This window comes from Macrotis lagotis, chromosome 1 (assembly GCF_037893015.1).
Source record: "Macrotis lagotis isolate mMagLag1 chromosome 1, bilby.v1.9.chrom.fasta, whole genome shotgun sequence".
Classification (NCBI taxonomy): Eukaryota; Metazoa; Chordata; class Mammalia; order Peramelemorphia; family Peramelidae; genus Macrotis; species Macrotis lagotis.
In genome coordinates, this window is record NC_133658.1 from 470,519,014 (window position 1) to 470,591,102 (window position 72,089).

Sequence of the window (72,089 nt, forward strand, 5' to 3'; positions counted from 1 at the left end):
TGTACTATAAAATATATAAACCAGCCTCACATTCTCTTCCAAAGCTATCTGGGTTCAGTGGCTAAATGTGAATCAGGAACACTAGAGATGTCCCTGGATGTGGGGCAATCAGGGTTAAGTGACTTGCCCAAGGTCACATAGCTAGTTTGTGGCAAATGTCTGAGGCCAGATGCATACTTTCATCCTCCTAAATCTATTCACTGCACTACCCAGCTGCCCCTAATATACAGATATATGATTTAGAAGAGCCCAGATAAATGTTTAAAAAAATAGATTTATTATAAATAAAATTTACATTGCTACCTACATAAGAGTTAATATTTGAAACACTCAGAAATGTCAAAGATGTCTTTATTTTTAATAATACTGCTACTCTTGTGAAGTTTTGTTCCAAGTAAATTTTAATTGACTTTAATAATCAGTAAATTGGCTATCATTTCATCAGAAATCTGTGATAATTCTATTTCCTCTCTGCATATTTCCACTCCCATAATACTGCTATAATTACCATCACCAGAAGAATATAAAATATGACTAGAAGTAATGTACTTCTGTGCTTTATTCTTGATTTTTTGTAAATGTCTCATATTCATTTCTATTATAAAATATTAGCTATTAATTTTAGATGCAAACAATTAAACTTATTAAACTAATCAATGCTTTTTAGTATTTTTAACAGAAATGAATGGTTATTACATTTTATTGATCAATGTTCTTATGTCATGTTTATTTTTGCTAATAACATTGTGTTTTGAATTCTGACCAAGATTTCAGAGAGAAGACAGGCACAATTCTAAAATCTCCTGATATTTCCCCATCTATGATTTGAAACAAAACTCCCCATCCACAAAACCCAGAAAGAAAAGGCAGGAGAAAGAGCATCTACCTTAGGATTTGTCTTCCACAGGCTTGGGCACAGAGGACAGAGCAGCCAAGGATGAGCCTGATTACAGTTGGAGTCAGAGCCCCAGGAGCCTGAGGGCCTAAGAGGCAGACCTGCTTGATGAGCAGGGCTAGAGCCTCATCAACCACCTGGACTTGGGTCCACTAGAGAGCAGAGGCATTGGTGTTGGCACTGACCTTCTGGAGCTTCCCAACAGGGCTGGGAGGAGAGTTCCAGTGCAGGAGAACTTCGGACACCATCACTGAGCTCCTCTTGTCTGAGGAATTCTGAGTGCATGACTCAGGCTTCTTCCCAAAACAAACACAATAACAAACTACTTCTACCCCAGGCCCATATGTGTGGGAGCAGAAGAACCAGTCCAGCTGACAATAGGGAGAAGGTTGACTTCACCCCAGGGCAAGGAATACCATTGAATGAAGATAAAAGTATTTAATAGCTATTCCCCCCTCCATGCTAAGGAATTAGGCCTCAATCAAGGACACAGACACTCCAGAGAAAGCAACAAGAGACTCCTACTGGCCAGCCAGAGAAATTGCACTAAGTGAGAAAAGCCTCTAGGGATCCCAACACCAAACCTATGTGAACCAGCCCCTCCCCAACTCAAACTCTTAGCAAAATGAAGAAAGGCCAGCAAAAAGGTATATCCATAGAACAATTCTTAGAAGGAAAAGACCCTAACAGAGAGAGACCTAGAACATCAGAGGAGAATATAATCTCATCTGCAGCACAGAAAGACTTCCTTGAAGCAATCAGGAAGGAGTTTAAAAATCAATTGGAGGTGTGGCTAGGTGGCACGCTGGATAGAGGCCATGGAGTCAGGAGTACCTGAGTTCAAATCTGGCCTCAAACACATAATAATTGACTAGCTGTGTGGCCTTGGGCAAGCCACTTCACCCAATTTGCCTTGCAAAAAAAAAATCAACTCAAATGGAATGATTTTAAAAACACTACCTCCTTAAAAAGGGGGACAGGAAGGAGATAGGAGGAGGCAGGGGATTAAATGGGCTAAATCTCATTACACTAAGGGGTGCAAAATACCTATGGTAATAGAAGGGGAAGAAGGGAGGTAATGAGAAACACCTGAATTTATTCTCATATGATGTGGCTTAAAGTCAACTTACACATATTTAGTTAACTTAAAAAACACCTAACATTTCAAGTATTAAAAGGGGAAAAGAGGAGGGGGATGGAGAAAATGATGGGGAGGGGAAAACGGGGAAGTACCAAAAGGAAGGGAGAGGAAAAAAGAAAAAGCGAAAGGGGAAAGAAAGGGGAGTGGGTGATATAGGAGGGCAAACACACTGGGTGGTATTTAGAAAGAAAATACTATGGAATACAGATAAAGGGGGGGAGGGAGAAGAGTACAAACAGTGGGAAGATAGCATGGAAGGCAATAAAAATATTAATCAAAACTTTTAATGCGAATGGGATGAACTCTCCCTTAAAATGTAAATGAATAGCAGAGTAGATTAAAAACCAGAATCCTACAATATGCTGCTTACAAGAAACTCATTTGAAGCAGAGAGATGCATATAGTGTAAAGGTAAAAAGTTGGCACAAAATATATTCTGCTTCAGCTGAAGGAAAAAAAAAAGCAGTGGTAGCAGTCCCTATCTCAGACAAAGCAGTCACAAAAATAGACAGCATTAAAAGAGATAAGGAAGGAAACTTTATCCTCCTAAAAGGTACCATAGTCAATAAAATTATTTCAAATCTGAATATATATATGTATATATGTAAAATGTACCCATTGGAATAGCATCCAAATTCTTATAGGACTACCTGAAAGAACTACAGGAAGACATAGATAGCAAAACTCTACTAATGGGAGACCTCAACCTCCTGCTCTCAGATCTAGATAAATCAAATCATAAAATAAACAAGAAAGAAGTTCAGGAGGTAAATCGATTGTTAGAAAAACTAGATATCGTAGACTTATCAAGGAATTCAAATGGGGATAGAAAGGAATATACCTTTTTCTCTGCAGTACATGGCACTTATACAACAATAGACCATATACTAGGACATAAAAACCTAATGATCAACTGCACAAAGGCAGAAATACATCTATCTCAGATCACAATGCAATAAAAGTCATATGCAATATTGGGCCAAGGATATATAGACCCAGAACCAATTGGAAACTGAATAACTTCATTTTAAAGAATGAGTGGACCAAATAACAAATTATAGATAGAATTAATCATTTTATCCTATGTAATGACACCACTGAAACAACATATTTTTTGAAAACAATTAGAAAACACTTCTCACACAAATTAAATCTGATTTAAATAACTGGGCAAATATCAACTGCTCATGGATAGGTAGAGTTGATATAATAAAAATGTTAATTCTACCAAAACTAAACTCTCTGTTTAGTGCCATACCAATCAAAATTAAAAAAAAAAAACTCCTTTAACGATTTAGAAAAAGTTGTAAGTAAATTCATATGGAGAATTATAAAGTAAAGAATTTCCAAGGATTTGATGAAAAAAGTGAAAAATAAGGGGGCTCTGCCTTAGCCAATCTAAAATTATAAAGCATCAGTCAACAAAACTGTCTGGTATTGGCTAAGAAATAAAGTGGTGGACCAGTGGAATAGATTAGGTGTGATAGCAGGAAACAATTTCAGTATCTGCTACTTGATATACTCTAAGAATCCAGTTATTGGGATAAAAACTCACTCTTTGATAAAAACTGCTGGAAAAATTGGATATTAGTATGGAGAAACTTAGATTAGACGAACACCTCACACCCTATTCCAAGATAAGATCCAAGTGGATATGGGATTTAAACATAAAAAAACAATACTATAAGCAAATTAGAAGACCAAGGACTAGTTTACCTGTCAGATCTATGGAAAGGGAAATAGTTTATGACTAAAGAAGAGATGGTAGAATAACACTAACAACAAACTAGATGATTTTGATTACATTAATTAAAAAGCTTTTGCACAGAAAAGTCACTGTAACCAAGATCAAAAGAAATATAGTAAACTGGCAAATAAATCTTTACAACTGTTTCTGACAAAGGACTCATTTCTAAAATATACAGAGAACTGAGTCATATTTAGAGGACTGAGGGGGAAAAGATGATGCCGCCAACCTCCCCAAAACACTCCAGGACAAGCTCTTTACCTTGGCAAAAAGAGTGATGGACTTTAAACCTAGAAAACATTTATCTCTTTACCAACTCCTTGTTACTGTTATTCCTGTTGAACACTCCCAAAGCATCGGTCACCCCTCAGTGTGCACTTATCCCCTCCCCACTTCTTTTATGATGCGTCTCTTTTCCCTGCTCTCTGCCAGTAATGGAACTGTGGGTCTCCCCACACACTCTCCGGAAGAAGAAGCAGCCACACCATATCCCAAGACTCTTAAAGTTTCCAATTCTGTTGGTCCTTTGCATATCTGTCCTGGGTCCTGCTAACCCGCTCATTCCAAGGGGAGCTTTTTGCCTTTGACTCCTCTGCTATAAGAATCAAATTCCACACACTCCTCCCTGCCCTTTTGTCCCTGACACTGGACACTCCATCCCTGGACCCCGTGTAAAAAAGCCCCTGTATGTTTCATGTTTTTTATTATGCTTATTACTATTTCTGGACATTTATTATGAAAATCCAGGTCCCCTGGCACGAAATGAAAAACAAGGGAGATATGTGGGTACACAGGCTATTCTAACTGCCATGACACAAATCATCTCTAAGTAAACCACCACCTGGACAGTCTTAGGAGCTGGCATGCCTCCCTGCAAGTTAAGGTGTGCTGGAGTCATTGGGAGCTGGAGTCCTTGAGAGCCGGACATTCTGCCCCACCAACCAAGGGCACTAGACACAGCTGTGCTTTATCATCTCCTCCCTAACTTACCCTCTTATCATGTAATGCAAGACACTGCATGTACACTCCACTTGCAGCCCCATTCCCTCATCATTCATCATTCTTTGTTCTACACCTGAAGACCTTACAGTATATATATAATATATATATATATATATATATATATATATATTATATATATATATATATATTATATATAATAGCTAAGGGGTAATAAAATTGACCTGGAGGCATAAGGCAGTAGTGGCTTGACTCCTTATTCTCAGCTCCCCTCTTGGAGAGAGGTCACCGCTGTGGGCCCCAAGGAAGCAAGCCACAACAGAAAAGAGATCCTAAAAGAGATCCTAAAGAGATTCAGAAAGAGATCCTAAAATGAAAACACCAAGAAATGTTGTGACCAAATTCCAGAACTATCAGATAAAAGAGAAAATCTGGCAAGCAGCCAAAAAGAAACAACTGAAATAACAAGGAGTCACAGTAAGGATTACACAGGACCTGGTTGCATCAATATTAAGGGATTGAAGAGCCTGGAAGGAGATATTCCAAAGAGCAAAGGAGCTTGGAATGCAGCCAAGAATCCACTATCCATCAAAGCAGAGCCTTCACTTCCAATGGAAAAGATAGACATTTAATGAACTGGGAGACTTTGAACATTTCCTGACAAATAGACCAGAAATAAATAGAAAATTTGGGAATCAAACAGAAGGCTCAACAGACACATGAAAAGGTTAAAAAAGTGGAGGGTAAAGAAAAAAACTGCTATCCAATGAGATGAAACTGACTATATCCTCACTTGGGGAAAAAAAGTGCTCATAACTCTGGCGAATTGTAAAATTCTATTACAGTGAATATACTTAGCCAGAAGTGATGGACACTTATGACTTGTCCATGAGACTGCTATCTAAGAAGATGAAATTGGCTATATCCCTACCTGGGAGAAAGATTCTAATGACTCTTGAGAATTGTGAATCTATAGGAGAGAATATGCTTATTCAGAAGTAATGGACACTCAAAACTTTTCATTGACACAGACAGAATGATTTAAAAACAATACCACCTTAAAAGGGGGAACAGTAATGTGAAGGGAGGATGGAGCAGAGTGAATGGGGTAAATCATATTACATTAAGAGGTACAAAAGACATGCTGCAATAGAGGGGAAGAAAGGAGGAGGTTAGAACAACCTGAGTCTTCTTAGCATCAGACTTGGCTTAAAGTTAACTTACACACACTCAGTTAAGTAACTTATCGTACCTTTCAAGCATTAAAAAGGCAAAGGGGATGGGGAACAGGAAGGGGGAGAATAAGGAGAACAAACAGAAGGAAGGAAAGGAGGAAGGGGAAAAGGAAAAAAAGGAGAAATAAAGGGGAGGGTTGGATATAGGACAAACAAAATACTGGGGAATATGGATAAAAAGAAAAAAGGGGAAACACAAACTGAGGGAACATAGCATGGAGGACAATAAAGAGTTAGTAAATATAAATTTGAATGTGAATAGGATAAACTCCCCCACAAAATATAAGTGAATATCAGAGTGGATTAAAAACCAAAATCCTACAATATACTGCTTACAAGCAACCCTTTTGAAGCAGAGAGATAGATATAGATTAAAAGTAAAATGTTGGAGGAAAATCTATTTTTCTTCAGCTGAAGTGATAAAAGCAGGGGTTGCAATCCTTATCTCAGGCAAAGCAGCTGCAAAAATAGATGTCATTAGAGAGTTAAGGAAGGAAAGTATAACCTCATGAAAGGTACCATAGAAAATAAATACTAAGTATGTATGCACCCAATGGCATAGCATCCAAATTCTTAGAGAAGTTGAAAGAGCTATAGGAAGACATGAACAGCACTCAGATTTAGAAAAATCTATTCATAAAATAAACAAGAAGGAAGTTAAGGTAGTAAATAGATAGAATACTTAAATATCATCAGCTTATGGAGGAAATCGATTGGGGACCAAAAGGAATATACTATTTTCTGTCATACATGGCACTTACACAAAAACTGACCTTGTACTAGGGCATAAAAACTAATGATAAATTGCGGAAAGAAATAGTGAAGACAGCTTTCTCAGAACATAATGCAATAAAATATGCAATATTTGTCCAGGATGATATAGACCCAAAACTAATTGTGAACTAAATAATCTCATTATAAAGAACGAGTTGATCAAACCACAAATTAAAGAAAGAATTAATTATTTCATTCTAGATAATGACAATAAGGAACCAAATTCTATGGGATACATTCAAAACAGCTGTCAGGGAATAATTTGTATCTTTAAATGCTTCATGAACAAATTAAAGAAAGAGGAATTCAATGAGCTAAGTATGCAACTAAAATGTTAGAGAAAGAACAAATTAAACACCCCCAGTTAAATACCAAATTAGAAATTCTAAAAATTAAAGGAGAAATTAATAAAATCGAAAGAAAGAAAACTTTTGAAATTGTATATAAAACTGACAGTTGGTTTTTATAAAAAACACAATAAAAATCGCAAGCCTCTTGTCAATTTGATTGAAAAAAGAAGAAAATCAAATTTCTAGCATCATAAATGAAAAAAGTGAACTCACCACCAAATAAGGAAGAAATTAAATTAATAATTCAATATTATTTTGCCCAATTATGTGTCAACAAATTTGACAATCTAAGTGAAATGGATGAATATTTATAAAAAATAAATTGCCCAGATTAAATGAAGAGTAATTTAATTACCTAAATAACCCTTTCTCAGAAAAAAGAAATTCCAAAAGCCATTATTGAACTTCCTAATAAAAATTTCCAGGCTCAGATGGAATCTGAAGTGAATTCTATAAAACATTTAAGTACCAACTGGTTCCAACTCTATATAGACACTTTGGAAAAAAATAGGTGTAGACAGAACTCTAGCTAACTCTTTCTATGTATACCAATATTGTGTTACCTAATTCAGAAATAGATAAAACAGAGAAAGAAAATTATACACCTATCTCCCTAATGAATATAGATGCCAAAATCTTAAATACAACCTTAGCAAATAGATTACAACAAGTTCTCACTAGGATAATATACTATGACCAAGGAGTATTTAATCCAGGGATGCAGTATAGGTTCAGTATTATGAAAAATGTTAGTATAATTACTTATATCAATAACAAACCTATCAGAAATCACATGATTTTATCTATAGATGCGGAAAAAGCTTTTGACAAATTACAGCACTCTACTAAAAACACTAGAGAGTGTAGGAATAAATAGATTGTTTATTAAAATAATAAGCAATATCTATCTGAAACCATCAACAACCATTATATGCAATGGGTGTTGACTAGAGGCATTCCAAATAAGATCGGGGGTATAACAAAGATGTCCATTATCACTACTACTTTTCAATATCATATTAGAAATGTTAGCTTCAGCAATAAGAAAAGCAAAAGAAATGGAAGGAATTAAAATTGGTAAAGAAGAAACAAAATTCTCACTCTTTGCAGATGACATAAGGGTATACCTAGAGAATCCAAAAAATCATCTAAAAAACAACTAGAAATAATTAGCAACTTTAGCAAAGTCACAAGTTATAAAATATGCCCTCACAAATCCTCAACATTTCTATATATGACTAGCAAGACACAGCAGAAAGAAGTAGAAAGAGAAATCCCATTCAAAGTAACTTCAGACAATATAAAATACCTGTGAGTATCTACCAAGGCAGACTCAAAATCTTTTTGAAAACAATTACAAAGCACTTTTCACAAAAATAAAATCATATTTATATAACTGGGCAAACATCAACTGCTCATGGATAGGTTGAGTTAATATAATAAAAAATGACATTTCTACCAAAACTAAGTTACCTGTTTAGTGCACTGCCAAATTTCTAAAAAAATAATGTAATGAGTTAGAAAAAGTTGTATGTAAATTCATATGGAGAAATAAAATGTCAATAATTCCCAAGCTTCAATGAAAAAAATACTAAAGGAGATGATTTACCTTACCATATCTAAAATTATATTATAAAACATCAGTCATCAAAACTTTCTGGTATTGCTTAAGAAATAGAGCAGTATATCAGTGGGATATACTAGGTGCAATAGCAGGAAAATATTATATTGATCTGCTGTTTGATAAACCCAAATAGTCCAGCTATTGTGATACAAACTCTCTCTTCTATAAAAATTGTTGGGAAAATTGGAAATTAGTATGGAAGAAACTTAGAATAAACCAATACCTCACACCCTTTACCAAGATAGGTACTTAGATATAAAACAGGATTTAGACATAAAAACAATATGTGAAGCAAACTGTAAGTTCAAGGAGTAGTTTACCTGTCAGTTCAATGGAAAGTGAAGCAGTTTTTGACCAAGGAAGAGATGGAGAGCATCATTAAAAACAAATTACATAGAAGTGGCACAGCCAAGATGGTGGCAAGAAGGCTACATTTCCCCAGAACTCCGACCCCACCCAAACCACTCAAAGCAAACAAAGGATGTCTCTAGCCAAAATTTATTGAGGCAGAGCCCCCAGAAAGACTGAGTTATACATTTTCCCAGTCCAAGATAACTTAGAAATTCCTCAGCAAAGGTCTGTTTCACCAGGACGGGAGGTTGGAAAAAAAGCCAAGGCACAGCCCAGTCCAGCCCAGCCCAGCTGAGAAATCACTGACAAGAGCCTGAAGGGGCAGTGAGAGAACTCTGCTGCATCTGGGTGAGTGTGGAGTGAGGAGCACGGACACCGAATCTGCAGCGAGAAGAGGAGAAAGTAGCATACACTCTCAGAGATGGTATGGGAAGTCTGCAGAGATTTCTCTGTTTTCCCTTGGGTAGGACTTTAGTGTTTGCCTACACTCACATATTGCAGTTTGGGCTTTCATACTGAATAACCCAGCTGGATCTCTCCTTATATTGCCACCACAGAGGGCAGTGCTGTGATCATCTACATATCAAAGCACAGGCTATAACGCATAAGACCATGTATCCATAAAGGCCCCAGTGGGGTGAAGCCCCCCAAAAAACAACCTCAAAGCCTTGGAAGTGCTGTAAATTAGTCTTGGGCTGAGGAAATGAGTAAAGAACAGAAAAAAAAGAAGAAGCTGACCATAGAGAATTACTTTAGCCCCATGGAAGATCAAAACAAATACTCAGATGATGGCAAAATTGAAACTTCCATATCTAAAACTTCCAAGACAAATAAAAAATGGGCTCAGACAATAGATGAGCTCAAAAAAAGACTTTGAAAAGCAATTAAGAGAGGTGGAGAAAAAATGGGATGAGAAATGAGAGCAATGCAGAAAAACCATGAAAAGCAAATCAAAAGCTTTGTGAAAGATATACAAAAAAATGCTGAAGAAAATATATGTTCAAACCCTGTTTAACGCCTAATGGAAAAAAAGCAAAAGAGAAGGCAAATGACTAGAAGAATCCCTTAAAAAGAACAATTGGCCAGCTAGAAACGGAGATGAAAAAGCTCTCTGAAGAAAATAACTCCTTCAAATACAAAATGAAACTAAAGGAAGATGATGACTGCAAGAAATCAGGAAGAAATAAAACTCTTCCAAAAAAGCCAAAAATTAGAAGAAAATGTGAAATATCTCATTGGAAAAACAACCAAACTTGAAAACAGATCCAGAAAAAAATGGTATGAAAATTATTGGATTATCTGAAAGTGACCACCAGGAATAGAGCCTAGACTTCATTTATGAAGAAATAATACAGCACAGTTGCCCTGAGATCCTAGAAGCTGAGGGTAAAATAGAAATCGAGACAATTCACCGAGATCCCAAAAGAAACTTTTTCCAGAATATTATAGCCAAATTCCAAAACTACCAAATCAAAGAGAAAATTCTAAAAGCTATTGGTTTACAACCACGAATCAACTATCAAGCAAAACTGAGCATCCTCTTTAAGGGATAAAGATGGACATTCAATGAAACAGAGGACTTTCAAGCTTTCCTCTTGAAACAAGCAGAGCTGAACAGAAAATTTGATCTCTAAGTACAAGAAATCTGATGATCCATAGAGGGGATGGAGAAGGACTCACTATGAGGAACTTAATGATATTGAACTGGTTGTATTCCTGCATGGGAAGAATATATTGATAACTCATATGAACTTTCAAATTTATAAGAACTGTTAGAAGGAACATATATAGACAGGTCACAGAAAGTAGTAGAATATAATGGTACAACATAATTAAAAAGCTGGATTCAATGTGTGATAAAGTAAAATACTGAGAGGAAGGGAAAGGAGATGAGGAAGAATTTAAGAAAGTTCATTTAAGAGTTAAGAAAAAGCTTTTTCAATGGAGTAGAGAGGGGAGGCAAGGGGGAATGAGTGAGCCTTCATTCTCATTGGAAATGGCTCAGAGTGAAAATGACATACACACTTAATAGGGTGAGGAAATCTGTCTTGTCCTGGGAGAAGGATGGGAGTATAGGGATGGGATGAGAGGGAATGAGGGGAGGGAGGGAAGGGGGAAATAGGTGATAGGAGAGAGAGAAGATTGAGGGAGAGGGTACTCAGATGCAACACACATCTGGACAGGGCCAGGATGAAAGGAGAGAGAGAATAAAATAAATGAGAGTGGGAAGAAATAGAATGGAGCTACAGCTAGTAATAGCAACTGAGGGAACAATATTGAAGCAACTTCTCTGGTGTTCTTATGATAAAGAAATCAACTCATCCCAGAGACAGAGCCATTAAAATCTGAACACAGACTGAAGTTTATTTCTCTCTCTCTCTCTCTCTCTCTCTCTCTCTCTCTCTCTCTCTCTCTCTCTCTCTCTTCTTGAGGTTTCCCATCTTCTTGGGGGGGGGGAGGGGGGTTTATGTTTATTCTTATGTTTACTCTTATAACATTCAATTTACATCAATGTATGGCATTGGAAACAATGTAGAGACTGTCAGACAGCCTTCTATGTAGAGGAGAGGGAAGGTAGGAGGGGGAAAATTGTAGAATTTAGACCCTTGCAAAAATATGGATACATATTACTATTTTATATAATTGGAAAACAAATAAAATGTTAAAATGTCAAAAAACTAAAGCAGATAATTTTGATTACATTAAATTAAAAAGCTTTTGCACAGACAAAACCACTGTATGCAACATCAAAAGAAATATAGTAAATTGACAGTTTTACTACTATTATATCTGACAAAGGACTCATTTCTGAAATATGCAGAGAACTGAGAAAATTTTCAAAAAAAAGCCATTCCCCAATTCACAAATGGTCAAAAGGTATGCAAAGGCAATCTACAGTTGAGGAAATCAAAGCAAACCATAGTCATATGAAAAATTCCTCTAAATCACTACTTATTAGTGAAATGCAAATTAAAGCATCTCTGAGGTACCACATCACACCTCTCAGACTGACCAATATAACCAGAAAGGAGAGTGATCAATGATGGAAGGGATGTGGAAAATCTGGTATACTAATACATTGTTGATAGAGCTGTGAAGTCATCCAAACTTTCTGGAGAGTAATTTGGAATTATGCCCAAAGGGCAACAAAAATGTGCATACACTTTTATCCAACAATACCACTACTGGGTCTATACTCTGAAGAACTTATGAAAAAGATTAAAAACATCACTTGTACAAGAATATTTAAAGCAGCCCTGTTTGTGGTAGCAAAGAATTAGAAATTAAGTGAATGCCCATCAATTGGGAAATGGTTTAACAGACTGTTGTATATGTATGTGATGGAACAGTATTGTTCTATTAGAAACCAGGAAGGATGGGAATTCAGGAAAGCCTGGAGGGATTTGTTTGAACTGATGCTGAGTGAGATGAGCAGAACCATAAAAACCCTATGTTTTTAGTAGCAATCATGTTCTCTTTTGTCAAAGGCTTTTTCAGTATCAATTGAGATAATCATATGATTCTCTTAGTTTGTTATTTAAATGTTCAATTTCGCTCTGTTTTCATAATACTGAACCTGCATTCAAGTTTTAAATTCTGCTTGGTTATAATGTATTATTCTAGTGTTAATTTCTTGCAATCATCTTTGCTAATATCTTATTTAATTTTCCCCCCATCAATTTTAATCCTTTCTGGTTAAGGTAACAGCACCATATTCCTGTCATAGAAGGGATTAATCAGAGTTCCATATTTACCTATTTTTTCAAATAGTTTATAGAGAAATGAAATCTATTATTTATTAAATGCTTGATAAATACACTTGTGAATTTCATATGACCCTGAGGATTTTTTCTTAGATATTTCATTGATGACTTGTTAGAATTTCTTTTTCTGAGATAGTTTTATGTGATTATTTAATTTCCTCTTCTTTTAACCTGGGCAATTTATATTTTTTATAAATTTTAATCCATTTCACTTAGATTAAAAGATATATTGGCATAGAGTTGGGCAAAATTATTTCTTTAATTTCTGGCAAATTCACCTTTAAGTAATTTGGTCTTTGTCCTTCTGACTTTTAATCAAATTACCCAAAGATTATTGATTTTATTGATTTTTCATAAAATCAACTTTAAAATTTATTTGTTACTTAAATAGTTTTCTTGCTATTCATTTTATTTATTTCATCTTTAATTTTCAGATTTCTAATTTGGTTTCAAATTGAAGATTTTTAGTGTGTTCTTCATCTAACTTTTTAATTTGTATGCTCCATTCATTGATCTCTCTCTCTCTCTCTCTCTCTCTCTCTCTCTCTCTCTCTCTCTCTCTCTCTCTCTCTCTGTTTTATTCATGTAAGCTTTTAGGTAAACAATTTAACCCCTAATAGCTGCTTTGGTTAAATGTCATAAACTTTGGTTTGTTGTCTTGTTATTGTCACAGTCATGAGTGAGATTATTAATTCTTTCTATGACTTTTTGTTTGATCCACTCATTCTGTAAAATTAGATTATTTACTTCCAAATTATTGTAAGCTCTGTGAAACATGACCCATTGTTGCAAATGATGTTTATGGCATCATAGTCTGAAAAGGATGCATTCGATTTTCCTGCCTTTCTGCAATGATTACAAGGGATTTATGCCCTAAAACAAAGTCATTTTTGCTGTACTTGACATGTACTGCAGAGAAAATTGGACATCCTTTCTAACCCCATGTAATTTTTTCTAGACATCTTTCATAATTAAGTTTTCTTACATTCTATTTACTTCCTTAAATTCCTTCTAGTTTATATTATGATTATATTTATCTAATTCTGAGAGAGGGATATTGAAGTCTCCAACAAGTAGAGTCAATGTATTCCTGATACTCATTACATTCATTTTCTAAGAATTTGAATGCTACTGCCTGGTGAATGCTTACTTTCCATTGAAATTACTTCATTTTCCATGGTATCTTTTATGAGGCTATGGTTTCATTTCTTTACTCTTTTATTAAGTTCTATTTTTGTAGCTGCTTTGTCTGAGATAAGGATTGTCACCTCTCTGATTTTTTCATTAGCAGTTTACCTTTACTCTGTATGTGTCTCTCTGCTTCAAATATATTTTTTTCTAAGGAGGATATTGTGAGATTCTAGTTTTAAATTCACTCTGCCATCCACTTCTCTTCTATGGGAGATTGTTTCCCATTTACATTCTATATTCCTTTACATGTTTTTTTTTCCTTCAGATCCCTTGACATTTTTGAAATTTTATTACTCGATGAATTTGTTTCCTATTTGTTTCTAGCTCAGGAAAATAATTATTTGGTAGTTTGATTTGTATGGCACTGAATAAGAAATTTAATTTAGGCATAATTGTCATTTACTTTATATTAAGATGACTTAACAATGAGCAATTAACATTTTTTCAACCATGTTAGTCTGACTTTATTTGGGTGAAAAGTATTTTGTAATTGTGTTCATACAGTTTCTGGGTTTGTATTGGAAGCATGATTCCCAAGTATTTTAGATTTCTTACAATTACTTCAAATGGAAATTCTCTTTTTTTTCCCCCCTCTTTTCCTTGTGTTTTGTTGTTCATATATAGAAATGCTGGTCATTTATGTGGGTTTATTTTATATCCTGCTACTTTGCTGAATTTGTTAATTGTTTCAAGGGGTTTTTTTTTAATGATTTTTGCTGGTTCTCCAAGAATAACCTTATATCTTCTGCAAAGAGGTTTGCTTCCTCATTGCCAATTCTGATTCCTTCAATTTCTTTTTCTTCTGTTACTGCTAAAGTTAATATTTCTAATACTATACTGAAGAATAATGGTGATAATAGTCAGCCTTGTTTCACCCCTCATCTTTTTGCAAATGCTCCAAGTTTATTCCCATTATCTACATTTTTATTGTTGATTTTAGATAGATGCTATTTATTGTTTTAAGGAATACTAAATTTAATCCTTAACTTTCTAGTGTTTTTAGTAGGAATGACATATATTTTATCAAAGGCTTTTTCAGCATCAGTTGAGATAATCATATGATTTTTATTGGTTTTGCTTTTGATATGCTAAATTATGTTGTGTGGTTTCCCAATATTGTATCATCTCTGCCTCCCTGACATATATCTTATCTGATCCTAGTGTATTACCCTAGTAATAACATGCTGCAATATCATTGTCAAAATTTTATTTAAGATTTGTACATCAATATTCATTAGTAAAATTGGTCTATAATTGTCTTTTTCTATTTTGGTTCTTACTGTTTCAGATATTACCACCATGTTGGTGTCATAAAAGAAATTTAGCAGAACTCCTTCTTCTGTATTTTTATATACAATTTGAATTAATTGTTCCTTAAATGTTTGGTAGAATTCCATATAAAATATGATAAATTTTAACCTCAAAAGTGAATATATCTTATTTCCTCTCTGGTTCGAATATGTTGAATATAATTTATTCAGTGTTTGCATACTAGATTCTTTCGCTCTAATATTTCTTTTTCTGAAATGGAATTAAAGTATTTTATTTCCTCTTCTGTTAATCTGAGCAGTTTTGATTTTTGTAAATATTCATTTATTTCCTACAGGTAATCAAATTTTTTGCCAAACAGTTTGGCACATAAGCCGCAAGTTATCTCTTTATTTTCCTCCTGATTGGTGGTTAGTTCACCCTTTTAATTTTTAGTACTGTCAAATTGGTTATGTTTTTTAAAAGCAGATTTTCCAAAGGTTTATATATTTTATTTTATTTTTTTCATAAAATCAATTTTTAGTTTAACTTATGAGATCGATAATTTTCTTGCTTTCAGTATTATTAATCTCTCCCTTGATTTTCAGAATTTTTGATTTCCTATTTAATTGGGGATACTTGTTTTTTTTCTAGCTTTATATTTGCAACTCAATTCATTGATCTACTTTTTCTCTGTTTTATTCATGTAAGGATTTAGAGACATAAAATTTCCCCTCCAAGTTGCCTTGATTGCATTACATAAATTTTGGTTTGATGTCTGATTGCTATCATTTTCTTGGGTATAATTATTGATTATTTCTATGAATTGCTCTTTGATCCACACATCATTTAAAATTAAGTTATTTTGTTTCCCAATAATTTCGGTTTATCTTTCCCTGACTATTTATTACATGAATTATTTTTTTATTATGATCTCAGAAGTATACCTATTTTATTTCTGGCTTTCTGCATTTCATTGAAAGAATTTTTGTTCCTAATCCATGGTCAATTTTGTTATAGGTACCATATATTGACAGGCAAAATGTATATTCTTTTTCTATACCCCCTAAAATTTTCTCCAGAAGCTATCAAGTCTAAGTTTTCTATGATTTCATTCACCTTCTTAACTCCCTTCTTGTTTATTTTGTTATTAGATTTATCTAGTTCTGAGAGAGGGAGGTTGAGGTCCCCAATTATTAAAGTTTTGTTGTCTATGTTTCCTTGTAATTGTCTCATCTTTTCCACTAGGAATTTGGATGATGTACCACAAGGTGCAAACCTGTTTATTGATGTTATAGTTTCACTAACTATAATGCCTTTAAAGAAGATGTCATTTCCTTCCTTATACCTTTTAATAACATTTACTTTTGATTCATTTTATTTGAGCCCAGTATGACTATCCCTGTTTTATTTTTTTAACTTCAGCTGAAGCATAATATTTTCCTCCATTCTTTTACCCTTTTCCTGATTTTGTCACTCTTCGTCAAATGTGTTTATTGTAAACAATTTACTGTAGGATTCAGTTTTGAATCCATTCTGCTCTCCCCTTCCATTTTATGGTACAGTTCACCCTAGTATCATTTTCAATTAAGATTACCAGTTTGTTATTTCCCTCCATGCTATCTTTTCCCATCCATTCTTTCTCTTTCCTTTCCTCTCATTCCTCCTCACCAAAATTTTACCTCCTTTCCCCTTTAACTTTTCTTTTGAAATTTAACTTTCACTTTATTTTTACTTATACTTTGCCTTCCCTTTTATAAGTCCTTCTTAATTTCCCCCCCTTCCCTATAGAGTAGGATAGATTTTTAATTTCAAATGTGAATAAATATTATTTCTTCTCTAGTTTGAACATGTTGTATAGAATTTATTCAGTGTTCATACCCTAGATTCTGTCCTTCTAAAATTATGGATCTTTGTGTCACTTCACCACATGTTATTTATCAATCACTATTATTTATGTACCATCAGTCAAAGCTTAATTAGTTGATTGCTTGATTTCTACATAAGCTCAAGGTGTTGTCAAAGAACAATCATTGATTGATTGATATGCACCATTTCCTCAAGGTTACTAAGCACCCTCCCCTCTTCTGTAGCAGTAGAAATATACTTTTTAAGACTCTTGAATTTCCTCAAATTACATTCATATTTTTACCTTATCCACTTTTCAAGGACCCTCCATGGATACACAATCCTAGTTAGCCAGTGTCATGAAAAGACAAATCATTTCATGAACCTTTTGTACCTTGCCTGACCCCCCAAACATACTTTCTCCTACATCTACTGCCGTTTCTGCTCCCAACCCAGGCGACTTAAACTCTTGTTAACTAAAGTATGGATTAAGTCCAATCCTTCTAAGTAGGTTTTCATTCTCTGTCACTTCAGTCACTTCTGATTTAATTAACTATAGAGCCTCACAGTGCTGTAGGTACTGCAACACACTTCAAGTCTCTCTTGAGTTTACAGGTTATTTTAAGATATGGGAGACACCGACTCAGGATTGCCCAGCAATTTATACCCTCATCAGAGAAAATGTTAAACTTTGTGATCAAAGCAGAATTAATGTAAATCAATGGAAATTGAAACACACAAGTTTAGAGTAACCACCCCTGCTTGTGATCAGGGCTTTTTGACTCAATAATAGTGATGTCAACCATACCCATATCCTTTAGGGCCTATCTCTTCAATTATATTCTACCCTTTAGGTCCATAAGAGAAATACAATTCTCAAGCATTACAAAGTCATATCTTCCCTTATAGGGTTACATTCAATTTGATGTCTTGCTTATCAGTTGTTTTTTGTCTTATATAGTTTGATTTGTTCCTTCCCTTTCTCATTTATCTTTTTATGTATGTCTCAAGTCATATATTTGGCAATTGAATTCTCTGTTCCCTTCTGGTCTTTTAATTAAGAAATTTTGGATGTCCTGTATTTTGTTGAACATTCAACTTTTCCTCTGAGAGTATATGCTGTAATTTTCAGGGTAGTATATTCTTGGTTGTAATCCCAGGCCCTTTACCAGATGATATTAGAGTTTTCCATGTCCTCTGTTTCTTCAATGTTGAGGTTGCCAAGTCCTATTTAAATCTGAAGGTTTCCTTTATTTAAATTGCATCCTTTTTTCTGCTTGTAGTATTTACCCCATTATTTGAAAATTCTCAAATTTAGATATAATTGCTTAAGGAGTTTTTTAATCTGGGTTTTGTTCTGGAGGAATTCTGTGTATTCTTTCAATAACTATTTTATCTTCTTGTTATAGCAGACTTGAAAAGTTTAATCTAATAATTTCCTGCAATATGTTTTCAACATTCTTTTTTGATCCAGGCATTTTTTATGGTCCAGTGATTCACAAATTATCCATCATTGATCTATTTTCCAGGACAGAATCAAATTTTCCAATTTTTTCAACCTTTTATTATGATTATGTTTGATGGCAACTTGGAGTAGCATAGATTCATTGGTTTCTATTTGATAAATTCTAATTCTTAGTATTTTATTTTCTTCAGTTAATATTTGTGCTTCCTTTTCAAATTAATTAATTTTATTGAAATGTTACATTCTTTATCCATTATGTTCTTTTAATTTTAAAGTAACTGCTTCTTTGGTTTCTTTGGTCAATTTTTCATAATTTTTATGCATGAATCTCATTTCTTGTTTCCATTTTTCATCTTACTCTCTTCTTTGGTTTTTATATTCTTTTTAAAGTTCTTCTTTAAACTTTATGATTAGATTCCAATTCATAGAATATTTTGAGAGTGCCATTTTGTGTAATTGTTCACTGTTTGCTTCTTCCTAGGGGGCATTGTTATCATCTTTATCTACACAGTAGTTTTCTATGGTACTCTTTTAGCTTTTTTGCTCATCTTGAAAGCCTGAGCTGTAATCCTGGGATATAGGTAGTATAGACCTAAAGAATTTATGCTATGTTTGGGATCTAATCCTGGATTTGTGATTGGCCAAGATTTTGCTTATGCAGTCTAGGCCTTGTCTTTGCAGAGGTTCATTTCCTCCTTTATATCCAGGTTCTGACTATTCAGTGGTGTATTCCCAACCCAGTCCTCACTTTTGCGTCAGTGTTCCCAGGTTTCATACTTTATTTGGGGTTGGGAGACTCCTTGTTGATTTCCTATCCTGCTGCCTGGGACTATGCTATTGTCAAAGTGTAAGGACCTGGACTTCACTGTGGCAAAAAGGCTCCACCCACTGTCTTTCTTGCTCTCTTGTTTCTCTGGGCTTTATTGCCCTTTTTCCTCCCAAAGACACAGACCTTCACTGAACATGCTCTATGATGTCTACCATTTAAAACTTTGAATATTCTCTTTTTTATGGTGGAATCCTTATCTTTAATTTCTCTAAGGAGCCTTCATTTATCATTGGAAGGGAAGATCTATGGCAACATGTTAGCTTCATGCAACCATCTTCTCTTCAGTTCACATTAAAATCATAATTATTAACTCTTTATTGCCCTCCATGCTATCTCCCTTCCATTTATATTTTCCCCTAATCCCTACTAGCCAGTATTTTGCATCTAAATACTACTCCTTCAATGTGCTTACCCCTTCTATCCCACCCCTCCCTTCTCTTACCACTTTTCCTTTTCCCCTTCTTCCTTCCTCCCTTCTATCAGTCTCCCCTTCCCTCTTAGTTCTCTCTTTTCCCTCTTGATACTTGAAATATAAGATTAGTTTTTAAACTCAGCTGAGTGTGTATGTTAATCTCTCTTTGAGCCAACTAAGATGAGAGTGAGATTGAGTTGGTTCTCATCACCTTTCTTCTTCCCCTCTATTACAATAGGTTCATTTTTTACCTCTTCATGTGATATAAATTTATCCCATCCAATCTTCCCCTTCATTTGTCTATTTATCGTCCCCCTTTAAAATGAGATATTTTTAATTCATTTCATCAAAGTTATGAACATGTCATGAATCTTCCCTGTAATAGTGTTTTAATTCGTAAGAGTTTTGAGAATCTTCCTCCCAGGTGGGAATATAACCTGTTTAATCTTATTGAACACCATTTTTTTCCATTTCCCCCCTGTTTTAATTTACACATATCTCTTGAGTCTCCTGTTTGAAAATCAAATTTTCTGTTTAGCTTTAGTCTTTTTATCAGGAAAGATTGAAAGTCTCCTGTTTCATTGAATGTCCATCTTTTCTCCTGAAGGAGAAGGCACATGTTTTCTGAACACTAAATTATTTGGTGTAATACAAGTTCTCTTGCTCTCTAGAAAATCATATTCCAGTTCCTTCAATCTCTTAATGTTGATATAATGAGGTCCTGTAATCCTTGATATTTAAATTGTTTCTTTCTGACCACTTGAATGATTTTCTCCTTGTTCCGATAATTCTGCAGTTGGGTCACAATATACCTTGGGAATTTCACTTTGAAATTCCTTTCAGGAGGGGATCAATATATTCTTTCAATGAATATTTTGCCATTTGGGGCAGTTTTCTTTCACTATATTCTGAAGAATGGAGGTCTAGGCTTTTTTTTTCTTCAAGATTTTCCAATAATCCTATGATACTTAATTGGTCTCTCTGGCATATAATTTCAGACCAGTTGTTTTGTCAATGAGGTTTTTTACATTTTCTTCAATTTTTTAATTTTTTAAATTTTGTTTAAGATTCTTGGTGTCTCATGAAGTATTAATTTCTGCAGTTTCCATTCTTCTTTTTAGAGAAGGGTTTTCTTTATTTATATTTTGCATCTCCATTTCTAATTGGTCAATTCTAGCTGTGAAGGATATATTATCTTTTACCATTGGGTCAATTGTGTTTTTGAAATAATTACTTTCATTTTGCAATTGTCTAATTTTCAAAGGATTTGTTTTTGTTTCCAAAGTATTTGTATTTTCAAATGACTGGATTTCTTGTTGTAGGATGTTAATTTTTCTCTTGCATAGTCTTAATTCTCTCCTGACTTTCTTTTCCTAATTTTTCCATTTGAGTTTTAGCTCCTTTCACATCTCTTCTAAGAAGTCTTTTTTGGGCTGGAGAAAAATTCATATTCTTCTCTAAAACTCCATCCCTTCTGCCCTTCTTTTCTGAGCTACTATCCTTATCTTCCTTTTTCTAAATTTGTAGATCTGACCAAGGCCTTTGATGCCAGAAGTCATGAGGTTTTATGGAAAATTATGTCAAAATTTTCTTGCCAAGAGAAGTTTATCAGTATTATGCATCATTGCCAAGATAGAATGCACTCTCTGGTTGTAGGTATTGGATGACACTCTTGAGATTTCCCAGTTACCAGTGGAGTAAAACAAGAATGTGTCTTTGCTCCCATATATTTTAAGCATCGTTTTTCCAACCATGTTATGAAATGTCTTCACTGAGGAGAAACATGGCCTCAAGGTCAGCTATTGTACAGATCACAAATTCTTCAGCTTGAAAAGACTACAAGCCAAGAACAATGTGGAAGGAGTGTTGGTACGTGATCTTCTGTTAGCAGATGACTGTGCACTCAATGCAGCCTCTGAAGTTGACATTCAAAAAAGTAAGGATCAATTCTCTGCGTCTTGTGCTAATTTTGGCTAAAGAACTAACATCAAGGAATATCTTGTGTTCCATCAGCCAACACCACATCATCCATGTGTGAAATCCTCAATTACAGTAAATGAAAAAGTTTTGAGTATTGTAGACAAGTTCTATTACCTGGGCAGTATCCTTTCTAAGTAGGTACATATTGAAAATAAGGTTGACACATGCATTGCCAGAGCTAATTCAGTATTTGGGAGGCTTTAAAAGTGTTGAAGAGAAGAGGTTTTAGACTGAGAACCAAACTGCATTATGTTGACATCATTGGTCAATGACTGTGAAACCTGGATGGTCTACCAGCATCATGTCAGGAAACTGAATCACTTCCATTTAAATTTTCTTAGGAATATTCAGAAGATAAGCAGGTGGAAGAAACTATCAGATACTGAGGTCCTTTCTCTAGCTAAACTGGATGGCTTTCCAGCATCACTATAGAGACTTTGTTAGAATGTCACATGTATGCTTGCCAAAAAAAAAACTATTTTATGGAAACTTACACAGGGCAAGCACTCACCAGGGGATCAGAAGAAGCAATATTAAGACACCCTGAAGGTCTCATTGAAGGATTTAAAAAAATTATTGAAAAGAATGGGAGATACTGGCACAAACCACTCAGCATGGCATACCCTCATCAGTAAGAGTGCTGCATACTAAGAAGAAGGAGGAAATGAAGCAGTTCAAAGGAAATATGGCATATGTAAGTTTAGAGTACCCACCCATGTTGTTCACATGGACTGTTTTGGCAGTGTATTTCGAGCTCATATTGATCTGATCAGCCACAATCAGACATGCTGCAATCTGTTTCAAAAATTGTGATGTCATTTTGGTCCTCTTTATTAGGGAATTTCAAAAACCAATCAATAATCCAATAATCCATATCTCAAAGTTAATATTCAATGGTAGCATTCAATTTGTGTTGCCTGTTCTTCATTTTCGACCTTCTCTGAAGGCGACTTGTGGTGGGGGAGAGCCTGATTTGCAGACCTTTGGTTGAAATTCCTAGAGGCCATGCCCACTGGAGTTAGGAAATCCATGGGGATACTCAGTAGGCCCACCAGTTAGAAATACTAGATGTTTTCTCTGAATTGTTTGAGTTGGTAGTGTCAGTGGCCATTTCCTTAGGTTTTTTGACTCGCCTCCAAGACCTAGACCTGTTCTTGCACAATCTGGGCTGGGTCCTCAGGATAGAAAAGGGTAATAAGTGTTAGGGATATCTGCTGCCCACCTATAGATCTTGGGGAAAGGTACGAACACCTGTGGTTGTTTCTGAATGTCAGGGCCTCCCACAGGAACAAGGTGAGGCAGAGGGTGAGGACCTCAGCTGGAAACACAGGGACTCACAGTCAAGGTCTTCAAGCCCTGCCCAGTCAGCCGAATAGATATCTGGGTAACCACACTAGAGCTCTCACCTGACAGCCTGCCACACACATGGCAAAGACTTCTATCACCTTGATTCTAAGATTAGTCCCCTAACCATACTCTGGGTCTTTTCTCTCATCCCTGAACATGCCCTTATTACCTCTTTTCCTTCCCCCTCCCCTCCAGGTCCCCATGAAAGACCTTGATCTGTTGAGAGGCTTGATTTATGCTTGTTATAAGGGTAAGTTGGGTGAACTTACAACAATGGCTGGTTGCTGTCCATTGTTTTGGCCAGAACTCACTAAGAGATGAGAAAAGGCTACAGATTTATGTAAAAAAAATATTTGACAACTTGGACTTTGCCACACATTCAAGAAAGGGAAAAAGGGTGAATCATATATTCAGAAAAAAATATTGATCACATATACATATTTGACTAGAATGTTATGAATTGAAACTCTACATTGCTTTGAAATTAGACAAGAATCAAATGGAGAAAATTGCTCCCTATGGCACAATAAAAAAAATTATAAATAATCAGAAAGTTGAACCTTGAAGAATCTGATTATGCATAAAAGTGTTAAAGTTTTTTTTATTATGTTAATGCATATGGACATGTACATTTTGAAGTTATAAAATTTCCTTCCACTCTCCCTTCCTATCCCCTTCCCTCAATGGCATAAAATCAGGTCAGTATGACAGCATTGCACATACATATTTTTGATAAACATGTTTTTAGATTATCCAGTTTCGGGATGAGTAATTAGGATTTAGGGAAAGACACACATAAGAGGATATTTTTTAAAAAAGTATTCATCAGTTTCTGAAGGGGTTTTTCATTTGTTTTTGTCTTATTTTTCCTCCTCTGGATTAGGATAGCATTGTCCATAGCTGGTCTAAGACAGTTGTTCTAGTTCTCTTAACTGCTGAGAGGAGCTGCTTCTAACAAGGTTAATCATCCCAGATTTGCTATAGACATTTATTTTGGTTTCATTTGAAAATATGCCAAATATTGTGTCAAACTGAGGAAATAATTTGGAATGTGTGCATTATTCAGATATTTCATAGGCAATATGTTTATTTGGACTACATTGTTATTGTTGAGTCATTTCAGTCAGGTTTGTTGTTCCCCATTGGACCTTTTGGGCAAAGATACTAGAGTGGTTTGCCATTTCCTTCTCATTTTACAGATGAAGAACTAAGGTAAATAGAATTAAGTAACGTTTCCTCTGTTACACAGATAAGTGTCAAAGGCCATATTTGAACTCAATTCCTCTACAACTCCTGGACTTATATTCTTTCCAATGTACAACAGGAAAATTTCCACTTCCAATGGAAGCAAATATTCAAATCTATAAAGAGATAATCAATTTGTTCCCGTCTTTGTAGCCTCCATTAATAGTTGTCTAAATAATGTCAAGTTGCTAATATTCCATGCTTCCTTAAAAACCTACTCTGAAGAAGTTTTTATTGGATAAACATAACCAGGGAACATATCTCTACCATCACAATGTGTCTAACAATGTATTTCTAGGGAGAAAACTCATGAAATTTTGTAATCCATGTTCATGATCCAATAGAGGTTAATCACTTTTCAGTCATAAATCAAATAAGATACATTCAGAGGAGAAATAACTGTGGCAGGAGACTTGGGAAAAAAGCAAAATAAATGTCTATAGCAAATCTGGGATGATTAACCTTGTTAGAAGCAGCTCCTCTCAGCAGTTAAGAGAACTAGAACAACTGTCTTAGACCAGCTATGGACAATGCTATCCTAATCCAGAGGAGGAAAAATAAGACAAAAACAAATGAAAAACCACTTCAGAAACTGATGAATACTTTTGGAGTCATTTATCTCCCGCAAATAACGACTTGCTATTCAATTTGTTAAATTAATCACTTCATTATCTAGAGATCAATTGCATTTTTAATTATGTCCTTTTGGCATTTTATGGATTATTGAATTAATCAGAGTAGTTTTTTGTGATTTTTTGCAAGGCAGTCGGATTAAGTGATTTGCATAGTAATTATTAAGTGTCTGAGGTTGGATTTGAATTCAGGTCCTCCTGACTCCAGAACCATCCTTATCAGAGTAATTTTAATAGTTCTTTGTTAAAAGATTATTATTATTATTATTATTATTATTATTATTATTATTATTATTATTATTATTATTATTATGTTTTCTTAAATACATTCAAGTCACTTAGAATTATCTTATTTTTTTTCTAATGTTTGCCTGTGACTTTCCCTTTTATCAGTTTTTAATACTGATTAAAAAAAGACAATAGTTAATCCTCAGGATAATATTCCTCAATTGATAGACATCAAAGAGAGTTAATATAAACATGGCTGTACAAATAAGTCTTTTCCCGTGTCATTTTATTTCCTTGGGGTAAATGTTTATTAACTGCATGATTGGCTCAAAGAAAATGCACAATTTTATATCCTTAGAGAAAGAGTACTTAATTGCTGTCCAGAATAGTTGAACTTCTTCACAGATGTAGAAACAGTACACTAATGTACCTATTTTTCTATATGACCTTCAAATTTTGCCATTTTCTTTTCTGTCGAGTTATTCAGTTGGATTAGTATGTTGTAGTACCTCAGAGCTACTTTTTTACATTTCTCTAAGTACTATTATTTAGAACCCTTTTTCATATTGTTATTGGTACTCTTGAATTCATTTTCTAAAAAAAAGTTCCTATCCTTATCCTTTGGTCATTTGCCAAGTGGGAAATAGTTCTATTTTGTATTTGCTTTGTCTGAGATCATGATTGCTCTGTCTGCATTTTTTTACATAAGTTGGAACATAAAAGATTGTGCTCCCAAGAGCTTATTTTAACTCTCTGGATGTCTTTGGGAAGCTATTATTGGTTCGTAATTTCTAATCCATTCTATCCTCTCATAGTTTATGCAAGTTTATCTTTCACAAGCATAATTATGACTATTACACTCCATTGCATTTTCTTCTATTTATTCTTCTCTTTTTTATATTCTATTCTTCTCAAAGTCTGTTTTCTTTCTGAGCATTCCCTTCCTTAATATTCCTTACATGTCATTATTAGCCCCTTCTCTTAGTCCTCTCCCTTCATATTTCCTAGTTGGGGAGTTCTTTATTCAATTAAATGTGTGTGTGTGTGTGTGTGTGTGTGTGTGTGTGTGTGTATTCATTTTTTACTCCCCCCTTCCATTTGTCTTTAGAAATCATCTCCAAAATAGACTCTTTTCCACATGTAGGATTAGGCTAAGCTTTGATATTTTAGTTTGTAATGCTAGCTCCTTTGCTTTCTAGGAGAACTCATTTCAGTTCCTCAGGTACTTTGTCATGCTAACTGCTTGATCTTTGTGATTTAACTGTTGTTCAATAGTATTTAGTTTGCTTTTGGCTACTTGCAATATTTTGATTAGTTTGGTATGGAATTTCTTATGATTGAAGTAGTTTACATTTTCCTTTCTCTTCTTGGAAAGGGCTGGTGGATTCTTTCCAAATATATTTTACCCTCTAGTTTCAATGTTTTCAGTTTTCCTTTACAATTTCCTGAAAAGTTCCATCTAGGTTCTATCAACACTTCCAAAATGGTCAAAGAGCCACAATAGCTCTGAAATAACTGCTATTTTTTTAAAGGGAGCTCACTCAGTTATCTTCTGCAGATAAGTCTAAAAACAAAACTAAAAAAAAAAACCTAAACCCCAAAAGTTGACATCGTTTCTGTTTATAAGCAAAAATCTTTATTTTGTTGGAGGGGAAACTAGACACATATGTGCCATCATAGAACTTTTTTAATGTAGTGAAATTTCAATACTTTTACCAATAGCTATGCACTGAGTTGTAGCCCTTATAATAGAGGGGATGACTGCATAGAATGATATCATGACTGTAATATGAGTACCACAGGTGCATGTCCAATTTCAGAGACCACCTGATGTTGGTTAGAAATGATACTGGGATTTTACTATGCCTGAGATCATTCAGAGGGTGAGTGTGAAGTATTGAAGTTATGCCAAGTTCAAGGCATGCTTGTTGAATTTCACCTCTGAATATTATGTAGTCTTCTAAAAATAAAAAATAGAGTAGCAAAAAGAGAGCAGGGGTCTTTAAATGGGGATTTTCACAAAACTTCAAAAACATCACTTAAACTTAGTTCTACTAACTCTTAATTTCCTTCTCTTTTCATTTTTCCAGGTCAATTTTTTTTAACCTATGAACTATTGTGCTTTAAGGAATTATGGCTTTCAGTAGACTTTAAAAGCAATTTTACTATTTTTTTCAAAATCTGTCCTTTTTAGGATTATTTTCATCATTACTTTTCTACCTCCTTTTCCTAAGGTCTTTGCATAACTTTATTGCATTGCTTTATGGCATTCCTATTTCATTTGTTTTTCTATTTCTACTGCTTTTATTTTCTTTGAAGTTACTTTTTCCAAAAGCAATGTTTTTAAGCTCCTCTTAGAATTCTTGTTGGATTTCTGTGTAATATGCATTTTTTCCTGAAGTTCTTCTTTTGTACACACACACACACACACACACACACACACACACACACACACATATAATGTTGTCTTCTGAGTTTCCTTATTACCATATTGTCTGAGTTTCCTTATTACATAGTGGGTTTTATAAGCAGTTTCATTTTTGTTTCTTTGAAGACTTTTTTAGACCATTTCTTGACTTTGGACTCTACTTACTTCGGAATGACAGTAGAGGATAATTATACTCCTGAGTTTCAGACTGTTATGATCTGTCACTCTCACAGGTAGTTCTGGGGGCAATTTTTATTTTCCAAAGTGGTGTGGTTACTATATAGAAGAATTAATAACTCTTCTTACCTTCCTTGTTACCGCAACTCTTTGTATATTGGAAAATGGAATTATCAAATGGGATCTGCTTCTTTGTTCAGTGCTAACAAAGTGGTCCCTTATATTTCCTTTCAGAATATTAGTTTTATCCTTGCTGTCTAAGCACTGAGTACATCAAGAACTGCTGCTACTGCTGTTGCTCTGCTTCTGCCACTTTTATATAATAGCCAGTGTCACTCCCCTCTCCCATTTTACTTCAGTTAGTATTGAACCTAATGACCATGATTTCACTTTTTGTACATTTAAACTGTGTTGGGATGCAAAAATGATTCAATCTAACTTTTTTCTGGTTTGTTACTTGGAATTCAATTTGACATACCGATAAAAAGTTGTAAAGGGAAATGTTTGGAAAGGTCAGGAAAAATGATTCATTTACTTAATCCACTAGATTTTATTAAAAAGAGAGTTCCACAAAATTATGTAACTTATGCTCAAGGAAGATCCAATTGACCATTGGAGGATGGTTAAGGATTATAAGGAGGAAATCAACAGTCTATTGAATATTCCAGGTAAAACATTCTGAGTAAATAAAAATGTGGTGACTGGCATAAGAGATAAAGGTGTGTATTATGGGATACAGCCCATGATAATTCAGGCGTGGTCTGGCATTTACTTAAGAGCCAGGCAGAAGGAAATGCCCCACATGCATGTAGATGTAAAGAAAGCACCGATACTTAAGGTCATAAAACAATCTCTCTTAACTTTATTCTTAAATACTCAGACTTTGAAAACAAAAATAATCTCAAAGAAGACATGTCCAATCAAACCCAGCTGCATAGATTTCCTGGTTAAATTTACAATATTTACGATATATTACCTTATCAGAAAGCTTCCCACACACCTCTAGCATCATAGATGTCTTAGGTCAGGGTTCACTGGTGAGCCAACAAATCCATTTAATGAGCAAGAATACATACATATCTTTGGTAACAAAGGTCACCACAAACATCTGTAAATCACTTCTAGGGACTGGTCCTCAACATTGGGAGATGTTGAATAGAGAAAGGAGAGGACATGGCAATTGATTAGATACTGGGAATGAGAGGAAGTGTAAATGATTAAATAAAATTTTATGCTTGGGTGACTATAAAAATAGTGGCACCTTTGATAATAACAGGACACTTATGAAAGAAGTAAGAGATTTGGAGAGAAATATAACAAATTCAGTTTTGGATATGGTAAGTTTGAGATTTTATCCTAATCCCAATGTTTAATAGAGTGGTGGATATAAGACTACAAGTCCAAATAAAAATTTGCCATGAGCAAGTAGATCTAAGGATATCTATATAGATAACAATAGCAAAGAAAGAAAACTGATAAAAATAGCAAGATATGATATATAGCCAAACTAGAAAAAAGGACAAAGACAAATTACAGGATATATTAACAGTGAATTGCTTTTTGCATATTTTTAAATCCAGAAAATCAACAATAGACTAATTTTTAGGCATTTGTGAAATGTATATATATATATATATATATATATATATATATATATACACATACTCAAATTCATATATGTGTATATGTAGGTGTACATACATATAACATATAAAATATTTATAAACCTAAATTTTTCTATCTTCTCAGGATATATTTTTGGGGAAAAATAAAAATTACATACAACACACAATACTTCTTATAACATAATTAGAAGTTATCACACACAGAGTATCATTTGCATTTATTCTCTACATATCTCCAAGCAATTCCATGATGTGAAAATTTCCAAAAAATAAGAATAAATAGCTGGCTTTCCTTTAATAAAAAAGGATCAGTTTCCTTGTAACATCTAGTAATTTATTTTAGTATTTCCTTCTAGATGCAACCAAAAGAATGCAAATTCCTTTACTTGCTTAAAATTTTTTTCACTTTTAGAAAGATTTTATTTATTTTAAGTTTAACAGTTTTTTTCCCTAATCTTGCTTCCCTCCCCCAACATCCCCCAAAAGGGAGTCTTTACATTGTTTCTATGGTATATATTGATCTAAATTGAATGTGATGAGAAAGTAATCATACCCTTAAGGAAAAAAATAACTACAAGAGATAGAAAAATTACATAATAAAATAATGCTATATTTTTAAATTAAAGGTAAAACTATTTGTTCTTTGTTCAACCTCCACAGGTCTTTCTCTGGATAGAGAGGGTATTCCTCATCACAGATAGACCAAAAGTGTGCCTGATTGTTGCACTGATGGAATGAGCAAGTCCATTAAGGTTGTTCATCACCCCTATGTTGCTGTTAGGGTGTACAATGTTTTTCTTGTTCTGCTCATCTCTCTCAGCATCAGTTCATGCAAGTCCTTCCAAGCTTCCATGAATTCTCATCCTTCCTGGTTTCTAATATAATAATAGTGTTCCATGACATACATATGCCACAGTTTGTTAAGCCATTCCCTAATTGAAGTAAATTCACTTAATTTCCAATCCTTTGCCACCAGAAACAAGGCTGCTAAGAATATGTTTGTGCAAGTGATGTTTGTACGCTATTCCATAATCTCTTCAATAGTTATGAATGCAAGACTACATTTCCAAATATAATACTAGCAGTGGTATTACTGAGTTAAAGGATATGCACATTTTTGTTGCCCTTTGGGCATAATTCCAAATTGCTCTCCAGAAAGGTTGATTGACTTCACAGCTCCATCAAAAATGTATCATCAGTAAGAGGCAGCTAGGTGGGGCAGTGGATAAAGCACAGGTCCTGGAGTCAGGAGTACCTGGGTTCAAATCCCATCTCAGACACTTAATAATTCCCTAGCTGTGTGGCCTTGGGCAAGCCATTTAACCCCATTTGCCTTGAAAAAACTAAAAAAAAATATATCAGTGTCCCAGGTTTCCCATATCCCACCCAACATTGATCATTGTCCTTCTTATTCATAATGGAAAGTCTGAGAGGTGTGAGGTTGTAATTCAGAGATGCTTTAATTTGTATTTCTTTAATAAGTAATAATTTAGAGCAATTATTATGACTATGGGTCATTTTGATTTCTTCATCTGTAAATTGCCTTTACATGTCCTTTCAACATATGTCAATTGGGGATTGGCTTGTTTTATTTTAAGTTGACTCAGTTTCCTGTATATTTTAGAAATGAGTCCTTTCTCAGAAATACTAGTTGTATAAATTGTTTCCCAATTTACTATATATCTTTGGATCTTGGGTACAGTGGTTTTGCCTCTGCAAAAGCTTTTTTAATTTAATGTAATCAAAATTATCTAGTTTGGTTTTAATGATGTTATATATTTCTTCCTTGAACATAAAATACTTCCCCTTCCATAGATCTGACAGTAAATCTACTACTTGATCCTCTAGTATGCTTATAATATTATCTAAATCTAGGAAACATTTTGATCTTATCTTAGTGTAGAGTGTGAGGAGTTGGTCTAATCCTAGTTTCTTCCATAACAATTTGCAATTTTCCCAACAGTTTTTTTTAGGGTTTTTTTTTACAAGGCAAAGGTTAAGTGGCTTGCCCAAGGCCACACAGCTATGTAATTATTAAGTGTCTGAGACCAAATTTGAACCCAGGTTCTCATGATTCCAGGACCAGTGATTTATCCACTATGCCACCTAGCCCCCCCTTCCCAACAGTTTTATCAAAGAGAGAGAGTTTTTATCCCAATAGCTGGACTTTTTGGTTTTATCAAAGAGCAAATTACTATAATAATTTCATACTATTGTACCTAGTTTATTCCACTGATCTACCACTCTATTTCCTAGTACCAGACAGTTTTGATGATTAATGATTTATAATATAAGACTAAGCGAATTTTTGCTCTTTCTTTCATTGAATCCCTGGAAACTCTTGACTTTTTATTTCTCCATATGAACTTACTTACTATTTTTTCTAACTCACTAAAGCATTGTTTTTGGAATTTTGATTGGTAGGACACAAAACAAGTAGTTAAGTTGTGGTAGAATTGTCATTTTTATTATATTAGCTCTACCTATCCATGAGCAGTTCATGTTAGCCTAGTTATTTAATTCAGATTTATTTGCGTGAGAAGTGATTTGAAATTGTTTTCAAAAAGGTTAGGAGTCTGACTTTGCCAGATAGATTCTCATGAATTTTATATTCTTTGAGGATACTTTGAATGGGATTTCTCTTTCTAGTTCTTTCTGCTGTATCTTGCTTGGCACATATAGAAATTTTGAGGATTTATGAGGTTTTATATACCCTACAGCTTTGCTAAAGTTATTATTTCAACTAGTTTTTTAGATGATTTTTTTGGATTCTTGAGGTAGACCATCATGTCATCTGTAAAGAGTAACATTTTTGTCTCTTCCTTCCCTATTCTCATTACTTCAATACTTTTTCTTCTCTTACTGCTGAAGCTAGAATTTCTAATACAATATTTAATAGTAGTAAGTAGTGATTATGGGAATCCTTGTTTCACCCCTGATCATATTGGTTATGCCTCTATCCTATTCCAATTGCATATCATTATTGTTGATGGTTTCAGATAAATACTGCTTATCATTTTATGGAACTAACCATTTATTCCTCTGCTCTTTAGTGTTTTTAGTAGGAATGGGTGCTGTATTTTGTCAAAAGCCTTTTCAGCATCTATTGATATAATTGTGTGATTTCTGATAGGTTTATTATTGATAAAAATTAATTGTACTAGCAATTTTCCTAATACTGAACCAACCCTGCATTGCCAAGATAAATCCATCTTGGTCATAATGTATTTTGCCTGTTGTAACCATTTTCCTAAGTTTTCATTTAATATTTTTGCATCTATATTAATCAGGGAGACAGGTCTGTAGTTTTTTTTCTCTGTTTCAACTCTTCCTTGTTTAGGTATCAGCACCATACTGGTATCATGTAAAGCATGAGACAGATTTCTGTCTTCACCTAATTTTCCAAAGAGTTTTTATAGAACTGGAAACAATTGTTCCTTAAATGTTTGGTAGAATTCATTTGTAAATCCATCTGACCCTGGAGAATTTTTTTATGGATTTCAATGATGGCTTGTTGAATATCTTTTGTGAAATAGGATTATTTAAGTATTTAATTTCCTGTTCATTTAAACTGGGTAACTTTCATTTTTTGTAAATATTCATCCAATTCACTTAGATTGTAAAATTTATTAGCATAGAGTTGGCCAAAATAATTCTGAAGTATTACTTTAATTTCCTCCTCACTGGTGGTGAGTTTACCTTTTTCATTCATGATAATAGCAATTTGATTTTCTTCTTTCTGTTTTTAAATCAAATTGGCCAAATGTTTATCAATTTATTGGTTTTTTTTCATAAAACCAACTCTTCATTTTCTTTATTAGTTCAATTGTTTTCTTTCTTCAGATTGTATTAATTTATCCTTTAATTTTTTTGAATTTCTAAATTTGTATGTAATTGGAGGTTTTCAATCTGTTCTTTGTCTAATTTTCATTGCATATTTAGTTCATTGATTTCTTCTTTGTCTTATTTATTCACATAAGCATTTAAAGATATAATATATTCCCTGGATTCCCCCTTGAGTGAATCCCATAGGTTTTGGTACATTGGTAAATTATTGTCATTATATAGGTTGAAATAATTTTTTATTTCTGTAATTTGTTGTGGATCCACTCATTCTTTAAAATGAGGTTATTTAATTTCCAATTAGTTTTGGGTCTATATCTCCCTCTCCCAATATTACTTATGATTTTATTGCATTTTGATCTGAGAAAGATATATTCACTATTTCTGTCTTTCTGCAATTGATGATTAGGTTTTTATGACCTAGGACATGGTCAATTTTCGTGTAAATGCCAAGTACTGCAGAAAAAAAATGTATATTCCTTTCCATCCCCATTCACTTTTTTCATAGTTTTTTTGCAAGGCAATGGGGTTAAGTGGCTTGCCCAAGGCCACACCTAGGTTATTGTTAAGTGTCTGAGGCCAGATTTGAACTCAGGTACTCTTGTCTCCAGGGCCAGTGCTGTATCCACTGTTCCACCTAACCACCCCTGCCATTCTCTTTCCATCATAAGTCTATTATATCTAGGGTTTCTAACAATCTATTTACCTCTTTAACTTCCTTCTTGTTTATTTTATGGTTAGATTTACCTAATTCTTAGAGTGGGAGTTTGATGTCTCCCACTAGTAGAGTTTTGCTGTCTTTGTCTTTTTTAGCACTTTCTACTTCTCCTCTATGAATCTGGAAGCTATAAGATTGGGTGTGTACATATTTAGTATTGAAATTACTTTATTGTCTATGATACCTTTTAGGAGGATATAGTTTCCTCCCTTATCTCTTTTAAATCTATTTTTGCAGCTGTTTTGACTAAGATAAGGATTGCTGCTCCTGCTTTTTTCACTTTAGCTGATGCAAAATATATTTTGCTCCAACCTCTTACCTTTACTCAATATGTATCTCTCTGTTTCATATAGGTTTCCTATAAGCTGCATATTGTAAGATTGTGGTTTTTAATCACTCTGCTATTTGCTTATGTTTTAAGGAAGAGGTCATTATATTCATATTCAAAGATAATTCCTAACTCATGTTTTGCTCTCCATTCTATCTTCTCACTGTTTGTATTTTCTCCTTTTTCATTTCTTCCTTATTCCCCAGTATTTGATTCTGAATACCACTACTTTCAGTGTTTGTCCCCCTGTATCAATACCACTTCCTTTTCTTTCCCCTTTCCCTTCCTTCTGTTAGTTCATCTTTTTCTCCCTCTCCTGCTAACCCCTCCCATTTTCCCCTTTTAATACTTGAAAGGTAAGATAAGCTTTTTAGCTTAACTGACTTTAACAGTCCTTGAGCCTTGTCTGATGAGAGGAAGATTCAGATGGTTCTCTCCTCTTCCCTTCTTCCCCTCTATTGCAATAGGTCTTTTTTACATCTTAATGTGATGATTGATATATATATATATATATATATATATATATATATATATACACACACACACACACACACACACACACACACACACACACATATATATATATATATATATATATATATATATATCCCATTATCCCATTCAATTACTTCCATCCTCCTGTCTTTTTACTTTCCCCCTTTTAAAGGAGGCATTTTTAAAAAAATCATTCTATCTGAGTCACAGAAAGTCATGTGTATCCATCACTTCTGTATACTCTCTAATAGAGCTATAATTCTTGGGAGTTTTTAGAGTCTTTCTCCCAGGTAAGAGTATAGCCAGTGTCATCTTACTGAGTAGCAGGGTTTTTTTCTTTTCCATTTTTTCTTTAACTTTTCTTGTGTCTCTTGAGTCTCCTGTTTGATGTACAAATTTTCTATTTAGCTCTGGTCTTTTCATCAGGAAATGTTGAAAGTCTCTCATTTCATTAAATGCCCATCTTTTCCCCTGGAAGAGAAGGCTCAGCTTTGCTGGATAGTGGATTTTTGGCTTCTTTCCAAGCTCATTTTCTATTCAAAATTTCTCATTCTAGTCACTTTGATCCCTTAATGTTGATGTAGCCCAGTTATGCATAATCCTACTGTGTCTCCTTGGTATTTAAATTGTTTCTTTCTGGCTGCTTGCAAGATTTTTTTCTTTTAACTAATAGTCCTGGAATTTGGCCAATAACATTGCTTGGTGTTTTCATTTATGATCTCTTTCAGGAAAGGATTGATGTATTCTTTCAATAACTATTTTGCCCTCTGGTTCCATAATATCAGGGCAGTTTTCCACCACTAAATCCTATAATATTAAGTCCAGGCATTTTTTTTCTTCAATGTTTGTAGAAAATCCTATAATTCTCAGGTTGTCCCTTCTCTATCATTCTTGAGGTCAGTGGTATTGATGATGAGGCATTTTACATTTTCTTCTATTTTTTCGATCTTTTGATTTTGTTTAACAGAATGTCATGAAGTCATTAGTTTCTACCAATTCCATTTCTTCTGTTTAAAGATGAATTTTTTTCATTTATCTTTTGTAACTCCTTTTCTAGTTCATCAATTCTATTTTTGAAGGAGTTTTCCATTTGCCCATGTGTAGTTTTGAGAGAATTATTTTCTTTTTGTATTTGTTTGATTGCATTTTCCAAGGATTTCTTTTCTTGTTGTGAGATATTAATTTTTGTTTTAGTTTCTTTTCCCAGTTTTTTCCAATTGCTTTTTAAACTCCTCCTTGATTTCTCCCAGGAAGTCTTTCTGGTCTGGAGACCAATTCATATTCTCTTCAGAAGTTCTAGATATCTCTGGGTTAGAATCTGTTTCTTCTACGAATTTCTCCATAGGCTCCCCTTTTCGATGGCCTTTCTTCATTTTCCTAGGATATTGTGTTGGGGAGGGGCTAGCTCTCAGAGTTTCCAAGCCCTGACCAGTAGGAAGCTCTACTTGTGTTCTCTAGAGTCTTTGAATCCCTCTCTCTCTAATCCTGGCAGAAGTAAGGAGGGAGGGAGGAGGGGCAGTAGTATCTGAATTGTCCTTGACCAATGGGCTGGGCCCTGGGGGAGGGAGTTAATCTCCCTTTCAGCTGAGTGACATCCATTTCCCACACTTGAGCCTGAGGGAGTGGGGGAGGTTGGTCATTCTCTCTGGGAAGAATGTTCTTCAGAAAGTATGGAACTCAAGTCCTGTGCCCAGCTGTTCATTTTCCAGGGGTACTGAGCAACTCTCAGTGCTATAACTCACCTTCCCAACTACTGGGGCTCACCAGAGTTCCTTTTCCCCCATCCAAAGATTCCATGGCTAAAATTATTCCTCAGACCCTCCACGCACCAATGTCTCTGTGGCTAAGGCCATTCCTATGTCTTCTCCCCAATGCTATCCCTGCAAACACCTTCGGCTCTCCAATCCCTGTTCACTGTAGTCCCCTGAGACAGGCCTTGCTGCTAAGTGTTCTCCTATCTTCTTTTTCTGGATTTTTTTGATCAAATTTCTATTAAGAGGTTTCTTTCATGTAATTTTTGAGGGGAACCAGGAGCACTTAACACAGTGCCAGTCTTCTCTCTACCCTCTTGGCCAGCAGTTGCAAATTTCCTTTCAAAGTAACTCTCATTCACATTTTTAAACTGTAAAAGATATTTCTCCTAAATTGCTTTTCTAGGGCAAAATTCCCCCCTTCAATTAATTGTCACATAACAAAACTCTGAGTTGCTTTTCATTCTTCAGTTTTATAGAGGGCCATGTACATCTCCCATGATACCTTGATTTGTGTGTGATTTAGTTTTAAGTGACTTTGATGAATTTAAGCAACTCTAATTAACTCTCTCTTTATGGATCTTCAAAATCAAGTGACAAAACAAATTTTAAGAGAGTAGGCAATGACTCAAGATACAGCAGATTGCTGGCATCTTTAAGGCCTACGATCAAGGTGTTCCATGCCTTCCTGGTATTGGAACAAATTGTTCTAATTTATCCATGAAATTGAATGGAATCTCACTGATAGGGTTAATAATCCCCCTAAATCACCAATAGACTTGAGGTCTTTCACTTATTCTCAGACTGATTTAGCTCATTTGCTGAAATTATTTACAGGAGCATGACTTCAACATTTATTTCTTATTACCACTAGCAAGAGTAAAGTAAAGGTGGACAATAAAAGTGGAACAACAATCCTGAAAAGAGTTCAGTAAACCCTCACACCAGAAATGCTGGCCCTCCATGAACTTACCTAGAGTTCCAGTCCAAGATGGAGGAAATCTTCTCTGAGTTCAAATCTAGCCTCAGACACTTAATAACTTTGTGATCCTTGGTAAGTCAGCTAATTTTGTTTGCCTCAGTTTCATCATCTCTAAAATGAAATGGAGAAGGCAATGTCAAAACACTCCAGTGTATTTGCCAATCAAACCCCAAAGTTTACTACAAAAGGTCTTATGCAACAGAACAACAAAAGTGGTCTGTTTTGGTGTACCTCTGTCACGACTTCTGTGATCTCATATTTTAATATAATTATAAGCACTTTTAAAATGTGGTACCTAAACTGTAATTTTCAACTTCGAAGTGATTTTTAATCAGATTAAATGTCTTTTCCTTTCAATGATCCAGTTATTGATGGAGTTAATGAAATGGATTATGGGTAATCACTCAGATGATTTTTCCCAACATTCCCCTCAAAACAATTTTAAATAATGCTTCAAATTAAATTTTGGAGATGCACAGCCAACAATAGGTTTTCAAATAAGACATTCTTTGAGGGTAAGAAAATTTTAGAATTTCAGCAGAAATCTGTGATATTTATGTAGAAATCCATCTGACACCTTAATATGTAGAGGCAACAACTCCATAAGCTCTTTGTCCAGAAATGGTAAGGTGATTGTATAACTGGTAAGAAAGAGATTTTAGGTTTTATTTTTTTTTTTACTTTTACTGCCTGTAATTGGTAGTGATCAGCAACTATTGCCCATAAACAAGGAATCAGGAGACCTTACTGAATAAATATTAGAGCACAGACCAGAAGACCATTGACAAATGAAAATCTGATTATCATAACTTAGAGAAAAACCAGAGAACAGATCAGTGACCATAACTCTCCCTAAATCATACCGTATTGGAAGCTTCAAAATAATTTCTGACCCTCAGTACTAGTACTGAAAAAAAGTAATTAAAACAGCCCTGAAATTTAGGACAAGATCTTGCCAACACCCGATGAGAAGATCCCAAAATTAATATATGTCAAAGTCAAGAAATACACAGGAAATATGAGAAAACATCAACAACAAAGACAGGGAACTCAGACAAGTAGGAGGATCAATTTTAAATCAACTGTCACCAGTGCCTCAACGAAATATAATAATTAGACCTAAGTGTAACAAGAATTTTAGAAAGTGTTAATGAAAGAGATGAATGGAAAAGAAAACATTAGAAAATAAATGAGAATCATACAAGAAATGAAAAGGAAAACAACTTAAAAACAGAATTGACCTAGTGGTAAAAGAGGGATAAAAGTGCAATGAAGAAATGAATTACTTAAACATCACAATTGGGAGAATGGAAAAGGAGCAACAAACAGTAAAGAAAAAAAATCTTTTTTTTAAATTTAATTCTCCCAATTCGATTTACAGATAGCCTTCAACATTTATTTTTTGAAAGATTTTGAATTCCATTTTTTCTGCTTTCCTACCTTCCTTTTCCCCTCTTAAAAACAGTAAGTAATCCATTATGGGATATATATATATATATATATATATATATATATATATATATATATATATGTATATATATATATATATGTATATATATATATATATGTATATATATATATATATATATATATATATAAAATCATGTTTAGTCATGTGTGAAAAAAGAATCAGAAAAAAGGGAAAAATGAGAAAGAAAAATATAAACCCAATTTTAAAAAATGAAAATAGTATGCTTTGGACAGAATTCAGATTCCATAAGCTCCCCCCTCCCCACTCCACTGGATGTGGATAGAATTTTTCATCACAAGTCTTTGAGAATTATCTTTGTTTATTGTGTTACTGAGAAAAGTTAAGTCAATTCATTTTTGATCACTATAAATTGTTGTTAATGTGCACAGTGTTCTGGATCTTCTTCAACATTTATTCATGTAACTCTATGTTTTTCTGAATCTGCTTGTTCATCATTTCTTATTACTCAATATGATTTCATCACATTCATGTAGGAAAATTTGACTAGCCATTCCCATAACTGATGAGCATCCCTTCAATTTCCAATTCTTTTCCACTGCAAAATAGTTTTTTTTTATATGACTTTTCCCATTTCTTTTGATCTCTTTGGAATATAGGCTTAGTAGTTGTATAAGAGGGATCAGAGGATACCACTTTTATTGCCTTTAGAAATAATGCCAAATTACTCTCCAGTTCACAATTCCATCAATAGTGCATTAGTGTCCAAACTTTTCATCATCCCTCCAAAATTTTTCATTATATTTTTTTGTCATTTTGACCAAAGTGATAGGTATGAAAAACAGTACCTTAAATTATTTTCAATTTGACTATCTCTATTCAATAATGATTCAGAGAATTTAGAAATTAAGAAAAATTCTTCATAGATATCAGAATCCATTAAATGGGGAAAAATTCACAAAAGAGAACAATTAGAATGAGGGAGTCAGAGACAAGATGGCCGAGAAAAGGCAAGGACTTGCCTGAACATCTTTCTAAACACTTCCAGTTTAACCCCTCCTTTGAATCATGAATATAACAAATATTAGAACTGCAGAAAGTACTAAAATACAGAGTGAAAAAATTATACAGCCCAAGACAATGTAGAAAGTTGGCAAGAAAGTCTATTTCACTAGGGTGAAAGAGGCACACTATCTAGTATAGGCTGTACTAGTAGTACTGGTAGGCTTCTACCAAGCCAGAAGCAGGCTGATGAAACATCTAAATATGTTCTTATTGTTTAAAGGGATTTAGAGAACAACAGTCTATGTTTATGTTTATTTGAGCATATTTGTAATCGAACATATTTTATGAAACACAATATATCATAAAATATATGTGCTTTGGAATTATTGTATTTATTCCCTCATTGTTTATTAATAAACATCTTAAGTTCAATCATTTTTGTAATATTTACAAGATAAATTGTGATTTTTCTGTGAACCTCTTGCTGTTACCAATGGGAAATTAGAATTTTTATCAAGGATATTTGATCTTTGTAAGCTGAACTCATGTGAAGCTCTAATTATTGGTACTTCCTATTTAAGAGCTTATGGGAATATTAAGTGATATTATTCTGTTTCTGACTATAGATAAAATCATAAAGGAATGTAGTTGACCTAAAGTACATAATGACTGGAATCCTATGGGCTTTTACATGGAACTGGGGTTCTCATGGAAAAGACTGGGAGAAAAACTATCATAATGGGCTCAGGAATTCTCCTGACTCATTTTCCCTGAAGTAACATTTATAATATCCCTCCTGCCTGATATTTAGATGCACCAATATAATTGACCTTTGAATGAAATTGACATCAAAATATGGGTAATATTTTCCTTATGTTTTTATTATTTCATGCAAATTTTCTTTAATCATGTTAGATGATAAATACTATAGGACAACTAAAATACTGTAAAATGATTAAGGTATAAAATTTGGGTCATTTGGCTTAGAATTCTTTATGTTTTAACAGTTAGATGATCAAGTCTTAGATTTTCCATCTGTAATAGTGGTTATTCAGTTAAACATAGCTAGAAATTAAAAATTATTTCTTATGTACTGTATAAAAATGGTCACTCAATATATTTATATATACCCTTCCTGAATGTTTTATTTCAGCTGAAGTTAAATTGGTCGCTTTAAAATGAGTTCATTTTTATGAGTCCATATTAATTTATATGCTCTATTATTGATTTCTTAGTGAAATATCACCATCCTAAATGAGATATGAATAATGGCAAGAATGAAAATTAATGCCATTTATTAAGAATGAATGTTATGCACACACTGGAGAGGGAAGATTCACATGATTTTTCTTTACTAAAAGGAAAAACTCATGGAGGTCATAATCATAGAAAGATATTATGGTGACAAGGAACATAAAAATACTCAGATAAAGCTCACAAAGTGAAAGCTTCCACATTCAATGATTCCTAGAAAATATATGAAATGACCTCAGACCATAGAAGAGCATAAAAAGGATTTCAAAAATCAATTGAGACAAGTAGGAGAAAATATGAGATTAATGAGAGTGATGCAAGAAAATCATGAAAAAAGAGCCAACGGCTTAGTACAAAAATGTACTGAAGAAAAGAACGCAAAATGGTAAAAAAAGGTCAAAAGGTCAACAAAGATAAGAATGTCTTTTAAAGCAGACCTGGCCAAATGGAAAAAGGGAGAAAGATTCACTGAAGGAAAAAAAGAAAAAGATCTATAAAGTAATATTGAACAAATGGAAAAAGCAAGCACAAAATCTCATGGAAGAAAATAGTTCCCTAAAAATTACATTTGAGAAAATTGAGATGTTGACAGGAGAAAATCCTCTCTTAGGTTCTCTCTCTATATATATACATAATATTCAAAGCTCATAAAATAATTACTCTAACTAAATTTTCAATTCTCCAGCCCAAGGTAATCTGGAATGACTATGTGCCAAATCATGAATTAGTAAAACAAGTAAAAGATTGAAAAAATAGAAATCAGCATGAAAAATTTAATTGGGAAAGCAATTAACCTGAAGAAGAGACCCAAGAGTGCTTATTTAAGAAACCATGGGACTGGGGCAGCTAGGTGGCTTAGTGGATAGATCCAGTCCTGGAGTCAGGAGGACATGAGTTCAAAGCTGGTCTCAGAAACATAAGTACCTAACTGTATAACCATAGGCAACTCACATAACTCTACTGCCTTATAAAGATCTGAAGAAAATCATAGAATTACCTGAAAGTCATGACCAAAAAAAAAAGAGCTTAAACATCACCTTTCAAAAATTATGATAAGGGGGGCAGCTAGGTGGTGCAGACCTTGGAGTCAGGAGTACCTGAGTTCAAACCAGCCTCAGACACTAAAATAATTACCTAGCTGTGTGGCCTTGGGGAAGCCACTTAACCTCATTGCCTTGAAAAATCTAAAAAAAAAAACTATTATGATAGGAAACTGCCCTGATATTCAAGTACCAGAGGACAAAATAGAAATGGAAAGAATCCACCAATCACTTCCTGAAAGAGATGCCAAACACCCAAGCATATTTTAGTCAAATTCCATACCACCCAGGTCAAAAAGAAAGTAGTTCAATCATTCAGAGAGAAAGAATTCAAATATTATGGAGCCTCAGTCAGAAACACATAAATTATAGCAGCTTTCCCATTAAAGAAAAATGCTGGAATTAAAACCATGAATTGCCTACCAAGAAAAACATAATATAATCCTTAGGGGGAAATGGATATTTAGTAAAATTGAGAAATTCAAAGTTTTGCTGAAGAAAAAGAAAAGCTGAAAAGAAAATTTGACATTTAAACCAATATTCAGGGAAAACAGAAGCATAGATAATCATTGAAGAGAAACCCTAAGGGACTCATTAAAGATAATATGTTTACATGCCTATATGGGAAGATGATAGTAATGTCTATGAACTTTATCATTTTTAAGTCAGTTAGAAGGAATGAAGGAATATATCCAGAAAGAAGACATGGATAGGAATCTATTATTTTGGAGTAATCTCAGAAAAAGAGATGTATATTTTGCGATTGGGGAAAAGGGAAAGATAGAAAGAGGAGTAATTTCTAACATCAATGAGAACAAGGAAGACAACTCACAATGAAGAGAAAAGTGGGAAGGGTGACATGCAAAATTTGAACATTGTTTTCATCTGAATTCTTTCAAGGAGGTAATATTACACACACACTCGTGTGTGGGGTTTCTTTTTTTAATTTATTAATTAATTTATTTTTTCATTCATATACACATTTATATTTTTAATTTACAAGATTTCCGTCGAGGCAGAGCCAAGAGCCAAGATGGGCAACAAGATAAGAGCCTCACTTAGATGCTCTCTCAATATATATATATATATATATATATATATATATATATATATATATATATATATATAAATATATATATATATGTATATATATATATATACATATATATATATGTAATATTTCAAAACTCATAAAATAATGACTCTAACAGTTACTTATTGAAAAACACTTTCCATCTCCAGACAGAAAGACACTTTTTAGTTTGCTGGGAATTGAGTTGACTGCTCAGAGTAAGAAGAGCTCCCCCAGAGATAGTCCACATTAGGAGAATAAAATAAAGAAACAGAAAAGGTAAGAAATTATCAGAGAGCTCAAAAAAGCACGGAAAGTTGGTGGTCTTATTGGAAGCAGGTCTGATGAGAGTGGAAGTGAATCTGATGCCTCTGATAATGAAGAAACTGACTATGAGAATTCAAAAAACATGAATTCTGGAGATGATGATGATGATTTCAATCCATTTCAGGATGAATGTAGTGAAGATGATGAAGATAATCCTTGGTTAATCAGGAAAGACTACAAGAAAAGCAAAGAGAAAAAATAGAAGAAAAATATTGATCCGGATTTTATTCAGTGCCTTATTAGCATCAGGTCTGGAATCAAAATGAACAAATTTTTCTTTAGCTTCGCTTGTCACAACTCCTAATAATACACAAGCTAATAGTAAAAGTAAAAGCAACAGCCTTGTAGCAAGTCAGGATGCTGATGAAACAGCCCAGCAGATGAAGAAAAATTTGTGGGACAAATTGGAAAAATTAGCTGAAGCTGAAGCGCTTCCTCCTAATACTGGATGAACTTATTGATGAACTGGGTGGCCTGGAGAATGTTATTGAGATGACTGTTCAAAAGGAGAGAGTATTAAGCAATGATGACAGAAGCATATCTTATGAGTCATGGTCTGAGATTGACATGCCTGTGGAAATTCTCAGCATCACAAAAAGCATAGATTTGTGGATGGGCATAAGAATATTTTCATTATCTCAGAAGCTGCCACCTCAAGTATTTCCTTACAAGCAGATCATAGAGCTAAAAATCAGAGACAAAGAGTACATATGATGTTGAAATTGTCTTGGAGTGCTGATAGAGCAATTCAGTACTTTGGAAGAACTCATAGATCAAGTTACTGCTACAGAATATGTATTTCTAATTTCTAAATTGTCTGGAGAGCAAAGATTCGTATCTATAGTTTCTAAAAGACTGGAGATTTGGGGAATTTTCACACATGCTGACCAAAGAGCAACAAAATCTGGAGATTTGAGCAGGTTCAACTTTGATAACAAACATGGTAGAAATGCTTTGGAGATTGTTACAAAATCCATTCCCTGATGATATCACAACCTCCTGACTATCCAGGAGAATTCTTCAAAGATGTCCAACTAGGATTAATAGTCATGACCCTTATAACTGTAGAAGATCATTTTGGAATTTTGAATCTTTATAAAGAGTACAATAATATAGGAAAATCCCTAAATTGTATTGGTTATGGTCCTTCAACATATTCCCTTCTTTCAGTATTTCTTCAGATACACTTAATGCAGTCATGCAAAATGCCAAAAAGAATGGTAGCTACGTTATGGGTATCTTAGATCTTGGCTGTGGAGATGAGAAAGTCAAGAAAACAGATGATAAGAAATTTTTAGCACCTTGATATTCAACCTCAGGCCATGTTGAATTGTATACAATCAGTGTAGAGAGAGGAATGTCTTGGGAAGAAGCAACCAAGATTTAGGCCAAACAGACAAGACCAGATGGTGGTTTTTATGTATTGCTACAAATAAGAAATAATAAGAAGACTGCCATCTTTGTTAAAGAAGTGAATGTGAAAAAGATGCTTTTCTTGGTTTATGTAACAAATACTGGAAAACAACTTAAATTAGAGACATTGGCTGATCTGAAAAAGAAATATAAGAATGTAACTTCAAATGATATCCTGGTTCATTGGCTAGATCAGCATAATTCATCTACAGATACATGTTCTCATACATATTGGAGAGGCAATTACAAAAAGCAAATTTAGGATTAGTTTGTGAAATAGGGCTTCAATGCCACACCTATTATTTTTTATGTGGCTCAGTCCTAAGTGTTTGGACAAAAGTTGAGAGTGTCCTACCATCTGTCAGTGGCACAAATGTGAAGATGAATATAATTTGGTTTCAAACAGAGGATGAGAAGCTGATTGTGGGTTTGATCATTCCTGCAAATTGTATCTCTCCCCTTGTAAATCGTCTGTCAGCATCAGACCAGTCCCAGCAGCTCACAATCAAGCAGAAACAGATATGGCAGCAGCATCACCCACAGAGCAACAGCATTTTTAACAACTTGTAAAAGGATAAGACTGCAGGTTTTGACACGGGTGTTTCTGGAAAAGCTATCCAAGTATATCATTTACATAAAAATCAGGGAAAGATTTCAAAGAAATTTTTCAGTGGTGCTCTCTCTGGTAAAATTTGGGGGACAAGAAAGTACCTGGAAAAGATGGCCAAACTGAGATTCAGTGATGTTGATGGTAGTGCAAATGTCCTTCCCTACCTAGGCTTTTCCTCTAGTACTTAAATTCCCATTTGCTTTGAATTTAGGCAAGCAGGAGTGTCTATTTTTAATTTTACTTCATGAACTTTTTTGTTTATTTTTATTTCTTAAACTAAGACCATCATTTGTGCAAATGTGTGGCATTGTCCAAACTGGCTTTACCTTGACTTTGTCCTTCAGAACTCATGGTTTATGCAGGACATCCATGCCAGGCCTGGAAGAGACCGCCCAGGATGCATGCCTTTGAGTCTATAAATAGAGAAATTCTATATTGGTTTTTCCTTTCACCATGTAAAACAGGGTTAGTATTAAGCATGAAATGGAAATGGTTACAAATCATGCATTCTGCTTCTTTCCCTTTCCAAGTTTTTGTTCTGACAGTGCATGCTTTTGAAAACATGACATGAGGAAGGTCCCACCAAAGGCAGCAGACAGAGAGGATCACAATTGTTGAGGCAGCTGGGCTTAGGGCCTTCTCCAGGGTGTAGATGCAATTGTTGCTTTGCTCTCCTTTTCTGAGACAGTGAGTCCAATACATACATACATACATACATATATATGTATGTATGTATTCCTATATATATATGCCCTTTTTTGGGATAAAACTCTTAAATTAAAAAGTAGTTTATTTTATTGTAATAATTATTTTCCTTATATGCTACAAAAATTATGGCTCAAAGCCTATTTTTCTCAAGATGGAATTTTCCTTAATTGGAGATGCTTATGAAAAAAAGTACAAATTGACCTCTGTCCTGAAAAACAATCCTTTTATTTTTTACTTCATGAATGTAATTTAAGTTGTCACTTTTAAGACAATCCTTTACTTGAATTGTAAACTAGACAATGGGGAAAATGTTTTAAGTTTCTGCTGTACATGCTCTTTGTTACCCAGTAACTTTAATACTATTTAATATGTTGTAAGACATTTACAGAGTTTATCTGAAACTATTTAAAATAGTAATGTACAAATGTGAATAGTCACTTATCTATAATATGGTTGAGGGTTTTTTTTTATTCCTATAATAGGAAATGTTTATAACAAGTGAGGGACAATATTTGTCTTTTTTTCCTTGCACCAGTTGCGCTATTGAAAAAATTTGAGCTTGTATAAACCTGTCCAGAAAGCTGCAAGACACCAAAATCTTGTAGAAAACAAATAGAAGTTATTGGACTAACAAAAAATAAACAAGCATTATAAGCAATGGTGTAAGCTATAAAGGCATTCCTAATAAGATCAGGGCTGGAACAAGGATAGCTTTTATCAATATATTTTTTTTAATTTTTTAAAGTTGTTTTTATTTAAGGCTATGAGGTTAAGTGTCTTGTCCAAGGTCACATGGTTAGGTAATTATTAAGTGTCTGAGGCCTGATTTGAACTCAGGTCATCCTGAATCTAGGGCTTGTGCTCTTTCCACTGTGCCACCTAGCTTCCCCCTCTTCTTTCTTTCTTTTTAAATCAAACCAACCTAAAGTTTATCTATGTTATTGCTTTTTTTCATAAAACCAACTCTTATTTGTTCAATAGTTTCCTAGCTCTCAAATTTATTAATTTCTCCTTCAATTTTTAGAATTTCTAATTTGGCATTCATTTGGGGTTTTTAATTTATTCTTTCTCTAGATTTTGTAGTTGCCTGCTTAGTTCCTATTGCTCTATTTCATTCATGTTAGCATTTAAAGATACAATAAGTTTTCTTATGTTGTCTTATAATTGTGATTGTCTAGGATGGAATCCTGCCTTTTTCACTTCAGCTGAAGCATAAAACATTCTACTTCAATCTGTTTCCTTTACTCTGTATGTATCTTTCTATTTCAAATGAGTTTGTTGCAAGTAGCATATTGAAGGATCCCAGTTTATATCCACTCCGCTATCTACTTAGATTTTTTGGGATAGCTCATCCCATCCACATTCAAAATTATAATTACAAACTCTTTATTTAATCTCCATGTTATCTTCCCTCAGTTTGTATTTTTCTCCTTTTTTTCACTTTATGCCTGTTTCCCAGTATTTTGCTTCTGACTTCCACTTCCTTTACTGTCTGCCCCATTATGTCCAACCCACCTGCTCTTTTCAACCCTTCCCTTTGCCCTTCTTCCATCCTTTCATTCTGTCAGTTCCTCTTTTCCTCTCCCCTCCCCCTTCCCCTCTTAATATTTCAAAAGTAAGAAAAGTTTCTAAACTCAACTGAGCACATGCGCATGTGTGTGTGTTTGTTTGTTTGTGTGTGTGTGTGTGTGTGTGTGTGTGTGTGTGTGTGTGTGTGTGGTGTGTTAATTCCTCTTTGAGTCAAATCTCATGAGAGGAAGATTCAGGCAGTTCTCACACCTTCCCTTCTTTCCCTCTATTGTATGTGACATAGCTTACCCCATTCAATCTACACCATGCTCCCATTTGTAATAGCTCCCCATTTTAAGGAGATATTATTTTTAATCATTCTATCACTCACAGAAAAGTTATAAGAATCCATTACTTCTGACTAAGTATAATTCCACTAATAAAGGTGTAATTCTCAGGAGTTATTAGAATCTTTCTCTTAAGTGAGGATACAGCCAGCTTCAAAATATTGGATAACATTTTTTTTTATTTTCCCTTCTAAGCTTTTCCTGTATCTCTTAAGTCTCTTATTTGAATTCCATATTTTCCATTTAGCTCTGGAAAGAAAAACTTGAAAGTCTCTTATTTCATTAAATGTTCATCTTTTCCCTTGGAAAAGAAGGCCTGGTTAAGTGGCTTGCCCAAAGCCACACAGCTAGGTAATTATTAAGTGTCTGAGACCAGATTTGAACCCAGGTATTCCTGAGTCCAGGACTGGTACTTTATCCACTGTGCCACCTAGCCACCCCTGAATAGTGAATTCTTGAATGCATTCCAAGCTCCCTTGCTCTCTAGAATATAATATTCCATGCTCTTTGATCCCATAATGTTGGTGCAGTCAGGTCCTGTGTAAACCTTGCTGTGCCTCCTTGGTATTTGAATTGGTTCTTTCTATTTTCTTGCAGGATTTTCTCCTTGTTCTGGTAGTTCTGGAGTTTGGTCACAACATTCCTTGGTGTTTTTACTTTGGTATATCTTGGTGTTTTTATTTTGGTATATCTTTTTTTTGGGGCGGGGGTCAATGTATTCTTTCAATAATTATTTTGTCCACTGGTTCCATGATATCAGGGCAATTGTCTTTCCTTATATCCTGAAGTATGGAATCCAGGATATTTTTCTCCTCAAAGGTTTTAGAAAAACCTGCATCATTTAATTGTCTCTTCCTGATCGATTCTCCAGGTCAGTTGTTTTGTCAATGAGCTATTTTTCATTTTCTTTCTATTTTTTCATCTTTTAAGTTTTCTTTAACACATGCTTGGTGTCTCATAAAGTCTTTAGTTTCCATATATTCCAGTCTCGTTTTTAGAGAAGAATTTTCTTCAATTACCTTTTGCAATCCCTTTTCCAACTGATTAGCTCTATCTTTGAAGGTCTTTTCCATTTTCCCTATTATGTTTTTGAGAGAATTATTTTCATTTTGAACCTGTCCATTTCCATTTTTGAAGGATTTGTTTTCTTGTTGCTAAATGTTAATTTTTTTCTTGCATAGTGCTAATTTTCTTTTGCATTTCCTTTTTACAATTTTTCCATTTGATTTTTAAACTCCTTCCTGATGTCTTATAAGATGTCTTTCTGGACTGGAGAGCAATTCATATACTACTCTGAAGTTATAGTCCTCAAGGTAACATTCAATCGAACCCACTTTCTCTGGCCTTTCTTCATTTTCCTAGGATCTTGTGTTTGAGGGAGTGGCTGATTCACAGACTTTTGGTGTTGAGATCCTAAAGGTCTTTGCTCACTGGGTTTAGTAATCCTACATGCACCAGTCATTAGGGGATGCCAAATGCTTTCTCTGCAGTGTATGTGACTTTGATGAGTGGCCTACTCCTTTTCCCTGGTCAGGGTCAGGGGCAGTGCAGGATCTGAGTCATCCTTGAACAATATGGACTGATGCCTGTGGCTACATATTTAATCTCTTAATCCTCAGTCAGCACTGGGGGAGGTCTGTGGCTCATACCTGAGTTTAGGGGGATAGGTTGAGCTGTTACCATGTATGTTCAGGGGACAGTCACTTTCTCCCACAGGAATGGAAGGTAGGGTATTGAAATGGTAAGAGGGGATTTTGCTGAAAACTTGCAGCCCTGGTCTTCTATTCTTCTATGGGTTCTATGGACTGAAATTCTTTATTTTTTAAAAATTCTTTTTTATTTGTTTGTTTATTTATTTATTTGGAATTTTACAATTTTTCCCCTACTCTCACTTCCCTCCTCCCCCACCCTCCACAGAAGGGAGTCTGTCAGTCTTTACATTGTTTCCATGGTATACATTGATCAAAATTTAATTTGTTGATAAAAAAAACATATCCTAAAGGGAAAAAAATATAAGAGATTGAAAAATTACATAATATAGTAACTTTTTTTAAAATAAAAGGTAATAGTCCAAATTCTGTTAAGAAACTTAGTTTTTGTTAGTTCTGAGGGAAAGCCAGGAGAGCTTAAGTGACTGTCTGGCTTCTTTTCACCATCTTGGCTGAATGCCCTGTATATTCTGTCAAGGACATTGTTATCTTCTTGATTTGGATATTTGGACAGTTTTCCATATTAACTTCCTGATATTTTCCAGATTTTTTTTAGATCTAAACTTTCTGGTAGACCGATAATTCATTAATCATCTATTCTGGATCTATTTTCCAGGACAGTTGTTTTCCCAAAAAGGCAATTACACTTTGTTCAAATTTTCAAACTTTTTTATTTGACTGAGATATGTTTTGTGGTTGTTTTCATAGAGTTTCTGAAGCTGCTTTAGCAGGTTGACTTCTGTTTTCTTCTTCTTATATACTTTTTTTTTATCATCTCTAGCTGAATAGTAGCTTTCTTTTGCAAATGTCTGGTTTGTATTTTTGCTCATTTTGACAGTTGAACTCTGTTTCTGGGGTATGGGACTATAGTCCCAATTTTTTTTTATGCTACAGTCAGGTTTTATTCCCTGCTTTATTCCTTGCCAATGTGTTGCCTATGCAATCTAAGAGTTGCCAATAGATTGGTTTCGTTTCCCCCCCCCACCCCAGTCCTTTTTTTTAGCTATGTGACCCTAGGCAATTCGCTTTTTTTAAAATTTTTATTGAATTTTACAATTTTTCCCCCTAGTCTTGCTTTCCTCCCACCATCCCCCACAGAAAGCAGTCTGATAGTGTTTACATTGTTTTCATGTTATAGACTGATAAAAATTTAAATGTGTTGATAGAAAAATCATATCCTAAAGTAAAAAGTAAAGTATAGGAGATAACACAATTACATAATAAGATAACTTTTTTTAATTAAAGACAATGGTCTTTGATCCCTGTTGAAACTCCACAATTCTTTCTTTGGATACAGATGGTATTCTTCTTCACAGTTACCCTACATTCCTGATTATTGCACTAATTAAATGAGCAAGTCCACTAAGGTTGATCATCAACCCCACCAAGGATACTCTTATTGCATTAAATATTCTTCTGTTTCTGCTCATCACACTTCATATCAATTCATTGAAGTCTTTCCAGGCTTCTCTGAATTCCCATCCCTCCTGGTTTCTAATAGAAAAATAGTGTTCCATAATGTACTTATACCACAATTTGTTCAGCAGTCATTTCCCAATTGATGGATGTTCAAACAAATTTCCAATTCTTTGTCATCACAAACAGAGCTGCTATGAATATTTTTGTACAAGTAATGTTTTTACCCTTTTTCCCCATCGCTTCAGGGTATAGACACAGTAGTGGTATTGCTGGATCAAAGGGTGTGCACAGTTTTGTTGCCCTTTGAGCAAAGTTTCAAATTTCTTTCAAGAAATGCTGGATGAGTTAACAGCTCCACCAACAATGTATTACTGTCCCAGACTTCCCACATGCCTTCCAACATTGATCATTGTCCTTTCTGGTCATATTGGTCAGTCTGAAAGGTGAGAGGTGGTACATCAGAGATGTTTTAATTTGCATTTCTCTAATAAGTCATGGTTTAGAGTAATTTTTCATATGACTATGGATCGATTTCATTTCTTCATCAGTAAATTGCCTCAGTATAACCTTTGACCATTTGTCCATTGGAGAATGTATTTTTTATGAATTTCATTCAGTTCTCTCTATATTTTAAAAATGAGACCTTTGTCAGAAATGCTATTAGGAAAAATTGTTTCCCAGTTTACTACATTTCTTTTGATCTTGGCTGCAGTGGTTTTGCATGTGCAAAAAGCTTTTTAATTTAATGCAATTAAAATTATGTAGTCTGTTTATAATGATGTTCTCCATGTCTTCCTTGATCATAAACTGCTTTCCTTTCCATAGATCTTACAGAAAAAGTATTCTTTGATCTTTTAGTTTACTTATAATATGAAGCCATTTTGATCATATCTTGGTATATTATGTGAGATGTTAGTCTAACCCAAGTTTCTGCCATACTAACTTCCAATTTCCAAACAATTTTTATCAAAGAGAAAGGTTTTATCCAAGAAGCTGGACACTTTGGGTTTATCAAAAAGCAGATTGCTATAATTATTTCCTGCTATCTCTTTTGCACCTTGTCTATTCAACTGATCGACCACTCTATTTTTTAGTCAATACTAGATAGTTTTGATGACTGCTGCTTTGAAATATTAGTTTACATCTGGTAGGGCTTTTGCACTTTTTTTCATCAAATCTCTGGAAATTCTTGACTTTTTATTCTCTATATGAATTTACTTACAATTTTTTCTAGTTCATTAAAGTCATTATTTTTGGAATTTTGATTGGTAGGCCACTAAAAAAAGTAGTCATTTTTATTATAGTAGCTCACCTATCCATGACCAGGAGATACATGTACAGTTTCTTAAATATTATTTTATTTGACTGAGATATGTTTTGTGGTTGTTTTCATAGAGTTTCTGAAGCTGCTTTAGCAGGTTGACTTCCAACTACTTTATATTGTCTGATGGTAATTTGAATAGGATTTCATTTTTAGCTTTTTGCTGCTGTATCTTGCTAGGGATATATATATATATATATATATATATATATATATATATATATATATATATATATATATATATATGAATTCTGAGGATTTATGTGAGTTTGTTTAAATGCTGTGACTTTGCTAAAGCTTCTAATTTTTTCTAGTGTGTTTTAGATGATTTTTTTAGAATTCTCTAGGAATACCATCATGTAATCTGCAAAAAGTGAGAGTTTGTTTCCTTCTTCCCAATTTTAATTCCATCAATTTTTTTTCTTCCCTTATTGCTGAAGCTAACATTTTTAATACAATATTTGAATAGTAGTGGTGATTATGGGCATCCTTGTTTCACCCCTGATCATATTGGGAATGCCTTCAGCTTATCTCTATTCTAAATAATGCTTGTTGATGGTTTCAGGTAGAAAATGCTTATCATTCTGAGGAACAATCCATTTATTCCTATGTTCTCTAGTGTTTTTTAGGTTTGCGTGCTGTGATTTGTCACAGGTTTGTTCAGCATCTATTGAAATGATTTAAGATTTCTATAGGTCTCTTATTGATATAGTTAATCATACTGACAATTTTGCTAATAGTGAAGCAATCTTGCAATCATGGGGTAAATCCTGTTTTGTCATAGTGTATTATCCTAGTGATAACTTGCTGTAATCGCATTGCAAATATTTTATTTAAGCATTTATATTCATTAGGGAGATAGATCTTTAATTTTACTTCTCTATTTTGACTCTTCCTGGTTTAGGAGCAACACCATATTGGTGTCATAGAAACAGTTAGGTAGAGTTCCATCTTCACCTATTTTTCCAAAGAGTTTATATAGAATTGGAACCAACTGTTTCTTAAATGTTTGATTGAATTCACTTGTGAATCCATCTGGCCCTGTAAATTTTTTCTCAGGGTGTTCAATAATGGCTTGTTGAATTACTTTTTCTGAGATAAGGTTATTTAAATAATTACTTTTCTCTTCATTTAACCTGGGCAATTTATATTTTTGCAAACATTCATTTCACTTGGATTATCAAATTTATTGGCATAGAGTTAGGCAAAATAATTATGAATTATTACTTTAATTTCCTCCTCTGTGATGGTGAGTTCACCTTTTTCATTTATGATCCTAGCAATTTGGGTTTCTCCTTTCTTTTTTTAAATCAAATTAATCAGAGGTTTATCAATTGAATTTTTAATAAAACCAGATCTTGGTTTTTCTTTAGTTCAATAGCTTTCTTGCTTTTGATATTATTAATTTCACTTTAAATTTTAGAATTTCTAATATGGTATTTAATTGGGGGGGCTTTAAATTGTTCTTTCTCTAATTTTAAAAGATGCATATGTAGTTCATTGATTTCCTTTCTCTAACTTATTCATGCTGGCATTAATAAATAATATGTCCATTGACAATTGCCTTGGCTGAAGGTACTTTGAATAGGATATCTCTTTCTAGCTTTTTGCTGCTGTATCTTGCTAGGGATATATATATGAATTCTGAGGATTTATGTTAGTTCATTTATATTCTGTGACTTTACTAAATTTTCTAATTTTTCTAGTGTGTTTTAGATAATTTTTTAGAATTTAGAATTTAGAATACCAAAATTTTTGTATGTTAACTCGTTATTGTAATCATCTGAGATGAAATCATTAATTCTTTTTATAATTTTTTTATCCATCCATTCCTTAAATTGATATTTAGTTTCCAATTAGTTTTAAGTCTATCTCTCCTTGGTCCATTATTGCATGTGATTTTTATAGCATTATGATCTAGGAAAGGTGTATTCATTATTTCTATCTTTCTGCATTTGACTATAAGGTTTTTTTTGGCTATAATATTTGGTCAATTATTCTGTAAGTGCCATGTACTGCAAAAACAAATTATGTTCACTTCTATACCTATTCAATTTCCTCCAGTCTATTACGTCTGGATTTCCTAAGATTGAATTCACTTCCTTAACATCCTTCTTGTTTATTTTATGGTTTGATTTATCTAAATCTGTGAGTTGGTGGTTGAGGTCTCCCACCAGAAAAGATTTGCTATCTATGACTTCCTGCAAATCCTTCAATCTCCTTTCTAAGAATTTGGATGCTATACCATTTGGTGCATACATATTTAGTATTGAAAGTACTTGATTGTCTATGCTACCTTTTAGGAAATTATGATTTCCTTCCTTATCCCTTTTAATGATATCTACTTTTGCAGATGCTTTGCTTGAGATAAGGATTCCTAACCCTGATTTTTTCATTTCAGCTGAAGCAAAATATATTTTGTTTCAATCTTTTACCTTTAATCTATACATCTCTTTCTCTTCTTCAAATGAGTTTCTTGTAAGCAGCATGTTGTAGGATTCTGGTTTTTAATCCACTCTATTATTTGCTTACATTTTCTGGGAGAATTCATCCCATTCACATTCAAAGTTATAATTACTGCTTATTGCACTCCATGCTATCTTCCTTCTGTTTGTATTTTCCCCTTTCCCCTTTTATCCATATTCCTCAGCTTTTTGTTTCTGAATACCAATACCTTCCATGTGTTTGCCCCTTATATCCAGCCCCCTCCCCTTTCTTTCCCCGTTTCCCTTTGCCCCTTCTTCTCTCCTTTCCTTGTTAGTTCCTCTTTTCCTCCCCCCTTCTTTTTCCCCTTTTAATACTTGAAAGGTAAGATAATTTTCTTAACTTAACTCAGTGTGTGTGTGTGTGTGTGTGTGTGTGTGTGTGTGTTTAACTTTAAGCCAAATCTGATGAGAGTAAGAGGCAGGCAGTTCTCTCATCTACCATTCTTCCTTCTATTGCAATAGGTCCTTTGTACCTCTTTATGCAGTATGATTTACCCCCATTCAATTGCCATCTTCCTGTATCTTTACTACACACCCTTAAGGATATATTGCTTTTTAATCATTTTGTCAGTCATGGATAAATCATGAGTGTCCATCACTTCTCACTAAGCATATTCTCTCTAATGAAGCTACAATTCTTGGGAGTTTAGAGATTCTTTCTCCCAGGTTGGGATATAGCAAGTTTCATTTTATTGGAGAGCAGTTTTTTTTTTTCTTTTTTCTTTTTTTTTAACCTTGTCCTGTGTCTCTTGAGTCTCTTGTTTGAAGTCCAAATTTTCTATATACCTCTTGTCTTTTCATCAGGAAGAGTTGGAATAATTCTATTTCGTTGAATATCTATCATTTACCCTGGAAGAGAAGGATCAGTTTTGCTGGATGATGGATTCTTGGCTGCATTTTAACCTCCCTTATTTCTGAGAATATCACATTGTATTCCCTTCTATCCCTTAATGTTGATGCAGCCAGGTCCTGTATATTCCTTACTGTGGCTACTTGGAATTTTTTTTTATAATTTTCTAATTTTTTTTTTCTTTCTGGCTGTTTGCAGGATGACCTCTTTTATCTGAGAGTTCTGGAATTTGGACACAATTTGGTGTTTTCATTTTGGAATCCTTTTCCAGAGGGAATAGATGTATTCGTTCAATAACTATTTTGCATTCTGCTTCCATGTTATTAGGGCAATCTTACATCACTAAATACTATAATGTTTAATCCAGGCTATTTTTTTCTCTTCATTGTTTTCTTAAGTTAGCTCCTGTATCTACTCTTGAAGTTAGGGTTTTTGCCAATGAGTCATTTTATATTTTTCTTCTATTTTTTGATTTTTTGTTTTTGTTCAGCAACTTCTTCTTGTCTCATGAAGTCATTAGTTTCTACAAATTCCATTCACATTTTAAAGAATTACTTTCTTCAATTACCTTTTGCAATGCCTTTTCTGCTTTTGAAAGAGTTTTCCTTTTGACCAATTGAAGAATTTTTTTGTTTTCTTTTCTCCATCAAGGTCTGCTTGTTGATGAGCAGGCAGATTTATTTATTTATTTATTCTTATTTTGTAAAAATAATGTGTTTTTATACATTACTAAAATATTCTTGTTTAAGAGTAAACATAAAAACCCCTCCCCCAAAAAATATAGACCTGCATGAGCAACAAAGCAAAGAGAAAATAATTTAAATTTAAATTTAAAAATAATAATAATAATATGGGCAGGTGGCACAGTGGATAGAACACCAGCTTTGGAGCCAGGAACACCTGAGCCCTAATTGTCCCCAGACATCCAACAATCACCAAACCTCATAACCCTGTGCAAGCCACCCAAAACCCATTGCCCTGCAAAAACCAAACAAAATAAAGACCGAAAATAACATGAAATAGTAATAATAAAAGTAGAGGAGGCTGGGTGGCAGATGGAGCACTGGCCCTTGGGCTAGGAACACCCAGGTCCAAATCTGTCCTCAGACACCCAACAATCACCCAGCTATAGGGCCCCAGGCAGTCCACCCAACCCCATTTGCCCTGCAAACCTACCTAATAATAATAATAATAATAATAATAATAATAATAATAATAGTAATAAATTGCTTCAGTCTGTGTTCCAACACCACCAGCTCTGTTGCAGGTGGATCACATTCTTTATGATAAGGCCATCACAAAAGTTACTTCCATATATTTCCACCGTTGCCATTACTGATCACAAATCCCTCCATTCGTACTTCTCCATTACCATGTACTCTATTTTCTCTCTCCTTTCATTCTGTCTCTGCTGGGGTCAAGAGGCCCAAGCCCACATACCACCCCTTAGGCCCTATGGTCCTGGACAGGCCAATTCCAACCCCTTGCAAGAAGTAAAAAATAAAATGTGCTATATCTGACCATTCTCACCCCATGGTATATCCTCTCCTCCATCACTCACATCCCCCCTTCCCCCTGCCCCCCTTCTCTCCTTCTCACTTCAGATGTCTATATCCTATTGCTGTTTCCTCTCCTAGCCACCTCTGATGAGAGCAAAGATTCCCTCATTCCCCCTTGCCTTCCCCCTTTCATACCATTTCAATAGCTCATTGTAATAAAGAAAAATCTTATCATATGAAATATCTTAGCCTATTCCTCCTCTCCTTTTTCTTTCTCCCAATACATTTCCCTTTTATCTATTGACTTCATTTTTGCACTACAATATATCTTCAAATTCAGTTTTCTCCTGTGATTCTTCTATAAAAGTTCCTTCTACATGCTCTATTAAATGAGAAGGTTCATATGAGTATCATCGGTATTATTTTTCTATACAGGAATACACATAGTTCATGATCATTAAGTCCCTCATATTTCCCCTTCTTCTCCACTCTCTATGCTTCACCTGAGTCCTGTATTTGAAGATCAAAACTTCTGTTCAGTTCTGCCCATTCCAACAGGAACCTTTGAAATTCCCCTGGTTCATTGAAAATCCATCTTTTTCCCTAGAAGATGACATTCAATTTTTCTGGGTAGTTTATTCTCAGTTGCATTCTAAGCTCTTTTGCCTTATGGAATATTATATTCCAAGCCCTATGAGCTTTTAAGTTAGTTACTGCTAAGTCCTGTGTGATCCTGATTGCAGCTCCATGATATTTGAATTGTGTCATTCTGGCTGCTTGTAATATTTTCTCTTTGATTTGGGCATTCAGGAACTTGGCTATAATATTCCTGGGGGTTGTTTTTTATGGATCTCTTTCTCAGGGAGATCGGTGGATACTCTCAATTGCTATATTGCCCTCTGATTCTAGGTTATCAGGGCAATTTTCCTGTAGTAATTCTTTGAAAATGATGTCAAGGCTCTTTTCCTGTTCAAGACTTTCAGGTGTTCCAATAATTTTTAAATTATCTTTCCTAAATCTGTTTTCAATATCAGTTGTTTTTTCAATGAGATTTTTCACATTTTCTTCTAATTTTTCATTCTTTTGGTTTTGAAATATTATGTCCTGAATTCTCATAAAATCAGCAACCTACCTCAGTTCCATTCTTTGTCTGAAGGATTTGTTTTCCTCAGAGAGCTTTCTTATCTCTTTTTCCATCTGTCCAATTCTGCTTTTAAAAACATTCTTCTCCTCAATAATTTTTGAACTGTTTTATCCATTTGACCTATGCTGATTTTTAACATGTTATTTTCTTCAGCAGCATTTTTTTGTATATCCTTGCCTAAGCTACTGACTTCATTTTTATGTTTTTCCTGCATCTCTCTCATTTCTTTTCCCATTTTTCTTCTATCTCCCTCACTTGATTTTCAAAGTCTTTTTTGAGTTCTATCATAGCCTGAGCCCAATTTTTGTTTTTCTTGGAGTCTTTAGGTGCAGGAGCTTGTACTTCCTCATCTTCAGATTGGGTGTTTTGATCCTTCTTTGGATCACAGGCAAAATTTCTCATTGGTGTTCCTCTTTTTTCTCTGCTTACTCATTTCTCCAGCCTGGGCCTGGTTTTTGGATGCTTCCTGAGCTTTTGAGCATTAGTGGGACAACCCCACAAGGATCTCTGTGTGTGAGGCTTTGTTTTCCCTCCTGGTTTGTGAATGACCATAACTCACCCCTCTGCTATGGGGCTGATATTTGTGGGGGTCCCTGAGGGCCTAGACTGTGATCAGGATCTGAATGTGGTCAGAACCCCAGAGTCCTGTTTCAGGGACAGAGGACTAAGCTCCACAGTCTCTCTCCACTCCCCTCCTTTGGCTCAGAACTCTTGCCCTGGGGGTTCCTGTTTATCTGCTTCTGCTTCAGGTAAATGGATTTGGGCTGCTATGTCCACACTGATTGCTGTGTGCTCTGAGGTCTGGGCTTCACATGCTTGCTCTGGCAGAGGTACCCCCACTGATCCCCCAAGTTGTGCTTGATGCTCCCCGTGGTGTAAATCAGGAAAATGCCCTCACTGCCGGGAGCTGTGTCTCCCAATACCCTGGGGCTGCCTCTGGGAGGCTGAAGTTCCTTGACTCTGGCAGGCTGCCCCTCCAACCCCACGAAGTGGAGACTTTCCACTCTTTTCCAGGTTACCTTGGGTTGGAAAATTACCTCACTGGATCCCTCTGTGGATTCTGTCTCTCAAAAATTTACTTAGAGTCCTTTCTTTATAAGTTTTGAGAAAGAGCACCTAAGAGATGGTGCTGTCCTGTCTCCATCTTGGCTCCACCCCCTGTTGAAGTTTTGAGAGAATTATTTTCTTTTTGCATTTGTCCGACTGTATTATCTAAGGATTTGTTTTCCTGTTGCAAGGTTTTAATTTTTCTCTTCAGTTTCTTTTTAGAGTTTTTCCAATTTATTTTTAAACACTTTCCTGTTCTCGTATAAGAATGCTTTTTTTTTGTATTTGAGGCCAATTCATATTCTCCTCAGAAGTTCTACCCATCTGTATTTTAGGGTCTTTGTCTTTAAGGTACCTTTCAATGGACCCTGCTTTCTTCTTGCCTTTCTTCATTTTCCGTAGATCTTGTGTTGGGGCGGGGGTGGCTGGTTCTCAGACCTTTGGCTTTGAAAACCCTGGAATCTTTGCTCACTGGGCTTAGTAACTCCAAATATGTTGGCCAGCAGTGGATCCTTTTTCTGGAGCGTCTGTGAACTTGATTTGTGACCCACTCCCTAGTTCTGGGGTGGGGCTGCGGGGAACAACAAGGTCTGAATTATCCTTGTGCAATGTGGCCTCAGTTCTTTCTGTTACTTTAGGGTTCACAGTGTTCTGAATTTGTCTCAGGTTGGAACTTTTCCTGTGGTGTTCTATCTAGTTAAGCAAGGCCTGAGTTCCTATTTGGCTTCCAGGAACTGGGATGCTATCTGTTGAACTGGGTTCTGGATTGTTCTGTAACTAGAAGCCTGCCATTGGCTTTATTGAACTATAACTCCCCTTCACCCCCAAAAAGACAGAGCTTCACTGAAAGCAATAAAACACCCACCCCCCAAAATGTCTCAATTCTGAATTGAGATCTTGTTTTGCTTTTTTTTGGGGGGGGGATGGGATTTGTAGCTTTAATATCTATGTAGTGGTTCATTTAAAGTTACATGGGAAATAGCTCTGGGAGCATGCCACCATCTTGCTTCTGCTTTGGGAGTTTCAATTTCTTTTTTTCTAAAATATTCTAAAAAGATAAATTATCTAACAAGACAGAGACATATAGCCATAGATTGAAGAATTTCCATAAATATTTTGTGTTTCCAATTCATACATGTATGTCTATATAACTTTTCTTCTTTTCAGTTCATCTGGTTAACAACCTTCAACTGGGAAACCAGTATTTTGACATTCTTCTCCCTCTTAATTGTTTCTTTCAGTTTTAGTTTTTCTACTAATCTTCATTTTCATGATAACTTTCCTAAGCACCTTGGAAGGGTGAACATGCTCCACACCCACTACCATCTGCCTCTTCTTCTTACCGATTGAATAGTGCAAATTTCTATAAAAAGTTTCTCCATGTCTATAGCTGTTTTCAGGGCATCTCTGTATTTATGCAGTGGCCCACATGTGTCTAGCATATACACCACTCATACCACATGGAGGGGAGTCCTAGGCCATCACAATATTACTCCCCTTATTTCCCCTTGACTTATCTCCAGAATATTGTTGACTATGCCAATTTTCTTGCTGTAAAAATTTCCTCTCAGTGAGATATTCAAGCTGCGCCCCCCAACAAGTGGTCTAATTTGATTTTTTTTGGCAGTTGGTAGGGAAATCCCTACTCCCAGAAACACTTTATTGAGACCTTATTGCTTATGCAGTTAAGGAGACACTGATTGTGCTATAGAAAAATTCCACATGCCCTAGTCTAAATTATTCCTGTAACGGAGTCAGGAGTCTCCTTCTTATAAAGTTAAGTGTATATACCAGAAAAGGTGGTCAAATTGAGGGTCTAAGAACAGAATACTTCCTGGAAGGAGCAGGGTACAGGAATGTAGAATGGCAGCGCCAATGAGAGCCCTCCAGACTGCAATAAAAGGGCAAGATCCACAGGAGATGGCATTCCTTATCAACTCGTGAAGGCTCACTTCTAGTTGGCTTAAAGAAATTCAGTCCTGACACTTGGAAGAGCAGCAGCACACAAGGGAGCAGTTCATTTCTCCAGTAAGTGCTGCAACTTGTTGTAGGTAATAGTTGTCGTGGGGAAGACACACTTGGCTGCTAAAACTGTCAGACCACATTGGCCCTGACACTGGCAGAACCTTCTGGAAAAGTTGGGATAGGACACAGGAGGAGGTCAAAGATACCTACAATATTTTAGTTTTTTGGTGAATTGCAGTAGGGTCTGAGAGAATAAAGGAGAAATGGACTTAGAACAAGCCAGTTACTTGGCTAGACAGAGAGGAACTGGAAAAACAAGCATTATCTATGGGGACAAGGAAGAGCCTCAGTACTCAATAGAAAAAGGCCCTCTCTGCTGCCTACTCTGCCTAGTTTCCAGAGCTCACATCTCAGTAATCCAGACTGGAGTTTAAATTACCATGGCAGGAGGGATGGAAGAGTGGCCCACTGCTTGAGAAGTTAGGACTGACACAAAAGGAAAGTACCTAGGTCTCATTCTTTCCAAACAGCAGCTGATAGAGTCAGGATCCCTAGGTGAATCCCCTCTGCTCTGCAAAACGATGGGAGCAGAAAGGAATTATCAGAACCTGGGGAACAAACTTGAGTGAACAATAGTGTTTCCTTGGCAAAAATTCAATTTTGCTTCAGGTTCCCTCACCTTTTCCCAGGGGCTTTTATGGGCCTGCCTGCCTGCAGATCTCCCCTCCCAAAGGCACTTCTATCAGGGATTCTGGCTGGGACTAGTATGAGGAAATAGCAAGCTAAAATCACATGGGAATAAAGAAGTGCAGTTTCTTATGGGTCAGCAATTAGAGTACAGACTAAGACCAAGGAATACAAACTGGCACTACCCCTAAGGATAACCTCCCATATCCCCCATCCTGATGTGCCTTCCAACTCCTTCAAGAAAGGAGAGAAGTACCTTCTCCAAGGGGTGAGTCCTTGTTCACTGTAAAGGACAATGTTGACCACAGTAAGATCAAGCCTGCATTAATAGCACTGGAGGACAAAATGGCTCCAGAGAGTGGACCCTCTGACTCTACTAGCCTCCATAGTAGAGATGTACAGCCAAACCAATAAGCAGGAGGGCCAGGAAGAAGGCAGCTATGAGCTGGAGGTGAAGCAGAGTAGCTGAGAGTATAGCATTGACAATCAGGGAGGAGGAGACAACAAAGAGACGAGTGATACTGCTCCCATGCTTCATGTTGGATGACATGAGCAGACCATTGAGGGCCTGGCTCAGTACCATCAGCCCTGCTCAGGCTGAGAAACCATCTAGGAGCCCAGGGCCTGGCCCACCTCCCACATAGAGCACCAAGTTCATAAGTACCCCAAAGGAGTACAAGAACAAGTTCTGCAAAGCCAAGGGTAGGTGCTGCCTCTTCATGAGCAGCTTTGTGTAGACTGAGGAGAGGCCTGAGATGAGGCAGTAGAGCAAAAGCAACAGCAGACCCAAGGGGGTCACATGGAGGGGCATGCCAGCAGCTGGAGGCTGTGGGAGGATGCCCTGTGGGTCCTGACCTGCAGCAGCATAGCAGTCTCCAGCACCAGTGAGTAGCAGCAGTACGAGGCCTTGCCTGGCAGAGAGACAGTGGTTCAGGCAGACAGTAAAGAAGAGCTGTGCTGCCAATCTTGACATTGCTCATCACTTGGTAGGTTCTGGGGTCCATGTACAGTTGCAGGTGAATGACGAGGTTGTTGTTGGCACCATAGAGCAGTGCAAAAAATGCAAAAGGGGAAGCTTGGCGCCAAGGTGGAGTGTCCCATAATCTTGGCTGCCACCTGGCCATCAAAAAAAATGCTGATAGTAGTAATTGGGTCAGTTCTGTCCAAAGCACAGCTAAAGAGGGGCAGAAGGGGACATGACCATCTTTTCGACACAAGGCCAAGAGTGGGGCATTGGCACCATACATGGTTGTAGACAGGAGGAGCATAAGCACCCATCGGGCCTGGCTTGGGTGCCCAAGCCCCGGTATGCTCCCTTCTTCCACGTTCATCACTACTTTACCAATCTAGGTCTTTAGGTAGGTAAGTGATGGGAAGAGTAAAAGAAGGCAAAGTCTATAGTCCATCTGGTAAAACTGAATAATGGAGCCAGCACTACAGAGGGGAATTCAGGACACATTATCAAGTTAACAAGGAACTAGGTAGTCCATGGGTCAGAGTCAGAAATAGAAGCAGCAGGGAGACAGACACACATGTTCCCATACACACACATGCACACATGCATGCACACATGCACATTGTAATCTGGAAGTACAGATGTTGGAGGGAAGGAGGAAGGATATGGGTATAGAAAATATCTGTGGTATGAAGCAAATGAGGCAACTAAAGGCCTGGGGAGGCTGGAGATGGGGCAAGACAGCTGGCCTCTATCTTTGATGACCCTAAGTAGTCAGGCTTACTGCCTATCCTGACTCAAACTCCAAGGCTCTTCCTCAGGGCTATGGCCCCTGCTGAGGAGAGCCTGGAGAAAGGAGTGCTGAGGATGCACTGGACCGTAGATAATCCTGCAAAGTCTTCTCAATGTTGGGAACTGCATAGGACTGTGCTGCAGACGCCGGTGCGAAACCCATCACTGCAGATGCTCTTAATTTGGCTACAAAATAGCCAGCCAGGAAGCCCTTGAGAAAAGGAGCTGACAGGAACGAGCCTTCCTGTTCCACAACTGTCTTGACCTCCTCCTCTAGTTGCCGCTGTAGATGTTCCAGCTGATTCTTTAGGAAAGCCAGGTCTTTCACCTTTGGCATCGAATCCTCGTCATCCGCCATTTTCACCAGCGTACTCCTCTAATTTGATTTTGATAAAATAGTCTGCGGAACTCTGGATTGATTATATAATAGTTTACTCATTAAAGTGAAGTTCTTACATCTGGACAGTGGCAGTGAAATTCCCTCAAAAAGCACCCAAACTCATTTGCAAAGTTGAGAAATCAGACTATGGAGGAGAAGTGATAGAGGATGGTAGTGTAGATTAGGAGACATTTTTGGATTTCCTCTACACATCATCAGGCATACCCGAACCATTTGCATGCCGTATCATGGCTGTTTTGCCTAGAGTCATGGACACTGTTGTCATGTCCCAGTAAGTATATTTTAATTTGGCTTATTTTATTCTGGTTTACCTTATGCATAAATTTCATTGTTCAGGATACCATATCATTATTATTATTATTGTGATGATGATGATGATGATTATCATCATCATTATTATCATTTTTATGGTTTTCATTGAAAGAACTTGCAATGGGGTTAAGTGGCTTGCCCAAGGCCACACAGCTAGGTAATTATTACGTGTCTGAGGCCGGAGTTGAACTTAGGTACTCCTGACTCCAGGGACAGTATTCTATCCACTGCACCACCTAGCCGCCACTGAAAGAAACTTTTGTTAGGAAACCAACATTATTCATGACCTTGCAAGAGACTTTTGCTAGGAAACCTACATCATGGCTCTCACTGTTTAAGGGATCCACTTAAGAATCATCAATAGGGAACCTACACCTCTAGTTTCTAATCCAATCTGCTATTTCCATTTTATGAGTGAATTTATTGCATCCACATGCACACTTATGACTGCTAATTAATAGAATGTATCATTCTACCCTATTTTGTTTTACTTTTTCCTCCATGTTTTTTTTTTACCATTCTTCCTCAAAAATTATGGTTTAGCTCTCACTACTCTCTCCCTTTGTCCAGGTTTTTTAAACTTGATTCAAACCTATTTTATACCTTTATACATATAAATTTACATGTATATATTTGTATGTATATGATATATTCATAGCTAATTTTATCTTTTTTATATAAAAGTAAACACAGTCTTAGAAATTGATTGAAAATTTTCTAGAAACTAAAAAAGTTTGAAGAAGCTTTAGACCATCATCAATGATGCTGTACAGAAATAAATCAAATATCAGTTTATTTACAAATATTTAAAGTATTTAAAATGCACTTGATTTAATAACAAAAACACCATGTGCACCTTTAAAAGAACAACGAAGGACTATATTGCACCTAATAGCAAGTTCATTACTATAATAATAATAATAATAATAATAATAATAATAATAATAATAATAATAATAAAAATAATTGATTCTCATCATCCCAGATAAAATTTACCTGACTTTAAATGCTAGATTCATACAATGAATAATATTCATTGTCTAGTGTCATGAAACTCAACCAATTTTGAGGAACATGTTAAAATTAATCTGATTTTTATATTCTTTGGTTGTTGTTTTTGCATTAAGCAATAGAATAGTTTCCAAGATGCTGGCAGTCACTGCTTTTCTTCTAAATATAACTCTGTAATGAAACTTAAAGAACATGTCCATTACATACAAGTATGTATGGTATAATTATCTGGAAAATTAAAATCACCCCTGAAAAAATATATTGAAAGTTTTACAAAAAACTGAAAAATGGGATGAACTACCTTTAAGCTTCCCCATTTCATTCGTACAATAATTACTGACAGGGGTGTTGACAGGAGTCAAAAAAATGAACGATGGTCACATCATGATTATATTTTTGCCAATCTTTTATTGCCCCAAATTTGTGACAGGAGATATTGTAGGGGAAAGGAGAAGCAGAAATTCTTCTGCCTCTGGTTTGAACTCTGTTTCCATTAATCTCCTCTCTCTGAGCTCTTTATTTTATTATTATCCCTATTGGATAGGCTGAATGTCTATACCTAATTGAGTTAGACACATATATACTTCTAAAAATATGCATATTAAAGCATACATACATGCACACAATTTTCCATTTTTGAAACAGAAGATGAGAGTGAAAATTGTGCATTGCCTACCCCTTATCATTTCCCCCTTTATTATTAAGGCTGTTTCTTGTATGTCTGTCATATGTAATATAATTTTCTCCATTCTTATTCTCCTTTCCACCTTTGTCCAGTAAATACCTCATTCTCATCTTTCTATTTGTCTTTTGAGATTATCCCAGCAGGATTTACAGTAATGACTTTTTTCTAAGTAGAACTCTTCTAACTGTGCTAATGCTAACCAAATTCTTTGGTATAATATGTATTATCATTCAACATGGTAGACTTACTTTAAAACTTCTAACTGCTTTAATGCTGATCACATTCTTTGGAATGATATGTTTCTTCTTCTATTATAGAAATGTGAATCATTTAACCTTTTAAGTTCTTCATAATTTCTAATTCATGTTCAACTTTTCATGCCTCTCTCAAGTTTTATTTTGAATATTAGATTTTCTATCAACATCAGATCTTTTCAACAGGATGCATAGAAGTTCTATTTTAATAAATTATTATCTCCAACAACCCACCATCCCATAGTTTTATATTCAATTTTGCTGGGCATATTCTTTTCCAATGCTATATCCTGTATCTTACAAAATATCTTATTTCAATCTTTCTGCAAGTTAATAGTGGTGACTGATATATCTTATGTGATCCTGACTGTAGATTCATTGTATTTGAATTATTTCTTTCTTACTACATATAATATTTTCTATTTACACTGAAAGATCTTTGATTTGACTATAATATTCATGGGGGGGGTGATTGTTCACATTTCTTTCAGGAGATGACTGGTTTATTCTTTTAATTTTTCCTTTACTTTCTGGTTTTAAGGTTTTGAGAGTCTTCCTTCATAATTTCTTGAAATATGATTTCTAGGCTGACAGCTATACTAATAATACTTATCTCTTCTTGATCAATTTTCCAAATCATTTTAGGTATATTTCTAATTTTCTTATTTGATTTTGATATATTATTTCATGATATCTCATGTACTCATTACCATCCATTCCACCAGTGTTAATTTTTAAGGAATTATTTTCTTCATTGTAGTCTTTTGCTATTTCAACAATTATGCTTTTTAGGAAATTTTTTCCTCAGTGAGGCTACGTATGATTTTTTAATAATTTGAACAATTCTAATTTTTCATCAGATGATTCGAGGAATGTGTGTGTGTGTGTGTGTGTGTGTGTGTGTGTACTTCAAAAGAGAGGGATAGAATAGAGACATATTTTTTTAATTTAATGTTATAATAAACTTTGCTAAAAAATAAGATTATACTTCGAAATTTAATAAGAGAAATATGTATGTATTAGTGTGCCTGGATGCTAGGATTTGTGTACTATTAATTAGCATTAAAATATAAAACTAGGGTATATTGTATGTATTATATGTATATACTGAACTGAATTCTAGAGGTGCCTAATGGAATATATATAGGATTTAAGTATGTTTTGGTAATAAGTTATAAAAATTAAGATTATTGTTATTACTTATGAAATTCAACAATAATGATAAATGATTTTAAATCACATCTTTAAAAATTTTTGTGGGATAATATTAAGGAAAAGGACAGTTAATAATTATCGGAGATTGAATTTGAGCTCAAGACATAACATTCAATGCTTTCTCCACATATTTGCTATATACTAGATAACCTAGTATAGTACCTTTTTCGAAAAGTTTTTTTCTTGTGTCTTACCATTTCCCCCCCTTTTTTGCATACTCCTTCCATTTTGCCATTCCTGCTTCTGAGGACTTATGTTTCAATTTTCCCTCTATGAGACTAGGTGCTAAAGCTTTATTAATAGGCCCAATTTCCTCCTGATCTCCCTACAGTCATTAATTAGGCCCAACTTGTAACTAATGCATAAATGTAATAATTCATTGTATTCTTCCAGTAATATTGAAGTAAAGGTACTTATTTTTTAAATTCCATCTTGAAGATAAGAAAACATTCTTTGAAAAATGAAATGAATTGTCCAAATTCACATAACTAACAGCTTTATAAGATGAGATAAAGCCCTAGTAATTCCTGACTCCAAGATTAATGTTCCTGTTTTATGATCTAAGTTTCCTCATTCAAGTTAATTAAGTTTTATAGATGTAGGTATTTGTAGTTTTTCTTTGTAATCATATATATATATATCAATGGCAAGTAAAATCACTTATGTTACTATTTCCTAATTCTTGTATACCAAGACCAAAAACCAAATTGACTCCTCATTTAATTAATCAAAGGCAAGTGCACGAAGATTGATACACCCTTAAATGATAATCTTATTTGTACAGAAACACTTAAAGGAGCTAAATTATTTTCAGCAGTATTTTTGACAGCCTAGTCTTATTTTGTAAAGTTTTCACATATTTATTTTTTTTAATTCATGATCTACACCAGGAGAATGTATTGTTAACTGATATTGTTTTATACTACATATAGCAACTACATATTTTAGTGTCTTCATGACTACATATGTTAGCTCAAAATGTAAAAATTTCAATATATACATGATCAGAAGCCATTGATTTTTCTTTCCATTCTTTTGTAAATGAATTTTTATTTGAAGAGATAGTGGATATATTATATATCATGATAAAACTATTCATTATTTCTATTATATTAAGCATGTTTGGTAATATAAAGCTTCTTTAATGTAATCATGTTGAACTGTTTTTATTATCTTTTGAATGAAAAGATCTATCTCTACCTTTTTCATGTTGTATATATCTTGGAATTTATTTTAGTTTTTCCTCTACAAAATTACAAAATAATGTTTTTCCCCTTCAAAATACGACCTTCATAGAATATCTCAAATAAACATTAATTTGTTCCAAATACATGATTAGTGATCCTAGGAATAAGGTAAACAAGGGTATCTTTCTTTTGAAGAAAATCATCTATCATAAAATTTTGAACAGAATATGTGAAATAATATTCTAATGATGAAAGTCAATATCAAGATTGAGTCATCATATATTAAAAGATAAGGCCCTAAAAATTCTAGGAATGTCTCAGTCATCTAACCCTCAGATGATCTCATTTGCTTTCCTTGACAACATTGCAGTAATTACTGAATTTAAATTATATTAAACACTGGAAAATTCAGCATGTACTTTTATCAACTATCTTGTTAATTGAGAAATCACATTATGTAGTTGATAGAGAATTGAACTCTGAGTCACTAAACCTGGATTCAAGGATTCTAGCACATAAGGGTTAAATGACCATAGGAAGACTACCCTACTTTCAAAGTACATTTTTTTTTGTAGTGGGACTTAGCCATGACCTGATTATATCAGGAGCTGACAGCTTTTGGTATTGTATTTTCCTTCAGATCCCTACTGATCTGTTTACATTCCACCAGGGGTCAAATAGCACACTACTTTCATAGGCAGTGAATTTAATCAATAATAATGTGTGCCTTACTAAAACAATAGTCTGATATAAGTGGTGGATACCCTCCAATAGGTTTAAAGCAGCTGTGTAACACTTGTCGAGATATTTTTAAATACTAAAATATAATTCAATATTTAGCTTGTACTGAAGAAGTCATGTTATACATGGTATGATGACAGTGTTTTGAGCACATGCTCTTTAGCTCAGTTTTCTAATCAATCAAATTTACAAGATGTGTCAAAAGTGTTTAGGTACAAATTTTCCTCTCAGTGTCCTAAGGAAACCAGGCAGTCAGAAGGATTATCTTTCTAATACTTGTGACCTCGCAGAGAGTGTCCTCTTTGTTCTTTGGAAACTTAGTGACAACACTGAATCAACCAAAAAATAAATGGGAATGAGTATTTATGAAAGGAGCTTAGTAAGAATAGATGATACATAATATTCCACCAAAATCTGTGACACAATTGTAACTATCAATATATTGTGCATGCTTATTAAAGGAATAACTCCCAAGTCTTAGTAATGAGAATTATTTTAAATCCTTTAAAGATGCCTTCATTAAGTTCACCATTATTTAAGATACAACTTCTCTTATGAATATCTTGTAAAATCATGAATTTGCCTTTATTTATTATATGCAATTGGTAATTAGCTCTAGATAGGCACTACAATCAACTATAAGAAACTTAAGGAAAATGAATGCAATATTAGTGAAAGAGTATCCAGTAGTCAAAAACCTGACATGGGATATTAGGTCTTAGTGAGTGTGAGAAGATGGAGTTGCTTAAAAAGAAAGGATTTATTAGAAATGGAATGGGACATTGAGTGACTAGAGGGCAATTGTATGGGTATAAGTGAGTTAGTAAAAAGGGGTAAAGAATGGAGCTTGTACAATGACAAACAAAGTTTCAAAATGACTGGGAGGATGGATGTATGCTCACTATTTTGGAATGTGTCCAGTCAGAATAGCTTTGATTTTCTGTTGAGACAGGTGATTTAATTGTTCAACATCCTCCATTGATATTGGACTTCATTCTGCTAGTGATGTATTCTTGAAATTCAGGAAGTTCATCTTACAACAGGTATAAAAAGTAAAAGTATTTTATGCTTTAATCCAGACAAGAAAAAGAAAATGGGAGTTCAAGTTATGTGTTGAACAGGAAGAAAGTAGCACATGAAGAAAGCACTAACACAAAGACAAACATTAGGAGTCCATTGTACTAAATCTGGGGTGGATAAAAATTCTTGCTAGAAAGCCTCTGGGTTAAAGAGGTCAGAGATAGATATACTGCATCTTAACTAGGAAAATCTAGGAGCAACGTGTGGGAATTTTAAAGAAGATGCTGATGTCTGTCATTGGGGAAAATAGTACCTTCTTTGTATTTCGAGCTATTATAAAACAGATTGGGAAAGTCCCCACTCATATTGTTTTTCATTCATACATAGAATATCTAATGAGTTCAAGTATTTTTCAGCATATTTCTCAGTTCAAGAGTTAAATACTGTATTGGACAGACAACTATAGCCTACACATACTTTCATTAAAATATTACATAGGAATTTGGATATATTTTCTTGAATATCAACAGCTCCATATCTAGGCCATTTGAATTCCAACTTCTATCTTCAATCCAGGGCTTTTACCATTACTGCAGAAGCCTTTGTCTGAATCAGTCCTAAGTTGATCTACCAGATCCTTGTACTTTTTCCTTCTCTTTTCCTTTCCACTGCATGCAAACGTCTGAATTTCTATGATATACAGTCAAGAAGTTGTGTTTTTTTCATTAATAGAGATCTTTAGAGTAAGGTTGGTCTGGGGTTATAGTATAGGCTCTTTTGTTCAGGTATGGCTTGGAGCAGATGTTGAGATGTTGCATTTAGGGATCTTCCAATTTTGAAATTCTCTGTGTGTAGTATTTAATATATTGAAATAATTTCATTGAACTCTGGAACAAATATATATATACATATATATATGTATATATACATATATATCATATATACATATATGATATATATGTGTTTGTATGTATTTGTGCATATATTTTAAGTGTGAATATGTATATATCTATACATATCTATACATATAAGTATATGTATGTGTTTTTATGTGTCTATGTAT

General features: G+C 34.7%; 1 protein-coding gene and 2 pseudogenes across 1 annotated transcript; 1 reads left to right on the plus strand and 2 right to left on the minus strand.

Moving 5' to 3' along the window:
* Positions 1-4,060: 4,060 nt before the first annotated feature.
* LOC141504710 (protein strawberry notch homolog 1 pseudogene) lies at positions 4,061-45,723 on the plus strand (annotated as a pseudogene).
* A 17,107-nt stretch (positions 45,724-62,830) lies between these two features.
* LOC141519775 (putative UDP-sugar transporter protein SLC35A4) lies at positions 62,831-63,785 on the minus strand (annotated as a pseudogene).
* Positions 63,786-64,232: 447 nt separating this feature from the next.
* On the minus strand, positions 64,233-64,559 carry LOC141504714 (SLC35A4 upstream open reading frame protein-like). The gene has a single exon (XM_074209909.1). The coding sequence runs from the start codon at positions 64,557-64,559 to the stop codon at positions 64,233-64,235; it is 327 nt and encodes a 108-aa protein (XP_074066010.1).
* Between the last annotated feature and the right edge of the window lie 7,530 nt (positions 64,560-72,089).

What these genes read in the sequence shown, in the direction of transcription:
- LOC141504714 (XM_074209909.1), bottom strand. Translation starts at nt 64,559, where the DNA reads ATGGCGGATGACGAGGATTCGATGCCAAAGGTGAAAGACCTGGCTTTC.